At 42.1% G+C, this 72089-nt stretch overlaps 3 protein-coding genes and 1 pseudogene across 7 annotated transcripts; 3 read left to right on the forward strand and 1 right to left on the reverse strand.

Annotated features, from left to right (window-relative positions):
* Positions 1-659: 659 nt before the first annotated feature.
* On the forward strand, positions 660-11233 carry LOC147888922 (uncharacterized). 4 transcript variants are annotated; one of them, XM_087392936.1, is made up of 5 exons: positions 660-1831; positions 9415-9814; positions 9932-10041; positions 10152-10236; positions 11214-11233. In XM_087392936.1, exons 1-4 carry the CDS (start codon positions 1772-1774, stop codon positions 10188-10190), a joined length of 609 nt encoding a protein of 202 aa, XP_087249062.1. In that variant the 5' UTR covers positions 660-1771; the 3' UTR covers positions 10191-10236; positions 11214-11233. The 4 variants fall into 4 exon arrangements, with proteins under 4 accessions (XP_087249062.1, XP_087249060.1, XP_087249061.1 ...); XM_087392934.1 differs by lacking the exon at positions 11214-11233 and adding an exon at positions 10564-10990; XM_087392935.1 differs by lacking the exon at positions 11214-11233 and adding an exon at positions 10684-10990.
* LOC147888923 (uncharacterized) lies at positions 6345-7625 on the forward strand (annotated as a pseudogene).
* Positions 11234-26531: 15298 nt separating the features above from the next.
* Positions 26532-31354, reverse strand: LOC147888924 (uncharacterized). 2 transcript variants are annotated; one of them, XM_087392522.1, is made up of 3 exons: positions 30550-31354; positions 28904-29396; positions 26532-26970 (listed from the first exon to the last, which is right to left on the reverse strand). In XM_087392522.1, the coding sequence occupies exons 1-3, from the start codon at positions 31195-31197 to the stop codon at positions 26828-26830; spliced, it is 1284 nt and encodes a 427-aa protein (XP_087248648.1). In that variant the 5' UTR covers positions 31198-31354; the 3' UTR covers positions 26532-26827. The 2 variants fall into 2 exon arrangements, with proteins under 2 accessions (XP_087248648.1, XP_087248647.1); XM_087392521.1 differs by having other exon boundaries at positions 26532-26979.
* A 20247-nt stretch (positions 31355-51601) lies between these two features.
* Positions 51602-53799, forward strand: LOC147888925 (uncharacterized). Its single transcript, XM_087392805.1, has one exon. The coding sequence runs from the start codon at positions 52056-52058 to the stop codon at positions 53541-53543; it is 1488 nt and encodes a 495-aa protein (XP_087248931.1). The 5' UTR covers positions 51602-52055; the 3' UTR covers positions 53544-53799.
* The last annotated feature ends 18290 nt before the right edge of the window (positions 53800-72089 follow it).

Below are 72089 nucleotides of genomic sequence, written 5' to 3' on the forward strand. Positions count from 1 at the left end.
TAAATTTTAAGATTTTTAACATTTAGAAATCCTTTTGTAAGTATAATTTTATTAATTAAAAAAATTAAATGCTACAATAAAAAACCACATATGATGAAGGCCTTTGTGTCAAGAGAAGGCAAGCATACATGCCTTGAGAGCATGAGGGGGTCATCCACCTCCTCATCGCACATAACCCTAAAATATATGTGGACTTCTACTCAAACAACCGCTTAGATCGTTTAGCCTAAGGAATTGAGCTTTGATACATTATCCCTAAAATATATGTGGACTTCTACCAGAACCATCGTTAGACCATTAATCCCAAGGAATTAAGCTTCGATACATTATCAATTGCCCACACCACAGGAGGAGAGCCAAGCCGAGCTTCTCTGAGGATGGAGAGTATCCACTATTGTGCATGTCAATTCCAAGTCTCCACCACCACATGGTTAGCGGCAGTAAACCGCTAAGTTTGCTAGTACGGTGGGGTTGTGATGACCCAGGGGTGAAAGGGATAGATTGGTGGCAAGAAGAGTTTAGCCAATAGGGAAGGTGCCACGTGGAAACCATGAAGGTCGAATAGGGCAAAGGACACGTGTAAAAAGCAAAAGGGCCACGTGGCAAGCAGAAGCTGGATTAAGGAACGGGCACCAAGTTTAGAGATGTGATGGCGGAAGAAGAGCTTGAATCGATCATCTTGAAGGTTTTCGTCTTCGTCTTCATCTTCATCTTCATCTTGATCCGGCTATGGCTTCCGGCTTCATCAGAGCTTTCGATTGATCGGACCAGGGCTCCATACATGCTTTGGCCTTACCTTGCTCCTTCATCTTTGGTCTCGCTATGGCGACGAGCTTTCTGCTTGGAATTCAGCACCTGCTCACACTGCTCATCCTTATTTTGTTACCTGCTTGGATTAGCCCCCTTGCTTCTTGATAATTCGGCTATGGCTCCAAAGCTGAAGATAGAGCCTTGTCCCGCCTAGTTTTGAGCTCCCTCCGACAATGGCTATCCGTAAATTGTGACGCAGAGATCGATCGCCAGATCTTCCATGCAGTCGCCCACACAGATTAGTTGCTCATCCGACCGCATCTGCGCATAATTCAATCCGCTTCCGTGCAATTTTGTCTCATCTCCGCTCTGTCAGTCTTTGAATCAAGCAGATCTTGTCGTCTCGTAGCCCTTCCGCATCCTTTGCCCCCCAACAGTCTGCAGAAATTCCAAACTGTACTCAATCTTCCGACAAAGCCCCACTCCTTTGATGACTTCTTGAAAGTCGAGCTCCTTCCCGCCTGCCTGGTGCCAAGAAATCTGTGTATTGTTTGCTCATGAATTGTCCGACTTCAATCCATCTTTCCGAAACACCTGACTAAGCTTTCTACTGGTTATTTTAGTTCCACAAAGTTCTGGTTAGAAGGGCCAAACCTTGCTTTTTCTGGGACTGCAAATTGTGACTGTCCAGCAGCTATTCCAAAGCCTGTGAAAAAGTTGCATCATTCGTATCCATTCCAAGAAAGAGGGCAGTAATGGGTCTCGTTGGTACGCGTGGTAACTGTTTGCATTGCGAGAACCAATTCAAGCTCGGATTTCTGCCTCAAGTCGATGGACGAAGAATCGTAGTGATTTACGTCCGGGATGAGAGAGTTGAGAAATCATCCTTGTCTTGACAGGCTGAAAGACGTTGCTTACTTAACCTGATGAACGATCACCAACTTTGTTGCGACCAAACAGTTACTTATCATACACGAGTGCTTGAAGAATTGGCCCATTCTAACGAGTGATAAGTCAAAGCATGAAGATTCCCCGGCCGCGAAATGGAGGCAGCTGGGTAACTTGCTGGTGCTGCGGCTTGGTAGGTAACATCTTACTTTTTGGCTTAGTGCTTTTGTGTTTTACGCACAGATTTTCCGGAAATTGGCAATTTCGCTTTCCTGGAAGGTGTACAAATTATTGAGCAAAGTTTTTATCGTCTCATTGAGATCCATCTTTTTAAGGATATAGCGGTTCCTGCTCCTGTACTCCCCATCCTTGTTCGTGAAACGGTTTCATTTATGTGAACGAGGAGGGTCCACACGACGTGTCAACGCTCAGGGATTTGTGCTTTTGCACGACAAACTGGCTTCATAATGTGGTTCACAATCTAGCTCTCTACATGCCTATGCAAACGTGATGCTACTGACTTAAGGACCTTCAAGGCAGCATGAATCAGATGTCGATCATGATATTGGTTCATCAGCCTTTATTTGCGTTGCTCTCCTGTAATTATTTGTGTTTTTGACACACCTAGGTGTTTCCATTTCTATTGGTAGCGAGAGGCTGTGCTTTGTTCTATTTCAGAATGTGGTTTGACTGCAGCCTTTGCCTTGTTCCTTCTAGATGAAGCATGTGTATTTTGATGACTCTGTCGAAGGCTGCATACCATTTTAAATGAACAGACTAGATGCTCCCCTGACCTCCAAAACGAAGTGCCAATATAGTATCAGAATGCACCATGATCTATGAGAGTGTGGGACCCATGATAGTTGTCATGATCTCCATGTCGGGGAAATTATGGGAGGGCCTTTGGCAAGGCGGTCTTGCCATTGAAGCTTCCAAATATCGGGATTCATCTATGCTTGCAAAAGATTGAATTGCAGTGTTCACAATATAATCTACGTAAGGAGAACTCTGATTTAGCAGGGAAAGTAGCGTATCTTGACATACAAATCCGAGTGTTGATGAAAAAAGACACTTGGCCAAACTTGTGTCCATATATAGTTTGCACATAGATATTCAGCTGTCAAGGAAAGATAACATCCAGACCTCCAATGTATGAGAAGATGGAGGTAGCCATTCGAAGGGCCTAGAGAGAGGCACTTTGGATGGGACAGCTCTTGAGGTTTGGAGTCGCTCTCCGTGTGTGCTACCTATCCTTTGGCACAGAATTTTTCTTAACTGTGTGGTAGGTGGCGCATGATGGACTCTTCATTTGTCCCCCCTAGTTGGAGCAGATGTGGACAGATAGTTGTCATTGTTGCACGAAAAGAGCAGGAGGTGATCTCCCATTGCTTGTGGAGTCCCCTTCAGCACAGGCACGCACATGCGTGCGCGCACACACTTTTTTTTAGTGAAAATGCACACACGCACACGTGTGTGTGTGTGTAGAGAGAGAGAGTGTGTGTGTGATAGTGTGAGAGAGTGCGGACTCTACTGTTCAGCCTCGCCACGGATCCCGTGTAGCCTCCCTCCCTGTCCGTACATCTGTACGGTCGCCGTACGTTTTTCATACGACCGTATGGACAACTAGGTCTGCCTCGTCCCTGCATAGCTCTGAGCAGTCCCGTACCTATCTGCATCGCCATCGCTGTACTATTTTCTGAAGACCCTTCCGTACGTCCGTACAGCCCCATCGATTTCTGTGCAGTCTCTTCCGTATATCCGTACAGGAAGTTATCTCAAACTGCGGTAATAATTTTCTTTCCAGGAAGAATCCCAGCAGCCAGTGATGTTGCACAGTGGATTAAGTCCATCCTTGGAGGATGCTTTGTAGAGGGAGTATATTTTGCATCTAGAGGCTTTTATGAGGTGCACTTATCAGATGCTTTGTGCAAGCAGAGGCTGCTTGAGCTTTCTCCCCTCTTTTACGGGGAAGCAGATGGTACATGCTATGCCCTGGTCCCCAAACAAGGATTATCAAAGTCTTATACGACATCATTGCCCTGTATGGGTTGAGGTTGTTAATTTCCCGGACTATATGCATGAAGAATTGCCTAGCGTGGCTGCTTCTTTGGGACAGGTCATTTGTCCTCCACGCCCTATGGGAAACTGTAACAGGTTCTGCATTCTCTGGGACACTGATACACCTACCCCTCCTTCTATTGCAGTTGAAGTTGAGGGAGTGCAATTGGGAAAAAAATATTTTGAATTGAAATGGGGTGTATTTGCAGGAGCTTGTTTTGCCTGTCACAAGTTTGGGCATCTAGCCTCTGAATGCCCAATGGTTCTGCATCAGCCCCCTCCCAATGCTTTGCTGCCCTAGACACGGGAAAAGAATGACAATTTGCAAGCTAAGACAGCAAATAGAAATGGAGCAAAGAATGCCAAACCAATTAATAAGGTGTAATCACTTGCTGGAAAAGGAAAAAGAGAAGATGAAGGAATCTGTAGGAACTGATCGGGATGGCTTTCAACAGCCTAAGAAGGTGGTTGTATTGAAGCAACGCCCCTTTCAATCTCGTCAATGGGATGCTTCTTCTCCCTCACCAGAACAAGCTTCCACTTCAGCTCCTGTCCTTCAAAATTGGGTGGGAGTTTTGAAGAAGGGCATCCCCATATGTGATTCTGAAGAAGGGGAGAATGCTATTTCCTTCATGGATCATGAGGGAATGCAGCCCATGCAGGCAGAGGCTCTGCCTCTCTGATATCTTGTTCTATACTTAATACTTTCACAGATAAATGCATTAGATCTCCAGGGATATTTGCTTAAAGAATCCCATAAAGAAGCCCTCATGGCAGAGGTCTGGGAGGCATAGACTCATGCAAACTTAAGAATATCACCATTGACATTACATTGTATGACCATCCATCTACCACTGCTGTCATTGAAGGCTAACTGAGGCTCATGTCTGACCATTATGCATACACCTGAGTAGGTAGTGGCACCAGCATAGTATATGTCGTAACTGCCAAAAAAATCATGATGACCAAGCTTAGAGTGTTGATTATGCTCTTGCAAACAAACAATATCTGGCTGCATTTTATGTACATAATTCTATAAAAGCTTGAGGAATGAGGTCAAATGGGCAAAAAGGACAGCACAACAATTGACTGAATTCTCACATTTAAGGCCTCTTTCTGAATAAGAAAATGATTCCCTTTCACATGCTCGGATTAAATTGATTGCTAATGATAAGAGGAAATTGCACAAATGGTAGATTAGAGCAAGAATGAAGCCCCTCATGGATAAGGGCTGCTCATCAAAAGCCTTTTTCCAGGGCCTGCATGCTACTTGACAGAAAAATTCATGTCTCTGGGTAAGGAAGCTAGATGGCTCTTGGACGCACTCTTTCTCTGATCTCCAAGACGAATGCCAAAATTATTTTCAGAAATTGTTCTCTGCTTCTGGTTCCCAATCAAATCAAATGACAGATGCGAGGAGTGAATTTCTCCAATATGTTTCTGAAATAGTGGAAATGGATGATGCTCTCACCTTGGAGAGACCTTTTACTGATATAGAGCTTGATAATGCATTGCTCCACCTCAGCAAATACAAGTCCCCTAGTTGGGATGGCCTTACGGTGGAATTTTATATTTCTTTTTGGGATGATTTGAAAGATGTCCTCTTGCAAATGATCAATGTTGCCTGGCAAGAAAATCAGTTACCGCACTCTTGGAAGCATGGCATAGTTAAACTTGTACCCAAAAAACATCTGTGTGACCATATGTCAGATTGGAGGCCTATTACCTTGATGCCTGTAGTTTACAAACTCATTGCCAAAATGATTGTGTATAGGCTTCACGAGATACTGAATGCGGGCCTTCATCCTCATCAGTATGGGGTTGTGCCGCGCAGACAAATCCATGACAATATCTCCAATGCATTGACTGCAATTGAATATGCTAAGTACTCGCATCAAGATGTGCTCATATTGCAGGTAGATATTGCTAAGGCATTTGACACTGTTCAATGGGATTTTATCTCCCAAATCATGACAAAGTTGGGCTTTGGTCCAAAGATAGCAAATGCAGTTTACTGGCTTTATTCTGGCTCTACTTCTCAGTGCATTCTTGGAGGTCATCTATCTCAGTCATGGACATTGGGTAGATCAGTTAGACAAGGCTGCCCTCTTAGTGCTCTCTTTTATGCCATTGCGACCCATCCCCTCTTAATGTATCTTGATCATCTTACAAACACAGGACAGATGACTGGTCTAAAAATCCCTAGGGCTGCATCTTTCTTGGCACAAGCATATGCTGATGATTTCTTCTTTATGCCACAGAATTCTCCCCGGGAAGTTCACATGCTTATGACCACTCTATCATTGTATGGATTGGCAGCGGGATTGCATGTTAATTTTGACAAATCTAAATTGCTTCCACTGAAACAATGTGACTGGCATTCTATTCTCTGGCCAGGTCAGGTGGTGCATTCCAAAGATGTAGTCAGGCATTTGGGATATCCTATAGGATGGCATATCACCAGGAAGCAGCAATTAAAATGGATCTTCCAAAGACTTCAACATAAACTGGAATATTGGAAATTTTCTATTTGGCCTCTTCATGTCAGGCTCAGAATAGTACAGTCCATTGTAATGTCCTATGTCCAGTTCTTTTTGCCTTTGCTACATTGGTCCTCCAGAGATATTTTAGACTTTATGTCTCAAGCTATGCAGATATTATGGAGGACAAAAAATGTTGTGAAAGCATTCAGACTGATGAAGATGGAACTGGTATGCTCTCCTAGAATGCATGGTGGACTTAATATCCTCAATATAAGATATCATGTACTTGCAAGGAAGGCGACTACTTTTTTTCGCCAACAACAGCCATGGACTTGTTTGATAGCATCCATGTGTGTCAACATGAGGACTTCTGCTTATGGTCATTGGACTACTGATCATTGGGAGGTTGTCATTGGGAGATTTGTAGGGAAGATACATGGCTGTCCTTTCTCTACTGCTCTAATACTTGACTGGAAACAAGTACTTTCTAAGGTCAAATGGGCTCCTCGTAATTGCTCGGGGACAAACTCAATGAGGAAAGAAAGTATTCATTGGAGTGCCATCTTTGACATTCCACTCGCTTTACAGGAACCTGTTCCGGCATACAACCTCATGAAATTGGGCATTAGATACATACATGATGTGGTTGATAATCAGGGTTATGTCTTATTTTTTCCTCAGGCCACTGCCTCCTATGCATTGGGAATGCACCATAGGTCGATATGAAAGAAAATTGCTGATTTGTTACATCCTTTTCTACCTGTTCCCCCTGTGGCTGACACAGACAGGCCATTGGATTGGCAATTGCAACCATCTGCTACATGCTCTCATCCTGTTCCTCTACCTGCCTTGACCTCCATCAAAGCCTATAGGCTTCTTCTGCTCGCTCCATGGATTCCTCAATATGCTAATACTCTGTGGCATATCAGGAAGCCCCTCTCATGGTGGTGGAAGAATCTCCGGATATTATGGAAGTGTAAAATGCCTTTAAAACAAAGACTTTTTCTTTGGAGATGCATGACAGGCACATTGTCAGTGGGAGTCACACTTGCCAAACGTCGCATTGCACCATCCACATGTTTGAGATGTCACGTTCCTTCAGAGACCGTCCCCCATTTGCTTTGGCAATGCCCGTGTTCTAGGAGCCTCCTCGGGAGAATTTCAGATTATCTTCGGCTCGGTTTCCCGAGTCACAGATTTGGGAAACATTTTTGACTATTTGGCAGATTTATGAGGTCTTTGTCTCAATATTCACTATTTCTCTCTTGGGTGAGATATTGGGCCCTTTGGATAATCTGGAGTGAGCATAATTTGGCATACTTGGGTCGACAGATTCACAAGTCATATGAATCCTTCCGAGCCTCATTGCGGCAATCCTTATGTGATGCCTGCCATGAGGGTGATCTAGATGCTTCTTGCATAGAGCTTCTCTTTTTATGTTTCTGATCTTTGGGATACTCTCCATTTTGGAGAATTCCCATCTTGTAAATTTATGAGCATATAAATATAGCACTGGATATTACTTTAAAAAAAGTGTGTGTGTAGAGAGAGAGAGAGAGAGAGATTTACAAATTTGAATGTGTGTGTGTGTGTGTGTGTGTGTGTGTGTGAGAGAGAGAGAGAGAGAGGGTTTCCGTGGCGTAAGAAATCAAACAAAACAAATACAAAATGAAGGTGTTTAGAACATCAGAAATAATAAGGGAATGCATGCTGTAGCCTTAACTCAGCCGGAGCACACACAGGCCTGGAGAAATACACAGCCATGTAGACGGCCAAAAGGATGCTTCAAAATATGGACTGATTATAGTACAAAAATTACCCACTCGTACTCTTCATGGACAGCTTGAATGCTGCTCCAGCTAGAAGGGGCTGAACTGCTGCATACCCTGTAGAAGGTGGTTTAATAGTGTTTGGAAAAACTCTTCGGAAAATGGAAATGGGCCTCTATTTATAAGGAAGGGTTGAGTGCCAGAACCAGCAGACCTTCCTAGAAGAGGGTCAATTGGGGATCTTGGCTGGCCCAGCTCCTTAGGCCCATAGACCAACACTTGTAGGGCTGACCTTAGTCAGCCCCTTGCCAACTCCAAATGGCCACTGTATATTCTAATTAAGGCCCGACCAGTATATGCCCTTGCTTGCCCTATTGGGGCCTTCCAGCCTCCATGGCTGCGTATGCTGTGCTGCAGCCAGGTCTGATCTACATCTGCCGCTGATATGGTAGCCAATCATGCCACCTACATGGCAGCCAATGTGCTGCCCTTGTAGCAGCCAACAGTCCTCTAGATCTGCCCATGTGGCAGTCCCATTATGACCAATGATGGGTTGCCAAATGCTATCAGATATGCAGGTGTCATTCCCTGTTGTCCTTCACATATTGAGGTTCACATGTAGGGAATTGACTTTCATTCTCTGACACTGCCAAATGCTATCGGATATGCAGGTGTCATTCCCTGTTGTGCTTCTCATATTGAGGTTCACATGTAGGGAATTGACTTTCATTCTCTGACACCCTCTCTAATGAACCAATGTGGGCCTACACCCACTTGTCCAACGGGATGCTCCATCCACTACCTTGGGAGAGCTCTTAACATTCCTAACGATGCATTGATAGGACTACCTCTTTCATGCCCTTGCTTGATTTGCATGGGCCATCAATGAGGATAAGGAACGACGAACGAAAAACTGATGCATTCAGAGCAAAGACACAACTACAAGCATAGTGGAATCTACTCTCTTTCCAGGGAAGGACCGGTACCTTTGCTCCGACAGCCCTGCATGGCTTTGAGCTAAGCCTGGCTTGGTCAAGTGAGTTTTGATCCGTCGAGTCAGATCTGGTCACCAGGTCAGCTTTGACTTTTGGCCCTTAGTGGGGCCCGACAGTTGCCCTTAGGTGCGCATCAGATATTCTCCAGAGCAGGGCTAAGAAGATGGCAATACCGAGTCTATCTGATGGCTGCAACAAAACTACCCATGAAGGATTGGAGAGGAGAGGTGCAAGATTGGCAGTTAGAGAAAAGCGAGAAGAGAGAGGGAGAAGGCATATCGAAGACATGATCTGAAAAGGTTTGCACTTGTAGTTGTTTTTATTTGTGCTTCTGTTGATTTTGATTGCTAACCCAATGGAGAAAGTCATTTGCACTTGTATACGGGGAAAATCTCTCGAAGTGTCTGGATTTGATGGAGGGATTAGGAAAAAAGCGAGTGCATTAGTCTGATTGTCTAAGTGGTATCGCAGTGTGGAGCGTTTGTTCATCCGTTGGAAGATCCTGATGCACCGGCATCTTTGCAAGATGCATCACCTCCACAGTGTGCAGAACCTTTGGGTGATTCCAGTGTGGAAGCTTCTCTCCCGGTTGACTCGCATTCTCCTCCTGAAATAAGTAATGAATCAGAAGTTAGTCTTGAAGGATGTGAAAAAACTGGAACAAGTCAGCTGAATTCTGTGAGAATCCACGAAGCTAGTCAGCAGAATGCATTACGACAAGATATTCCCACTTATAGTCAAAAGACAACGCACGGAATGGAAGAGGCAACAAAGATCTCCCAAAAACTTAGTGAACCTGAAGACAATCTCAAAGATCTTTCACTCATAGCGGTCATGAATGAGGAGGACATTTGTCCTACTTGTCTTGATGGTAAATGATATTTCAATTCAAATGTAATTTCTGACCAGATCTTGATTTGTACATGGCAATGTGTTTGGTCACTTTGCTTGACTAATGAGAAATACTGCTTGGTTTTTTTTTTGGTAGGTTATGATTCTCAGAATCCAAAAATTAACACTGCTTGTGGGCATCATTTCCATCTTGGCTGCATCCTTGAGTGGGCAGAAAGGAGTCCTACATGTCCTATGTGTAATGAGGTAAGCTCTGGTAATGTTTAAGTTTTTTATAAATTTCTGTGTCCATGAGGATCGCACTTTGTCCTTCCATTCCAACATTATGTTATTCATTATGTTCATTGATGATGCAGGAAATGGTTTTCAATGAGAGCTTTCAGGAGGCTATTTAGGCAATTGCTGTCCTCCTCCGTGTCTATGTCAGTTATCAAAAAAGAGGTGAGAGGCACTTGAGCCCTGAAGGCTATGGGTCAATGACTCATGATGATAAATCAACTTGCGAACTTTTAAGTTCTCTGTGGCTTTACCTTGGCAAGCCTTTGTTGTGTTATCCTACAGGTTTCTCATTGGAGGGCACTTAGGAAACATTCCTAGAAAAGGAAATATGTCAAGTCATATTTATTGCTCTGGTGTCTGATGACTGCTATAATTTACCATTTAGGAAATATAGATTTATGGGCAAAACTTTTCCTTGACCTGATTTACATGCTTTTGAAAATGACATATTTCTGGTCTTCTAAAATGGTCGGAAGTTTTCTCTGACAGGTTCTGCTCCTTTGATTATCTGGACTTATTCTTGTGAAATTTTTTCTCAATCACATAGTCCCATGATGCAAAAGTGCTATTGTACTTCTATAGTGATCCGTATTCCATTTATTTAAGCAGGAGTGTGGATACCCTTACCAATTTTATGACACAGCTCTCAGGGAAGAGTGTATGGATATATTCTTACCAATACATGACGCTGAAGTCAGGAAGTGTTATACCCGATGTTCATTTCCACCACATTGCTCTTTGTGTTAGAAACTTAATTGTACTTTTGTATCAACAAATGTACAAATATACCTTTTATACTTGAAGCATGAGTGTATGGATATTCTTACCAATACATGCTGAAGCCGGGAATTGCTAGACCTGATGTTTATTTCAACCACAATGCTCTTCTCGTCTAAGAAACTCTACTATCGTGTCAAGAAATTTCTATCCCTGTTTGACAAACCTTTGACCTCCTTGACTATTGGGATTTCTTCCTTTAGTAGTTCAATCAAAATCGTAATTTGTAGAATTGAAACATTCTTTTGTTAGACCTCTTATATGTAATCTCAAAAGCTAGCCAGTGTTAAAAGCAGCAGTTTCACCATAGTGTTTGCTGACTGCATGGTCTGATTGACTTCATTTTGATCATTCTTATGCAGACTTAATTTGTAGCTTATATTCGAATTTTGAACGTAAGTCATGATTCAGACATGCAGTGGGTTATAATGTCAGTGCATAACCTGTGAATTGCGTCTATAGAGTATGTTATATTTCAAAGACGATTGGGTGAATTACATGCAAGAGTTGCAATGTCAACGAGGTGAGACACTTAAAACTCGATGACATCAGGCAATGTTCAACTTCCTGTGAGGTGGTTTAAAGACATTGGTGAGGGTGTTTAGAATAGTGCTACCTTAATTATTAACTTTTTGGAGAAAGATCCTAACTAAAAGCGGCAAACAATTCATCCCTTGGGTACACAACTCCATGGAGTAAAGTCTAAACTACTTGAGCTAAGAAAACCACATTGTTACACAATTTGAATGGATGAACTTGTCAAGAAACCAAGGAAATTCAAGCAGCATTCAAAGAAAAAAGAAATCTGGCCTCGTCATCTCAGGGCTCGTGTTGAGACACTCAGTAACTAACCATATATGGGGAGAGAGAGAGAGAGAGAGGTAGCTCGTGGAGGCTGGGGAAGCTACAGGACTATAGCAAGTATTCAGAACACTAAGGAAAAGAGTCATGTATCCGTAGAAAGTACATCACGGTGGAAACATATGGTTGTATAAATAAAATGGCTAAACTTTTTCAAGCTGATTAAGCTTTAAGATACAAGTGTCAAATAACTTATCAATTAGTTTCCATCAAACGTAGCAACCTAGCTCGTGTTTTTTTATTTTTTGATTTAGTTCTGTTGTGTGCTCCTGGTTGGCATTTTGCCCAATTTTGTTTTAAAGCTTAAAATATAATTTAAGACTCATTCGTTCGACTGGAGATGTAGATTAGGATGTGGATGCTTATGAGTTAATGTAGTACGATCAATGATCATATTAGCCATTAAAGGTAGTTTTTTATTAGCTTGTCTTTCCTCACACTCGTTCTTGTAAACCTCGTTTCGATAACAATCGAGTTGCAGCCCATGAGATCAATGTGTGTGTGTGGAACAATGGCAAAGCTCCATGCGTATTAATTTGAGTTTTGAGATAGAGGTATGCCAAAACACTCTCTAAAGGAGATCTAGACATACTTTAGACTATCCCCTCTTAATTTGTGAAGGAGACTAGCTGTCCTGTTTCTCTGCCCTATTCCCTTTTTGAAACTCTTGAATCCTGTATCTCATTCTCCCCTGCTTCCATCAACCTCCATGGACAACAATTCTTCTTCAGTTAAGCTAATTCAAGAACTGCTTTTCACACTGCTTACATCTATAACCTGAGGTCCTATGCTATAACTGTGATCATTTCTACAATGAACAAACAAACAAATTTGCAGGTGACTAAAAACTTGAAACTTAAAAATGGCAAATCGTGGTAATATTTCGGAACTGATGTCAGAGAGATTAGCACCTTCATCAAAAGTGGTGCATGCATGAGCATGTGCAAGGAATCAAGGAGTGCATGAATGCTTTCAATTATTGCCAAACTTTATGCTTGCAAGAATCCATGTACCATGATAATGTTGCCAAGACATGGATGCAGCATCAAAGAGCTATGAATTTTGAGCATTATTCATTTTTATTGCTCGACATTCAAACATTCCCATAAACAATTAGAGCCGATTAAAGATTTTGCATAGTTGAAATTCCTTATCATATGCTCACCATAGAGAGAGGAATTCGTTACCACATGTGTAACATAGAGAAAGAATTTTTACCACATGCTCAACATAGAGAGAAAACTTAATTACCACATGCTTAGTATAGAGAGAGAAAATTGATTCTCTTTTTACCACATGCTTAGTATGGATTCTACACACGTGTGTATGCTTCTACACACATGAAGAACTAAGGACACAAGGACAAAAGCATATAAGGGTGTGTGACATTGCCAAAGATTGCGCAAACAAAATTGCAATTTACATTGTGCATCTTCAACCGAATTACAACTCATGTACTCCACCCATGCTCCTAAAGACAAAGTTCAGATTAGATCAAAGCATGTAAGAACTTCACAATGGAATCCATGCGCTTACCCTAGTGTATATACCTCCAATGCCATAGTTGGCATCAATCCTAGAATTTCAAAACCGTACGTGAAGCTTCCACCTCATACTGCTTCTCTTAGGATCGAAGATCTTCATTGGCTTAACAAATGAAGGTTCGAAGAATTCAGTGTTTTCAATATGGCAGTGCTTGTGTAGAAGTTGAGGTTGTTGTACAAGAACACTTCTCTAAAAGTCTTTGTTTCTCCAAATGATTCTAGATGGATATATGAGGCAATCTCTATAACTCCCTAAGGATATGATCCTATTGAATTCATGCAAACGTTCTCAGGTAGGGGTTACTTGAAAGAGTTCATTTACTTGCTTGAGCAAAAATGGTTATCAGACAAATTAAAATTGTTGAAAGATTATGTGAATAGCACGGGAACCATTGGATTGTACCTCAACTAGATGTGGATATATTTAATTCATTGGCCCATGCTCTAAAAGTACTTTATGATAAAATTTACAGCATTGGGTATAACAATGTTGGATCTCAATCAAATTGTGTCATTGAAAAGCTTAGCTACTCATGAAAAGTCATACAAAGGTGTAAAGAAACTAATACTTTGACACTTTGCTACTCCCTCTGTTTTACTAGTCACTATGCTGGCACTTTGTTATTGGACAAGTTAGAAGGTGCCTAGAAGTTTGCTTAAAGAGGCAAGGTTTTTTTTGGAAAGTCCAAAGTGTTTTGATGCACACAGATCCCCTTGGGGGGCTGGTTTTTTTTGCAATCTTGGATATGTAAATGACTAATTTTTCAATCCAATGTTCCTATAATACAAATACTTAATTTCCTCAAAAAAAAGGAAAAAAATATTTACCAAACAAAAAGTTAACAAGCAAGAAAAAATAAGAAAAGAAACTGAGAAGATGAAAAAGATCTAATGAACGGATAGTCAGCTACGGACATCGAGCTGACCCTAAGAAAAGATGTATGGACAAATGAGAGTGCGATACATATGATTGCACCTACAGGTTCATACATAAGTCTCTCTAATAAGGCAGATTCAAATGAGTTATCTTTGCCATCCACACTCTTCGGCAACAATACAACTACATGAAATGATATAGAAAGTGCTACATCCCAAAATGGTGCAATGATTGTGGAGAAATCGCAAATACCATTTGGAATAGGCACATCTCTCCACAATGACACAACGCAAACTTTTGCTATTCCTCTTTTGCTAGAAGAAGTCCTAAGTAAGAGCTTCATTTCCATGCCAAAAGCCCCTTGAATGCCATCCCAATGGTTTGACTAGTCAAAAATTTTGTTCTATATCTATTTTAGCTACCTACACTAATAGATCTCTATTCACTCCACAAGTGTCATGGTACTTGTCAGTTATGGCGATGATGTTTACATTTTCTATGCTTGAGTGCCATTTGCAAAGGGATAGTCATCATTTTGAAGATAGGTGACTTGTGTTGAGAGATACTAGTTGTAAGAGTTTAGAAACTGTCACATATCAAGTGGTAAGACCTACTTAATATCATGTCTTCACAAGGAGAAGGAGTTGCCCAAAGGTACTTACTTGTTCATAATAACATATATAGAAGATCATCACTTTTCATTGGGTGCTCTGCCCTGACCTTGATGTCTAAAAAGATTGTAAGTGATGAGCTTGGATGTGATATGATAAAGATGATATGTTGTGGTACCAATATAAAGCTTGGACATTTCAAGAAGATTATGGAGAAGTTCACCATCATGAAAAAAGGGATATGGAATGTGGCAAATGGTAAAGAAAAGAAGCCAAGGGAAGTACAAGGGATAGTCCAACATGAAAAGGCTCTTGCTATCATAGTATTGGGACGTAGTGACTCATACATTCATCACATTGATGGGTGTGAGACTACACATGAAGTTTGGGTGCAACTTGCAAACGTATTTGGTGCACAAGTTTTACTCAAAAGTCTTCTAGATGAAGAGTATAGCAACACTTTTACATCCAACTTGGTGGATATTGAAGCTTCTCTTTTGGAAGAGGAGAGAAATGGTTCCTACTATAAGGAAAGTGAATAATATCTTGTGGAGAAGGGCTACATCAACAACAAGGCAAAAATAGTTGGAGAGAGAACTCCATCAGCAAATGAAGTCACAAACTTTGTGGTGGAAGAAAATAAAGATTTTATCTTTTGAGCTTTTTATCATCACTTGGTCATATAGTCAATTTTGAGGTTCTCTGCCTAGAGTAGTACTTCAAAAAAAATATGTGAATCCAAAGTGAACGAGGGTACTCTGTAGAAAGCTCCAATCCACTCTGTCATAAGCTTTCTCAAGTCCAGGAGTAGAATGGCAAGCCTATGGCCATCATGCATGGCCCAGTCAGAAGCCTCCCAAAATGAGAAGATGTTATCGAAGATGCTCCCGCCATGCACAAAGCTCATCTGTGTATCATGTATAAGATCTGGAAGAAAGGACTACAAACAAAGGCTAATTGCTTTTGCTAAAATTTTATACAATGTATCCAGCAAAGTGATCGATCTCCACTAAGACACTAAACTCCTGCAACTGCCTTTTGGGGTAAGATGAATGAGGCCCTCTGAGTCTAGCATCTCATCCGAGTCCCAAACGCCCTACAGGGCTGAGGTAATGTGGTCCCCAATCTAATCCCAAAATGAAATTAAAAAAGAAGGGGTAAGCCCCTCTAAGCTAGGGCACTTGCCCTTGTGAAGGGCAGATAGAGCAATCCTGAACTCTATGTTAGTGAAGGGTGCATCAAGTGAGACTATCATATCTCCAATCACCAACATAGGTAAGTGCTACCAAATAGCAACTCGAGCATCTTGGAAGATGGCATATGGATGTGTTTGTAAAACTCTATCTGAGTCAACAAGCTGTGAAACGCTCTCCTTACTATGTCTAGGGCCAAGAGTAGAGAAGAACTATTTGTTGACTCTACCTCCCGTCTGAGTCTAAAATGACTCTCTAACATGAAAGGCATACTCTGCTCTCTGATCTAATAGTGATTGCTGCTGTAACAAGGTGATCCTAAGCCCAAGCATTTGTAGGTCTCTTCTATTCTTCCCTCTGAAGAACAGCTATGGCGGATACCTCTCTCTCGCCTCAGGATCTCACTTCTCCTGATATGAACAACTGAATGATAAAAGTTGCTAATATCTGAGAGGGCTGCAGCTATATCTGACAGGGAAAGCTACCCATCGTGCATGTGAGATACCCAAGCCTGCAACACTGCGTTTGTGAGACCCTCCTCTGCGTAGAAGGCATCTGAAATCCTAATACTGGCATAGCGACTCCTCATGTGAGGATTTGAAACAAACAGAACAACTAGAAAATGATCTAAAGTGGACACCCCAAATGTAATGCATACTGTCCCACCTGTGTCCAGAGCCTAATCATCCACATAAAATCTATCAATCCATGCATGGATAGGCATCTGCAACCTCCTTTTCGACCAAGAAAATAGGACTGACTGTGGTTGGGTGTGGAAAGCATCATCATGCCAAGCATCTCTGCCATTGTACCGAGAAAGGAAGGCATCCCAAGCTACTCTCTCTAGGGCATGGATACCACCATCCCTACCTCCTCTTTTTTCTGTGGGCATTTCATTTCAACCATGTTGAAGTCACCCCCAATGATCCAAGACTCTACAATGCAAGACCAAGAAAGTAGCTCCTTCTAGAAAAGGACACGTTCCAATCTTGAATTGAGGGCATAGAGGTTTAAGAAATCAACCTTACCCCCACCAATCAAAGGAATGATCCACTGAGCTCTAGAGGGAACAATGATCCCATGTCCAATCACCAAGGGTAACATCGAAGAAGAAACAAAAATGCAAGTACCTCCCCTACTGCTACCCAAGGCGGGGGTGACCAAAAAGTATGGCCTGACAGAAGCTTACCTGACTTGGCACAATCCCTAACAACTGACAATCCTCATCAGAGAGAGGAAGAGGCGGGATGAAAAACCTTACCTGACCTAGTAGCGGAGATATCCCTCTCCTGAGAAAAATTCCTCCTATCAAGAGGAGGGAAGTCAACTGGGGAAAGCACTCCCACATCTCAAAAGGGGAACCTTACCTGACCTGGTAGCAGAGATATCCCTCTCCTGAGGAAAATTCCTCCTATCAAGAGGAGGGAAGTGAACTGGGGAAAGAACTCCCACATCTCAAAAGGGAAACCTTACCCGACCAGGTAGCGGAGATATCCCTCTCCTGAGAAAAATTCCTCCTATCAAGAGGAGGGAAGTCAACTGGGGAAAGCACTCCCACATCTCAAAGAAGTCCTAAATGATGCTTCTGGCACAAATGTGCGGAGGATCCCTATGAATAGTGGAGTAGAAGCGATAATCCCCTTGCATCTGTCAAGAAGTGAAGAAGTAAGAGCAAAAGAGAAAGGGGGCTGTTGATGGAGCTCGGCCATAAAAGTAGCATTAGCCTGGAGTAAGGCATAGGTTTCAGCAACAGTTTTCTCCATCGAAGAAAGCTCCTTCACATGAACATCTGAAGGGACGGGAGCAACCTCATCAGCACAAGGAACTAGGACAGGAATATCTCCTGCCTATAAGGGAGGGTCTGTGGTGCCATCAATAGCCTCCTAAGGTGGAGCTAGCTCAGCAACTCTGAATGGCACCCAATAGGGGACAACTGGAACAGTCCTGTAAATCCTACACTTATCCTATCTCCCAGTGATCTCAACTTTCTACCTGAAGAATGAGCCATCTGGACGCTGGAGCATGATGTGGTCATTCGTGATGTTAGAGTTTGAGAAAATGAGCCTAACACGTGGTATGCCATTTGACTTGACTGCCTCTGCTACCAAAGAACGCATCCCTAGAGAAGGGGGGGATCTCGATGACCATCCCGAAAGTGGCTCCAATGGAAGATATAAGAGTCAATGGTACTCTTGGGGGAGGTCAGGGAATCTGAGGAAGAGTGAAATCATCTAGCTATCCTCCTCCACAGGGTCAAAGCCCAACAAGAAGGGCATTAAGAAAATCCTCCTGGAGCTCAGTGTTAAGGGACTAGCTTGAAGCACTATAACTGCTGTATCCGGGTAGTCAAAAATAACCTGGGAGAAACCTCGACCAAGCAGACGAACATCTGAGGTGCCCTGCGAGGTCTCCAGGTAAAGCAGATAGCATCCAGTCCCTGGCCTATAACCTAGATGGGTGGGACCCATGGATGCCAGCAAAGAGTGATGTTGGACTCTCCTGCTCTGTATCTTTTCTGAGCTGTTGCAACTCGTCTTTTGAGAATGTAACGGTTTTCACGGCTAGTGGAAGCGGGTGAGGATTGGCTGAAGGCTGAGCCATCGCCAATCGAGATGGGAAGGCCAACTCGAACACAATGAGGCTCCGTCCACTATATATGCTACAAGGCAGAGGAGTAGAGAGGAAGGAGGAGGAGAAGAAGAGAAGAGAAAGAATGAGGAGGAAGGAGGGGCTGAGGGGAAGAGGAGGCAGGTTGGGGGGGGGGGGGGAGAAGAAGCGAAGGGAGGAGGAGATGAAGGGGAGGGGAAGGCGAAGAAACCGACTGAGGGGCAAGAAGCCAGTTGAGGGAGGGAGAGGTGTGGAGAGGCTGTTGGGGGAAGGAGAGGCAAAAGAGTAGGCAGGGGGGTGGAGTACGCTGGTGGGGGTGGCGGGAGTGCTGCCAACAGAGGCAAGGGAAGGGAGGGTAGATGCAGGTAGAGGAGGTGGGGAGGGTAGACAGGAAGGGAGGAAGGGCAGGGGGAAAATCGGGGGTAGGAGAGGGGGAGGAGAGGCTGCAAGGCGAGAGAAAAAAACACATTAACTCTAAAAATCATGAAAATCCCACACTTTGCACTCAATTCATACCCCAAAAAAAAGTTCTAACTTATTGGTTGCGATGCTTAAATCATTGAGTTATTGTTCTTAATTTATTTAACCTTTTAGGAGACCTACCATGGATACTTTAGAGTAGTTTAGACAAATAGCAACTAAAGGCAATATTGACTTTACTATAATATGAAACTCTTATTCATTGAAGTAGCTCCTTAATTATGATATCAAAATTGATCCTTGACAATGGCATACTTCTCGATCTTCCTGGATATAGTGTTCCCTATTTTCATTTCATAGTTCCTTTTGGTTGTCATATTGTCATCGTTTACCATAGGGGTTTCTTTACTCTTGTGGCATACATTATGATAAGAGGTTGGTACAAAATCTCTACCAAGTTAACCAACTCTTTGCAATGTGTACTTTAAATGATCATCAATCACTATGTTCATGGGAGATCTAGAGAAAAATATGGCTTCACAAACCCATATTGTGCATTCCATGGATCTTTTATTTCAAAGCATATTGACAATCGTTGGTCCCTTGAAGCATGTATTTGGGGTTTTTGATTATACATGTTTTAATTGAGTAGGAATGATTGAATCGTGAAGAACAGATTTTAGGGGGGTTTAAAGTTTGAATCCTAAGTCCTCCATTGGTGATCGTATCCTTAAAAGCCTAAGAGGATCATGATTATCATGTTTCCTACATGTTTATGCATTTGTCATTATTTTCTTATACTTCTTTTGCATTTTGATTTTTTAGGAAATGTCCTCTTATGCTAGGTGACCCCATTTGTCAAAAAAGGCGATCGATAGGGTTGCCCGATTTCTCCTTGGAAATATAGGGTAGAATCCCTTGTTTGCCTTATTCAAGGCTCCTTGAATGGGTTCTTTCCTTTCTAAGATGTCATGTCTACTATCTTTTTCCCTATTTATATGCCCCTTGGAAAGTATTGGGCCACCTCTTGTTCACTCTTTTATTGTCATTTGGGATATGGTTGTCCATCCTTTTGTCTTCCCCTTTTCCTCCCTTTTGTCTCGCCATTTTGGGGGGGAGTTTCTTGCCTTTCTTTTACCCATCCTTTGAACTTATGCACTTTGTGTCCAGAAAGGCATTTTTTGCTAGTAGGAAGGGATCAGAGTTTGGCAATTGCTGCTAATGGCACAAGATCAAAGCTTGGCCTTTGGGAATTCAATTCTATTTACTGTTTTTGATAATTTTCATCTTGGCACTATTGGGGGGGTGGGAGAGAGAGAGAGAGAGAGAGAGAGAGAAAGAGAGAGAGAGAGACCATTTACTTCTACATGGGACTATGAGACAAAGTACAAACACCAAAACGTGACCTACTACCTCTGGAAAACTAGAAAATCAAGGGAGGGCAAAAAAGCTCAGCTCCTTTTGAGTTATTATAAGGCATAAATACATTCTAAAATTATCGTAGAGTGGCCTTTATAATATCAATTCAAGACTGAGAGTCTTTGGTTTTCAATTTTGAAGTCCCTAATTAGAGCTTTGGCTTCTCAATAAGCTAGCCATCTTTCTACTTTGTTAGCTTCCTTTCCTTTGGTCAATTCACTATTTCTTTATTTGAGCTGGATTGACACAGATATCCAAATCTTTGAACCTTTGAGCTTATGTGTTTGTTTGAGAATCTTTGAAGTAGACCTATGCTTATGTGTCATTTCGATTGATATTGCATGTGTCCTTGTCATGCCATTCAACTTGTGGTAAGGCATGTGATTATGTCATGTATGTCTTTCTCCTCATCATCATGAACACAACCATCTTTCAACCTCCCAACATGTAAGATCATTCTATTGTTCACTCTAGATTCTTGCTCTTTTACTTCCATATATAAATATCAGCTTTATTTACTTTGTTACTAGCATCAGCAAGAACAATCATCTCAACAATCATCATTAGCTTTTTTTACTTTGTTACTAGCATCATCAATCATCACTGTTTTGAACAAACTTAGTTAGTGAGCATCTCTTTAACTATGGCAGTGTTGATGGAGATATGCTACAGTTGTGTATTAATTATGCCATGAATTCTTGTTTTCTCGTGTATCCATGTCTGGTATCTTCCTTCCCAGAGTTGCCATTGTTTTTATGCTCAAGTAATATATCTTCTCTTGCGGGGCTATAAATGATCCTCCATTGTTGATGCATCTTTGCATAGAGGGGGGTCGAGTATGAGACCTTGCTACTTGGAGTCAAGAAAAAGGTCTTCACGAGAGAGAGAGAGAGAGACAGAGATGATACATACTTAGAGAAAGATGGATATATCACTTCAATAGCCCTTTATATCTCTTCAATACAATTGGCTACTTTTAAAAACGAGAAAACCAAAATGAAATGAGGTAAATTATTGCTCTTTTCAATTATCTCTAAGGAACAAAGCTTGATAGTGTAAGTTTTACTTTTGAAATGTAGGAAAATTGAACAAAATAAATTCACATGATGTTTGAGCATATCAAAGGCATCATGGGCTCTTTTTAGAGAACAAGTGAGAAGAAAAATATCATTTGATCATCAAAATAAAGCAACCAAGCAAGGACACATACAAGAATCACTTAACAGTTCGGGAAAGGAAATTAAGGGGAGTTACATTGGCCTTTCTCTTCTTATTTCAATTCTAATTTTCTCTTATTATTTCAAGCAACAAAATGAAATTTTAATGATTAATCCTCTAACATTTGACTTATACGATGCTGAGGTTTGATGTGGGTTGGTAGTATGCCCATTTCTTGTTGTGGCACTAAGGTGGTGGTAGTAGTTCATCCTAGACTCTCATCTTCTTATTTTGAAGCTCCATATCCTGTGTTTCATTAATATACCCATGTCCTGTTGTGGCACTAAGGTGGTGGTAGTAGTTCATCCTAGAGTCTCATCTTATTTTAAGCTCCCTATGTTTCATTAACTCCGTTAAATCCTTATGTCTTGTAAGCTTTTAACATTTGAAGTGATTAAAATGCCCCTTCTATTGAATGCACATGCTATAGTTGAGCAAACCCTGCATCTCATGGGGGTGCTTTTCCTATGGAATGGGGCATTCAAAAGACTTCTACAAGACCGTGGTGCTAAGATCGATACTATGTAGCTTAGAATTGGTAAAAATGGTACCATAATGCTCTTTGTGCCCTTCTTGGATTTGTTGGAATGAATGACTTTAAGCCCTTCACAACAACCAAGAGGTTGCGTGATGCTTTGGAGAAGTTGCAGTTCAATGTGAAGGTCATATTAATTCGAAGGTGGTTGTGATATTCGCCTCATTGGGAAGGGCTCTCTCTTTGTACTTCGCGTTGCCTTCATGAATGAGGTATCATTTAGCATTTATTCAAACACCTATTCTTCCAACAAGGATTTGTTTGAGCATATGAGGTATGACCTATCATTCTCAATTGCCAACATGTTGACCTACAAGTACTCTTTCTTTATGGTGGCTTTGGGCTAAAGTAATGTTCAAGTAGTTTCTAAATTGGGGTTTCTTGCGGTTGAATCCATGGTCACTTCAAATTGAGCTTCTGGGATCTCTTGGTTTTCACCTTCCATTTCAAGAAATTATGTGACCTTTTCAATTGTCATTATAATGAACATTTTCATAATTAGTTTTGATGATAATTTGGGACTAGACTTTTGTGCATACAATCTTTATGAGTGCCTCATGCACATGTTCCTCTGTGTGCAGATGAAATGCTATATTTATGCAAGTGAACTATGGCTCTTTTCTCTCTCTGGTTGATCTTCTCAATTGTGCATTGGAACAATTATGTCTGATATATTTACAATTGTTGCAATATCCACAATTTCTTACATCTGGTTCTTCCCCATGTAGTTACCATTCATGGATAAAATGATGAGGTAACTTTTATATAGTACTTCACATGAGGAGGTTATATTATAATTATTCATACTTCATCTATCAACATAACTAACCTTCCTCATGCATTGCTAACAAAGTATATTCTTCCCTCATGAGTCATAAATAACCATTTCCTCTTCCAAGGCTTTTCAAACATAATCAAGCCCTTTGGGATTTTTTCATGAACCTTGCACACTCAATTGATTAGAATTGTAAACAAAACTATCTTCTCTTCTCTTTTTATTTTCTTTGCATGTCTCCTCTTTTCTTTTCTTTTCTTTTCTCTTAGCACATGAGTATTTACATTATTTACAAGAATTCCTCACTACAAATTTACCCACTCTAAAACATTGAAGGGCTTATCTCCAAGTATTTGCATTATTTACAAGAATTCCTCACTACAATTTTACCCAGTCTAAAACATTGCAGGGCTTATGTCCAAGTATTTGCATTATTTACAAGAATTCCTCACTACAATTTTACCCACTCTAAAACATTGAAGGGCTTATGTCCAATACTCTTTCCCAACATGAAAAACACACTATGGTGTCTTGTTATTGCATATTTTCCTACACTTTCTTCTACATATTGGCCATCCACAAAAGGGGGGCAAGGTGGTGGTTCCCTCCTCACCTCCTTAGTTGTTTCACTCTTCTCTTCTATTGGTATTTCAATCGTCAACTCATTCCATTTATGCAATCTATTTACAAGTATTCCTCACAATCTTTTTCCAGAGTTGCTCTTTTTGAACATGAAAAAGTTGACATTGTCCATCCACAATGTTAGCTTTTGATCATTTTTATAAATATTGAAAAATTCAAATCACTATGGGTAATGCTCACACTTGATTGTTTGTGTGTGTGTGTGGGGGAGAGAGAGAGAGAGAGAGAGAGGTGGCAAGTGGTGTAAATGCAAGACATGAACCTAGCATGTGTGCTAGTTCCCTTTTGCCCTCTTCACTCGTTTCACTCGCATGCAATGTAATGCAAGACATCAACTAGCATGTGTACTAGTTCCCTCTACCCCGTCACTTCTTGTTTCAGCTTCCCTCCCCCCCTTGTTTCACGTCCCTCCACTCCTTGTTTCACTCACATGTAATGTAATGCAAAACATGTGCTAGCATGTGTGCTAGTCTGCTCTTGGCTTCTATGGTTAGGTTAGTGCTGCATAGTTAGATTAGCATCATGTACTTATTGTTTTCCAATGTAAATTTTATTTGGAAGATGTAGATACATTGGCAATGATTGGGATGATTTAAGACGTGAAAATTTGTTAATGCAGTATTTGTTCAATCATTATGTATAACAAAGATTGTGTACCTTTAGAAATAAAGAAGAGATTGTATCCACAACTAATAAAGAATCTTGTTTGAGTCATAAAGAAGTTATGTCCAAAACAGGTGCATGGAAAACAAAAGTGGACAAAGTCTATCGTTGCACATGTCCCACTACCATGTCCCCATATAGTGTTGTGCTAGTGACAATCTTTTGCACCTTCAAAGAAGATTGTACTTATAAATTAACTTCCTTTATATGCTTAAAACAAATTCTTCCAACCTAAGACTTACTCACATGATTGAATGCGTGATTAAAAGTGTCCACTTCTAGAATCCAAAAGCAATCACCTAATCAAACCTTTTAACATGTGTTAACTGCTCAAACTAAGAAATGACAAGACTTGAGACACTTGAAAATTGAGTTTTCCTAATGGACAATTAATGAATTGCTTAACCACACTTTACATTTTTTCCAATGGCCTCTTTGTTGAAAGCTTACCCATTCTCTATGATGACTCAATGAATGCCAAATTGATTGTCTCAATTCTACACAAACCCCTTACATAGTGATATTTTGGTACCTAATGGTCCTCAAAGCCTCAAGACACAACCCCCTCCAAAATTTTATCTTCTACATATACCTTTATAGATATGAGATCTTGGTTGTTACACCTTTTGTTTCCTTGTAACCATGAGAAAAGAGGTAGAAAAAGGACACCTCTCAAACACATTACTTATTTGACTCATCCTAATCATTAGCAATGGATCTATACTTTCCAAACATCTAGTAAATAGATGATACTAACCTAATTGCTTATGCTAACCTCATGTCATGGTGTAACGAACGACTCAAAAGAGTCTCCGTCTTGGCTAACAAGGAGCTTCTTGTTTATCCCTTTGAAGCGCTTACAAATATTATGGTCCTATGGTGTGAAGGGTTATGCCCTATGTGGGATATATGCTTGCGAAATAACGCAGAGACTTTGGCTTAGCCTAAGGGACAACTTACACGAACCCAATCCGACCCCGAAGGATGCTGCACCTGTTCTAACATAACCATAGAAGCCAACCTTGCATACTAGCCTCAACACACAACCAACCACATCCAACTCAAATTTAAGCAACCTCATTATGAATCTAGCACATAAATTTAAGCAGAGAGGGGGAAGGGGCGTGTTGTGCTAGATTCATAATGAGGTTGCTTAAATTTGAGTTGGATGTATATATATACTAAATATGAAAGAACACATTAAACTACAACCATACTTACAAAACCAGCATCATAAAACTACACACTAACAGTAGCAATGGACAGCAACAGAAGCAAGGATAGTAATGATGCACCCAGGCACTAAGGAAGAAATGAAGGGGATTGCAAGGGGAAGAAAGAACAAATTGTGGTAGGGAAGCAAGGGCGAGGCACGAGGAGGATCATAACATTTTAAAAAGAACAACTGAATCAGATGAGGGAAAACACAAAGAGCAAGTTGACAGAGGGAGGAGCGTGGAGAGTAAGTGGTTGACCAGAAGTAGGGAGGGACGGGGACGGAGAAAATGTAAAGAGATGGAGGGCATATGTAAACTCACCCTTCATCATTCTTCATATATAAGACTCTTTTCACCTGTCCACCTCTCCCCCTTTTATACTGAGGCCAAGTAAGGCAACATCCCTTTCCTTTTGACATTGTCAAGCTGGCTTAGCTAATCCTTATGGAGTTTTGATTTCCTGGTTGGTGAGGAGCATTCCCAAACTAGCTCCTTTTTAATCCCCCAAATTAGTATTAGCACTGCTAAACAAAACAGGTATGCTTGGGTGCATGTGAACCTAGTTTTGTACCACGTTAGATTTTGTCCACCCTGTTTCATTTTCCATGCAATTTTGTGGGCATAATCTTCTTTATGTCCATTAGCACATAATGAAATAATTGTGGACAATCTCTCTCTCTCTCTCTCTCTCACACACACACACACACTCTGTACGTAATACCTAGTAAGTCATAGTAATTGATGGTACACATATTTCCCACATGTTGCATCTAAAGCAATAGCAATGGGTCTATGATTTCTAAACAAGTTTCAAATCTCAAGATAACAAACACATGATACTAATCTAACCACGCAACACTAACTTAACCACACAAGCCTTGTATACTATCCTCACACATAACCTAGGCCACTCCTAAGATAACTCGAAAAAACTAAGCACAGACAGCAACAGCACAACACAAATGGAACAAGATACTCATATTACTCAAGGGGAAAGCACATCCTGACTCACTTTCTTCCATGAGAAGTACATGCTATCTCAATCCCTGTGGAAAGCACAGAGGCCTGAAATCTGTTGGTAACCCTAGAGTTCAAAGCTAGACAAATAACAGCAGCCCAAATACCATTAAAAACTTATAGAAATGCACTAAATGAACAGTATCCATATGTTCTGAAGCAGCATACCGCTTCATAAAAACTGAAGTTCCTGGAAAAAGAGCCATTTAAAATGGCTGATGCCCAGTTAGCTTACTACACATGCTCGCATACAAGGGCATCCACTTAGCACACTAAGACTCCTAAGCTCTCTCAAAAATCATGTAGTCTCATCTTTGCAGCAAAAGATTGCCTAAAGCTCAGGCCACAGGTCCATCTTCAGTTCAATAGGGCAATCACTATGCCACCTGGCCTACACTTCCATTTGCAACCTCAATAGTAGCATTTACATCTGTCACACGTTCCCCTTTAGCTCCACCATCTTCCTTCGCCTGTCCAGATGACTTGACTTCGGCCCCTGCAGCTGGTTCTTTGCCTTCATCTACACCACCTTTTACAGTGGTATCATTTTTCGTCTTTTTAAGACAAGCAGCATGCTTTTTATGCTTCAAAATGAGTCTCTAGAATACCTTTACTAGTACACATAATATTACACAACATAATATTACACGACTCACAAACCTAGGCGGTACTAAACCTAAAAAATGTTTCCCACGTGAAGCATACATTGCATTTCTGCTTTGGTTTAACACCAAAAGAGGCCCCCCACCCTTCCCCCCCCCCCCCCCCCCCTCGTTTTTCAAAGCACTCTTTGGGCCGCCCATGCTCTAATACTACCCTCTCCCTTCTCTCCTCACTTTAACATATCCTTTCTTGTACTTTACAAAGCAGAGTCGCATCATTTGAATGAAGCATCACATCATTTCAATGAAGCAACTTACTTAAGTAGGTTGCATGACCAAAGGTATATTAAAACCTATAATGTTTCGACCATGTGAAGGGTACACTTTCAGCAAACGTAATGGGACTAGGGTACAATATCTAAAATAGATTTGTGATACCTTAAGGAAACAAGAATAGCCCCTCTCAAGCATCATGATTGCTTAAATCACTTCTATCCATGTGCAATTGGGCTTGCAGGAAAAAAAATCCATAAGTTTCATTATTGGAAAGGAGTCTAGATATTGTTCTAATTAGTAAACTCCAAGAGATGGCTTTCCTTAAGCTTAGCTTTCAATACTTTACCGTGTTAGTAGCTTAACAGCACTCCAGCTTTCAATACTATCCTGGTATTAGTAGCAGCTATAATAAGCCTTTTTTCCTTAGATGGCAAGAAAACATTGTACTCATTGACGTTACAACTCTTTACTTGGTTTCTTCTTGTGTGTTTTGTGAGGTTCATGGTCAGAGATCAAGCTAGAGTGCTGATACTACAGAAGGATTTTTACCTTACTCTACTCTTCCCTCTCCTTTGTTGAGATTTAACCATATGATGGGAAGATTCAATTCTTAGGCTCTTGTAGAGCGCGTCATAACAATTAGGGCACAATGAAGCTGGAGTGATGACATGACAGAAGGATTTGTTTCCTCTTATCTGTTGATTTTTCAAGCATATGATGGGAAGACGTTAATGCTTACTTCTAAAACGAATTGGAATGAGAATCCAAGAAAAGCTAGACAGCAGTCTGAGAGCAGAGAGCCAGTAAGGGTTGAGAATACGAACTCTTTCATGGAGGTTCTTTTCTCCATGGAAAAAAGTCAAGTTATGACTTGAATCATGTGGCCTTCCTTTTATTCTTGTGAGAACTGATCCATGAAGGGGAAGACAACAGAAGTGCAGCCTCTTCATTGAAGGCTAGGCTGGATTCTCCATGGTCAGCCTTTGAAATGGACCCAATGATTACCATTTGACTTGTCTCCAAATGAAGCTTTGTAATAGGTTAGGACGAAAGATGTATGCAGAAAGTTTTCACACCTGTACAGTGATCAAAGCACCTGCTATGACCCTACAATACGTCTAATCTCCCTCCACAAGCAGCCTTTAATAAAGATCCAATTATTACTGTTGAGTCGAATCTCCTAAATAAAGCCTATTGACGAGAGGATTATATAATTAACATTTTAACCAAAAGTTCAAATCACTGTTATGATGCTTCGAAGTCTTAGACTTCATAACCTCCACCTCATAAGCCATGCTATTGTGATTGGGCCATGTTTGGAAAATAATAGTCTGCCCTTGATTCCATTCTGGATCTATATAGCATGCACATGCACAAGGTAGAATCTAAATGGCATGCTTTGCCAAGGAAACCCATACTTCGAGAAGCTTGTTTAGGATGGGATAGCCTGAATAAGCTAATACAAGGCATATTGTTTTGAAGTATACAATTTTCTACCTTCAGTTATTAAAAAAAACTTTTAAAAATCAAGAGAATCACTTGCCTTCTTTGAGTTTTCATCATTAGCTTACTCACCTTCTTTTTCCTCTGCAACTGCGACTGTGGAATTTTGTGCATCACTCGATACAGTAGGCTTGCGGCGTTTTCTGGTAACACGGCGTTCAGTAATAGCTCGTTTTTTGCGAGCTACAGTTGTGGCACCTTTAGCTGTGTCAGCAGCTTCAACCTGTTCAGCGACTTCTCCTTCTTTGGCAGCTTCATTATCTTCTGTCTTCTTAGCTGCTTCATCAACATTGCCGGTGTTTTCTGCTTCCTTCATGACTTGATCCCCTCCATCCACTTCTGGCTCACCATTTAACTTCTCCAATTGTCTTTTGTGCCTTTTTCCACCAAGATGAATCTGCAGGTGGTCAGCTTTAAAGCAATTGATTTGACATACAGAACACCACCCAGGACCCCCTTCAGCTGATTTTTGCTTCCCTGGGGAAGATTTCTTGTCCACAGCAGCAGCTGATGTTGTAGGCTTCGGCTGGTGGACAGGCTTAGGTTGCTTTTTGACCCTGGGCCTCTGCATTACAAAACCAGCAAAGTGAGACAGCTCAGTGGCATGCCCCCTTCAGAGAGAGCTTCTACAAAGTTCTCCCTTTAGTCTGCTGGTAGTTAAGGGATGCAAGAAGCTTACAAGCAATCACTACGTGCCACTCAAGGGTTGCACAAATCAAGCCACAATCTAACCACATGCGGGATGCAGCCACACATGGATAGACTTGCCAGAATCAGCTGGATAATTTCAGACGATCGAGGGGGATGAAAAATCTTAAGGGGAAGATCCATCGGCATCAATTAACCGAGAACATGTGCATGCTGACTGTCGCTTTCAAGACATACACTCAAGAGAAGCAGGCCCAACTGATTAATAAAATCTTTGGCCCATGCTTATATCTTTTAGTCATTGGAAGGACATGCAGCCACTCCAGTTCTTGCCCTGTACTAAAAGCATTTGAGCAACTTGATCCAGGTGAAAAAATCTGGAGGGCTCCATATATATTTCCGTAACTGTTTGTTGTATGCTTACCAAATCATAGAACTGCCACTTATAAAAAGGTCTCAGACCAACAAAGCTTAAAAGCAATACCTTGACGCCTCCTACACTCCTTGGGCATGCCAAGAAACCTAAACTATAAAAAAACTCCTGAACATAGGAGGGTCTTCGAGGAAACACCAACATGACCACTACGATTCCCTTAGAAAAGGGTATGATGAATCTGATAACCGCATGGGCACTTCAACGATTTACCTTGCATAAACCCACTAACCTATGAAAGGCATCCAAAGAGGATATACCACAATGACTTACACAAGACGCAACAAAACATAAAGAAAATTTGGGAGAGAGAGCCATTACAGCAATATGCTCCAGCATTCAAAGGAAAAATGGTAAAATCACGTATGGCGAGCATGCCCTACTGTTGCGCCTACTCATTGAACTGGCATGCAGCCTGTCATCTATCTCTTTTAATGTTTAACTTCGTCCAGTCCAAAGGAACGGTGGAAGGGTGCGGCTAAAGTTTCTAGTGTATCTAACCTCAAAACGGCTCTATTTCCTAATACCTCACGTAGTTGAAAGCCGATTAAAAGTCCGAGAGTATAAAGGAAGGTCCAACCTAGTTCCACAGTTACGAGCGTTAAAACCCTAAACCCAAGTCAAGCAAGTCACTAACCTGCGTGGGTCGACCGCGATCACGAGCCAAGTCCATTCTCCTGTCAGCCCAACTCCGATCAACCTGTCGAGAAGGTGCCCACCCTGAAGGACCTCGCTCTCGCCCAACTAAAGGTTCTCTTCCAGGGTGAAACCTTTGCATACGAGGATCGGGTACGAAAGGAGGCGGATGAGGCCTCATCCTGGGGCCTCCTCGCACCAGGGGGACAAAGTCACGGGGAGTGGGCAACTCCGGAGGCGGCAGGAGCTCTCGGCCCATGATGCGAGGGTGCCCTCTTTCCAAAGGATGCTGTTGCGGGGGAGGGCCGAAGGCTCTGTCGTCTGCGAGGATCCGTCGAGGGCGGGAAGGGGGGGGGCGGTCGAAGCGCTCAAGGGCTCGTTCGGGGAGGGGGTAAGGGTCAGAGGGGAGGATACGAGGAGGGGGGGCGAGCTGGGCAGGGGGGACGACGGTGGCACCTTGGAGGGACTCAACGGTGTAGAAGCCTTGGCCGGAGGAGAGGCTAGGCATGGAGGAGGGGGGGATGGGGCGAGGGGCTGAGGGGCGGGAAGGGGCCAAAGAGCGAGGGGAGGCATCAGAGTTTCGACGGAGATAAGGGTCACGAGGAGGGTAGTCAAGGGAAGGGGGAGGAAAGCTTCGGCGAGGATCCATGGCTGCTGCTTCGTGCTGTGTGTGAGTGTGTGTGTGTGTGTATGAGCAAGGTTGGCTATGGCGTCACAAGCATGAACAGCTCACAAACAGAAGGTTTCTTGCCACCCTTAACAGAAAAAACAAAGCCCTTTCTCCCTTCGAGTTTCAACCTTCTCAGCTTCTTGAGTTCTCCTATTCCTATTTACACCACCCTAACCCCACTATTTTGCATCGTCACGGTCAAATTAGGTCCATCAACAAAGATTTGGTCTAGAGGGACTTTGGTATAATTGCTTCTCCCTCACATCTTCTTGTTTAGGTTTCTTACACTTGAGGCAAATCATAGTTTTTGGCCTGCCCTCTGGGGAGCCTTAGAGCAGCTCCCCGCGTCGCGCCAAAGGCTAGGGAGGTTGCTGAGACAGCAGGGGCTCTGCGATCAATTTTGCATCCCCATGTGTTTCAAAAGCCATTGATTTTAAATTGTCTGCATCCTCCACAGCCTGCACTGTCCCCGTGTCCACTAATGGGAGAGGATCATTCCTCCTAGCAGTCCAATGATGGGCTGGAACCTCAGATTTCAAGCTCTTTGGGCTGGCATTGGACTGCCAAGGAGCGCTCCATGGGGCTGCAAATAACACATGCCAGTAGGGCTCCCCTAGAGCCACTGGCTTGTGCGGGGAGGCCCTCTTAGCAATCGTTCTCATTTGTAAAGCAGAAATTCAAAATTTTCAGGATTAATTTGCTTCTAAAATAGGTGTGATGCTTTGATTGGCTGCCCTCAAGTGGGAGTTAAGTGCACTAATGGCTTTGAGACGAGTTTGGGAGTGAGCATTCAAGACTTAGGGCCCCTCGTTTTTATTGTCATTCCATCTCTCTCTACCTCCTTTGTTTTACATTTTGGGCAGGCCTTATGAATGGCAAAAGTCATTCATTTCTTTCACTTGTTACTAACTATAATTGTCGAATACTTTGCCTTGCCTTAACATTTTAGCCATTTCAATCTACAAAATCAAAAAAATTTAATGGATTTTGACCTAGAAAAATTAACATGTTAAGCGTTTCAATCTACAAAATTAATAAATTTAGATGGATTTTGACCTAGAAAAATTGATGCATCTAAAGAACTCCATACTAGCCTGGGAGACGAGCTCCTTTAGTGGGAAGCAATAAGTGCCAAAACTGTCACAATCTTGAACATGAAAGCATAGATGGAGGTTATATAATCAACTTAAAGGTTGCCATCAACTTTCATGTATAGAAATCCATAGGCTTGGAAAAGTGTGTTGGCAAAAAGTCTCCACGATCAAATGTTTTGAAAACTTGAGTTCGACCTCTATATAACGGCAATTATATGCTCTTGAAACCATGAGTTTAACCTTTGTATCATGGTGCCAGAGTTTTGTGTGAAGTTCCAAGGAGCTTATATGAGTGATGAATAGGATTTATCACATTAGTACTTCGATAAGCTATGTTTTACCTCATAGACTTTGTTGATTTGCATAAATTGGGCTGCACAATAGTCTCCTTTACAAAAATCTAAATGAACTTCCAATTGACAAAATAGTTATCAATATAAGGACTCTCTAAGCCACATTCATAGTGCTCTTAGCCTTTGGGCAACCTTCCTTAATTCTTGAAAGCAAACTTTCTATCAAATGGCCACGTTGCTCTATACGAGTAAAGGCTATTTGACAACTTCGGATGTATAAAAAAATTCTAGGATGGCTCAAGCCCTTGATAGGAAAGGTATCCATGTGTGTGATCTGGGACCAAGCAACCCAAAAGATGGAGGACACATAGCTAGCAGCAGAAGATTCAGACTCTCAATTCTTTTCAATTAGAAGACTTAAAGATAATTGGCCAACAACCTCTTTTCTCTAGGTGAGTGATGATCGAACCACATACGGTGTGTGTGTGTGTGTGTGTGTGTGTGTGTGTGTGTATACACACACCGTATGTGGTTCGATCATATGGTGTGTGTGTGTGCATGTGTGTATATATATACACGCACACACATGCACCATATGGGGTGTGTGTGTGTGCGTGTGTGTATATATATATATACGTACGTGCGTGCATGCGTGCGTGCGTACGTATGTACATGCATGCATGCATACATACATACACAGTTTTTTTTAAAAGTGAATACACACACGCGCGCGCGTGCACACACACACACACGCACACACACATATATATATATATAGAGAGAGAGAGAGAGAGAGAGATGGAATTCTATCATTTAAATAAGAGGGAAGAAGGAAGTGCATTCATCATCATATCATCATTGTTTGTTAAACTAAAGCTTCGAAGTATGTTGTGCATGTAGTGATTAAAATTCAAACTATTTTTTGGAATTCAAATCAATCAATCTAAGCCATTAGCTTTTAAAATCGTAAATAATTGGCTTCAATAATAATGTGGTCTTTTACATACTAATGTCTTTTACATCTCGCAGCAACATGCAATTTAAGTACTACTGAGGTGAAAAAACTAACACAGCCTCAAATGCCCTTACTTTTCAAATGAGTGCCCGCCTATCTATATAAGTGTGCCTTCCATTAGTGACACAAAGGGTATAGCTCTTACCTCTAATGATTATCGGCTAAAACGAATCCCATTGCTCTCACAAGAGATTTGGTGGTTCTGAATTGCCCACCTACCAGCCACTCAGATGCTCTTACTGATGCATGAGAAGAACCATTCGGCACCTATCAGCAGAAGGTTGTTTTGATAAAGAATTGTGAAAAGAAATTGTTTTAAATCGTGCATGTGTGTGTGTGCATGCATGCGCATGCACACACGTGCGTGCGCACACACACACACAGCAATTCAAAGGACCAAGCTTCTTTATTTAACTATTCATAATCTCATCAAAACTAGCACATTGCCAATCCTAGATGTAACACATGACCAGTACAATAGTCATCTACATCCAGCCACACAAACAGAGAGCAGAGTGAAAGATGGTTGCCATCAGTCACCTAGCTTGCTCCCTTGTACCATAGCTTCTTTCTCAGCTCACCCCCCCCTTTCCCCTCCCAACAACTTCCCTAGATCTTTGCCCCCTCACCTATCCAACTTCTGCAATGCCTCACCTCCCCACAGAGAGCAACTCATCATTGGGTTTGCATAGGTTGTGGAGTCCGTTTATGAGAAATTTCTCTCTACATCTACTGTTTGAAGACTACTCTATTACATGAGATGTTGAATGTCTCATTGGTATGAACCTACAATGGTAGAAAGGAACTATGCATTAACCATCCATGCATAGCTCAATCTAATGCATGCTGAGTAACCAAGTAGAAGTGGTAAAGACAATGAGCTTCTCGCAAGATTAATACACAAGAGAACGTACACGTTTGACCAAGTCTACCTATTGGATGCATGCCAAGCAAATTGCTAGTTATTTATACATCCTTTGTATACAAGCAAGGCCAACCACAATCGTAAGCTTAGAAACTAATCACTCACGTTGTGCTCCTCCAATTAATATTTTCTACAGCTTTAGAGTTTTTGTCTAATGCGATTTAAGTTGCTTTTGCTTGTCTGTGCTGCTTTATTATGGAGCCTTGCTTATGCTATTTGTGTGTTAGCATTGTTAGTAGCGATTAGCTTTTCCACGATCCTGCTACGAATGCAAAAGGACGAATCATGTGTGTAGTCATTCCTGCCCAATGATGTCAACATATATCTCGAGGTACTAACTAGTGTTGATTGCTACATGTGACCTTTAATATGGTTTCTGAAAGAAGAACCACAATCCGATCAAGAGCTAAGGTAGTTTGTGCAAGCAGACTCTTGATGAAGCTCTTTGCTACTTTGGGATTAAATGCAAGGGAATTTTGTGCCACTTGGTGAGATTAGCAGAGGGTGAGTACACATGGACATAATCATGCATCCATTTCTTGAGTTTCCCATAGGAATGTATGTCTCAAAGAGTAATGTGATATTTATATCAGGTCACTCAATTTGCATATGACAAGATGTTACTAGAAAGCCCATAATGCTCCCAAGGGAGGTAAATGCCAATAACTTGGGTTGTCAATCACCACATGAATTTGAAATTTATGGTTTCCATAGACCCCATCAAAAAACACCTAGACACACATGTTGCATGAAAATTTTGAAGAACCTTGACGCTAATTAGTGTTGTGATTTGAGGCAAATGTTGCAAGTTGTAATCCTCAATTTGGAAGAAGCTTTATAAAATCCCCTTTCAACAAGGTGTTATTCCACTAGTTTGAGGGCGATGAGATGTTGCATGCCACATACTTTGAGCCAAGAGGCCAACTCTCCTATCAAAATAAGTATATTGAAACAAAGGGATATAAGGTCGAGAAAGAGCATGGTAGACGATTGTGGTTCAACATGTTAGAGGGTGACTATGAAGCCGTATCAATGCACTTCCTTTTCAACCAAATAAGCGATAATCAACCCTTGCAAATTGTCCATCGTATTGCCGTAACTTTGCAATCTAGGAGAGATTTGTCAAATAAATTAATGACCTCTCCCTCTACCAATTCATCGATTTCAAAGTGTTTCTTGTTTTGTGAATTTTCAGTGTAATTAATCTTTTAAGAAATACAATTGCTTTATGTCTTTTGCTTCTAGAAACATCTTTTGCATTGTTATACAAGAGTGGAAAGCTTTACATTATGGGAAAGGCAAACACAGCTGGAAACACCTTTGCTTTTCAAAAGTATGTCCTCTCACTTGCTTGTATATAAGTGTGCCTTCCATTAGTGACAAACGTAGTGGAATCATGAATCAATGTTCCTACTTTCAACTTGCTTGTGAGCTATTGGTTCAAGTGCTACCTACAACTCATCTCAAGTCATCCGTGGAACTAAGGTTAGCACCTTTTTATCTTGATGGCAAGCTTATTATTGCTTTCGACGTGATTGCGAGCTATGGTTACCTGCTACCTACATCTCATCTCAAGTCGGCCATTGAATTGTGGTTAGGCAACAAGCCCAACAACGAGGTTCAAGATTGTGGTATAGATGAATATGAGATCAAAAAATTGCACAATAATTATCTTGAATGGGCTTATTAAACTATTGAAAATGTATTATGCTCGTGAAGCATGTATCTTGGACTCTATAGGATATTCAAATTACTTGAAAAACATCAAATACTTGTTCTACACAGATATGGAACCAATAATTCATTTTAAAGTGCACCACTTGAGCTTCCCATAAGCCAAAGGAGACAATCAATTGAGAAACTTTCGTATGGTTTAGGGGGTCTCCAATATTACGCTACAATTATGGACATGCATTTGAGGGCATGCTCTATTTCTTACTTGGCTAGAAAGGCAAACTTTTTGAAAAATGCACTCCACATTTATGGAGCTACTACATGGTGGATTTAAAACTTTGATCTTTGGTCACATTTGTAGCTTAGTTCACCCATAAATGGATGCACTAAACAAAACCCAATTCATACATGTACAATGCTCTTGGAATTAGTCCAACATTATTTATCATTTTGCATTGAATTTTTTTTTGGGGGGGGGGGAGAGAGAGAGAGAGAGAGAGAGAGAGAGAGAGAGAGAAGTAATATTCTTTTATAGGCTAGGTGGTTGAAATAACAACCATTGTGCTAGTTGTCTCTGCTACTAACTCATTAATCAAGCCTTGAGCACCTTTGTCATTTGTTCTTTTATTTTGTTGCCCTACTAAAATCTTCATATGAAGCAAGGCTCACCATTGGCATATTCTTTTATTATTTTTGCGTTGCTAAAGTGGCCACACAAAGCATGTTGCACGACAACTAGGATGGAATCCTCTAGTAGCAAGAGGAGCATATATGCATGAAGCATTGGGCCTTTGGACACATGTGCTCCACACGTGCAATGTAGTCTTCTATGCCTTATTGAAGATGAGTGTGTAAGGTCATCATGGTGTGCTACAAGTTGGTATTGAAAGGCAATGTCGAAACCTCTCCTATAATATAAGCAAAACATTGAATATGCGCGTGTGTGCTTGCTTGGAAAAGCATGTGAGGGCTAACTGATGTAGGATGTGTGTGTCTCTAGTTGGGAATCTATGTACCCTAACTAAAACAATCTAAACCTTGTAGGTGACCATGGGGCTTTCCAATGGAGTGATGATCATAGTGCTCCTCATTGGTGGCCTTGCGAACCTATGGCTTCTGTCCTCACCGCATGTCTTTCTGTGATTACGTGATTGCAATTCCTTGTGTACAAGCTACAACTGTGGAATATCTATTGTGATATGTCAACATATGAGACAATGGCAGCATCATTTGATAGTGTGTATATTGGTGCTCCATCAATCCATAGCAATCCATGATCATGTTGGCTACCCCTGTGCTGGACTTTAGTTATAAAAAAGAAAGTCAGTGATACGTCTAAGAAGTTGTTTGTTGTTTTTCAGCAAAGTTTTCAAGGCTTTGAACCTATGCACATAATATCGAGCTGTTGTGGCTCGGTTGCATCGAATGAGATTTCAAAGGTCGCTTTCATTGGTTTCGCTCATGCACATCAAGAATTCATGAGTTAATGTGCACAAACATTCTACTAAAGGCATCCATATTTTCTTTGCTACTACTGAGAATGGTACAAAGAGCATGCGAGGGCCCAGTTGTCTGAGCATGGCAAATAGATTTTTCTTTAGGCAATGCTTATAGTCTACAGATGTTCGTAGGCATGTGAAGTCACTACATCCAATTTTGGATTGCAACAATCTCTCGATGTTCATCTCTTCTATTGTGTGCTTAGCTTGTAAACATGAAGCTTACAATTGCCTTTCCATATATGCACCCATGTGGAGGACAGGACTTGTCATTCTATAACTTTTACTATCTTGAAGAAGAGGTTTTCTATGTTCAATACAAAGTGTTTGTCCTTATTTGTTAGCTCCCATTTGACCATTTGTTGGTAGCTCATTCTTGTGGGCACGTCGTATGTGTGTACATAGCCGTAGAAAATCTTGGAAAAGCAAGTTCCTCATAGTTTTTGTCTTTAAAGATACTAAGGGGCAAGAATCCTTCAAACGTGGTAGCAACTATAGGCTTATCTTCGAAGTCTGCTACTTGCTAACCAGTATATATGCCATGGACCAATTTGTCTATTACTATTTCTTCTTCTTGTGTTGCCTTTGCCATAGAAGATGGTTGCTCCATCTCATGCCCATTGCTTGATTGCAATGTGCATATGTGCTCCACCCACAAAGGATTTAACTGGACTTTATTCTCTTTATACAGATGCATAGCACACATTGTTAGCATTGGTCGTACTACACCGCTTGCATAATTGTGTGCGTATTGCAATTTCCTTTTAATTGCAACCATGATTGTTGCATTGTCGGTAAGAAAACGAGGTAGCACAACATGTGCTCTATCCACATCAGCAAAAACATTGACTATGCTTCTGTGCAAGCCATATTGCCCCTCATAAGCTAGTTCCCGTATTTGTGCAAAGGGGATTCTTATTGAGACTAGCCATTCTTCTACCTTATTGTTGCCATGTATGTTGTTGGTGTTTGCATGTGCATGTTCTTGGTGGAGAACGTTGGACTTGGAAGCTCTTAGTTGAATGTAGCAAAGGGTGCAAACGACACATTGCCTATGTGTATTGTTCCTACAATCCAATCCCTACTCCAACAAGAGCAGCCTCAGGTTTGTGTTCTTAGCTGCAAGTGGAAACATAGTGTGCCACAGCATATGCAAGGGAATCTTGGAGTGTCGGATACTACTCTACGGTAAAAGTATTGATTGTGCTTGTGCATGTCCTTTTCCTCTTCCGACCATGGTTTGGTTCTTCTTGAGTGCTCACAACTACATTTACAATTGCATCGACTGGTTGTATGTGCAACTTGATTTCCTTGAGATGAAGATGCTCTTCTTACCTTGTGTATCTTGTTGCAAATTTCTTGAATAGAATGCTTCCCATGCGAACAATGTTTGTTAAAATGCATTGCTATGGTCTTTGCGGTGGCTCCTTGCATGGTGGCCATAAGTTCATATAGTTTCTATTGCTCTTCCACACTCCATAGTATGTATGCGCGTGTTTGTTAGGCTGGATAAAGTGGCATGATTGTGTTCGGGATGGTATCTTGATCCACTAGGAGGACATGACATCAAGATGCTGAAGGATGGGAAATGTTAAAGAGTTGAAGAGCTTCCTTGTTTTGCTAAGCCAACATAATGAGTCGGCTATATGAAGATGTTCAAGGCAATCATGGATCAATGCTCGAGAGTTTGCTCAATTTAGTAAAAGATTGCCCTCTATTTTGGTTGGATTTCCATTGATGAAATTAGGAATGGCAATTACAATTGGTAGAACCTCCAATCATATTAATGCATGTGATATGCTCAAGCTAAAGAGAGGAATCGAATATTGATGGTTGCTCAAATCAAATGATCCATGACTAGATATAAGATAATGGAATTTAGATACATGAATTAATTTATATTAGATTGCAGTGTTCCAAATAGTGGTATTTATTTTGATATGGAGGGTGGTCTTTGAGGTTGTTGTATCGTTATTCTCCTGTTGTATGAAACCGTGATATGTATTTTTCTTCTAGTGTAATTGCCTTCTCTATATTACTTGATTCGGCCAATATATCTACAATAAGACTAAAATTTTCAATGTCGGATTTCATCTTACGTGGAGGGTATTTCTTGTAGATTTCAATACACCTTGTGAGATTGTTGGTATGCCTGATGTATTTGTTTCCATTTTTTATGCATGTTATGGAATAGATAAAATGATTGTCTTTCCTTTTTCTTGGCGCTTTGTTGGATGGCCCTCGGTGTCTTTGATTCTTAACAGATCTACTTTCTAGACTAACAATAATATAGTTAATATATCATTATGTTTACGCCTATGTAATTCAACTTTTAAACAATAAATTTGGATAATTATAAATCAGGTATAGAACGCATCGACATGGTATCTTGATTTTTACCTTCATTTGGTTTTGCAAACGGGTTAAAGCCTTGTCCATTTGGCTCAATTGCAACATCTGGAGCTAATTTTATTGTTACCTTTTCTATTGTTAGTGGAGTGTTTTGTCTGATGTGTTGATACCCGTAGTCATCCATAAATTTGTTCAATATAGTCGATCCCATCCTACGATCCAAACTTGTAAGCCAATCTAATGAGGTGTTGAAGCCATAATGTAGAAGCTCTTGATACAGTAGCAAGAAATTCCATTTGCTTTATTGTCTAGCAACTCTTGAGCTTCGGTTTGTATCATGAATTTGTGGTGATTACCGAATTCTATATCTAACTTCCTTACTATAGTTTTCATAAGTCTTGGATATCAATTTATTTGGAACTGATTAGGGGAAAATCGATATTACTATAGTCATTGATTTTTGTTTTGGGATAGTTTTATTACCATTTGCTAACTAGTTAGGCTTCTCCTTGTTCAAGAGTCATTGCTTGTAATCACTAATGAATTCATGCAGTATCGAGTATGTTGAAAACCCCAATATGTATGCGGTTGACTCTTCTCTGGCATTGTTAGCCATGTTCATTTGGGGAGTTGACAAGTAGACTGTTTTTGGTTGGTTTTTCGTTGCTGGCTTAAATACATTTCCAAGTTGACCATCCTCTGTCTTGATGATGCCTTTGATGTGACATTCATCAAAATATGATTGCACTGTGTTTTCCTTTGATATGAGTGAGGCCTCGATCCTGAAGGGCACCTGACGTAGGAGAATGTTGAAGAAGAAACCCTCCGTATGATGTATCATGTCCTGGATGGGGTATTCTGTGAAGCGGACCACATTAGTTGATTGGTGAATAAAATTATTCAAAGCATATGTGCCTATATGTCTGTCCATTTCCCTTTCGCGCTTCTCTATGATGTAATTTGTATGGTAGGCAAAAAATGTGATGGCTTCAAGCTCGGAGGCTGAGCACAATATAGATCTGTCAGATCCATCCCTGTGTACCCATATTGTATCATAATCTTTTGTCAGAGTGTGGGTGGCAAGGAGTCTGTGTAATTTTCTACCTCAATGCTTGATGATGGAGATCTACAAGCAATTTAGGGTTTCCTCTGTTAGTGATGTTGGCTTGGTCAAAAGAGAGGCAAAAATGATCTTTAGCTTAACTGGATCTAGGTTACTTAGGCCAAGTCTTTGGCATCATCAACACTGAGGTCCAACTACCCCATTGGTTCGGTTTTCATGGCATACTTCATAAGATAGTGTGAGATGCCGAAGTTTGTGATGTGTTGGATGTTCATGTGTGCACCCCGTAGTAGCAGCACCATTGAATGGTATTGGACAATGTTCCTGTGTTCATATCTGGGCCAATAGTAGAGCCACCATTGAGTATTTTTATCACTTGAGGCAAAAGGATTTGGTTGTGTGTCGAAGGGAAGCCCGTACTTGCATTTGACCTTGCTTGGTTGCCCTGTGCATGATTTTCTACATACGTGGATCTGTTTTGATTTGACCAAGTCATGGAAGCCGGATTGCAATAACTGATCTGTGCCATGTGCATTACAAAGCCATTTCTCAATATATGAGCCACTAACTCATTGGATATTCTATCGATGTCATCATTGTGAATTTAGAGCATGATGTGTGCATGTAAGGATCCACGGTTTTGGATTTCATATTGGATGAGATGATGTTCGACTCGACTGACTATACCTGATGGATTAAAGACAAAATGCCACAAGAACATCTATAAGCGACAGTAAAAGAGAACTGCAACTCAACTAGGCAATCCCTCCAAGTGAAGTTTGGGTTGATGGGGGAGATGATTTTCTCTATTTCATCAATTTTAGACCAGTGTGTTGATGTGACCTCATCGGCTGTTAGTGTCAACAACAAGTTTGGTAATCCCCACACGTCAACCATTGTAATCATGTCTTTCAAGTTGCGATGGTGCCATGATGGTGATCTTGGTAGGGTTGCGATGGTGCCATGATGGTGATCCTGGTAGGGTTGCGAGTAGCCTGTATTTGAGAATATTTCTGTAGACTTCTTGTTCTATTGCATTTTTGTTGGCCTTCTTGAAGTTATCTGAGATGCTCCAAACCTTGAAATCAAGATTGATTCTATAGAGAGAAGGAGAAAACTGAAATACAATAGGAGGAGACTTTCTGTTGAATCAAAATCGTTTACAATCAATTCTGAAGTCACAATACTCCATGTACGGGTCAAACCGCCCGACCACCCCCGAGCTATTCTCACTCTCACTCTCACTCACACCAAGGTGTTTCAATGAATCTCACTCTCACTCAAGATGATACAATCATAGACAAAAGAAGAATCTCACTCTCACTGGCACTCTCACTCTCAATCTCGGAGCTTCTGAAATATGCTACCTTGCTGCCTCTGCGTATTCTAAGTTTTCGACTTAATAGATCATGGAATTAGATATCAACCTCTTCTGTAAAGTTGTAGATCGCAATCTCAGCTTTCCAACAAAAAAAGAGCTCCTCAATCTGAGTTTGGAATCAAAAGTTATGGTCGAAATAGTGACTGCTATTTTTATCCAAGAAAGGTGCGACCTACTTTTCCCCACTTTTTAGCTAGCTTTTCCACTTTATCCTGCTTTTCTTGCCCTTCACAACCAATTTGCTCCATTCCTCGACCATTCTAGCAATAACTTTAGTTCTTTTTAAATCAATCACTCCTTTCCAAGGTCTCCTTTAGAATCCGCAAAGTTGGACCTTCCTTTAAACCTGCAAACTCCGGTCACAACTCCCATGCATATATATATTTTTTCTTGGATTTGTTAAATATCAAATCACTTATTAGTATTTTCAAAACACAAAATTGACATGAAAATAAATTTCACAAATAACTACTACTATTAAAACAAAAAAGAAATTTATACACAAATTATGGAGCGTCACACAAAAAGGTGGAGCGTCACAATCGCCCCCTCTCTGAAAAACTCTGTACTCAGAGTTTAAAAGAAGGAAACTCAGCAATAAGTGAATCTAAATCTACCCAAGTAGCATCCTCTATAGGATATACATCCCATTTTACCAAAACCTCTACTATTGTTCTATTTCTAAGTTGCTTGGTTTGTCTATCCAAAATAAGCTGGGGTTCAAAGCTAGGGTTCAACCTTCAACGTTCCATCTTCTTGAATTCTAGATGTGTCCTGCAAAACATGAGAAGGATTAGCAACATAACATTTCAGTAAGCTCACATGAAAAACAGGATGTACTTTGATATTCTGAGGCAATTCAAGTTGGTAAGCCAATGTTCCCACTCGCTTTAATATTTTGAAAGGTCTTGCGAAACGAGGTGAGAGCCTTTTATCTCTACCAAGAATTAAATTACTTTCTTAGGAATTGATTTTCAAAAATACCATGTCACCCAACTTGAATTCTCGAAAACTATGGTTCTTGTCCATAATAACGTTTTTGTCTATCTTGTGCTCTTTTAATACAATGTCGGATGCGTTTGACTTCCTCATCCATCCTCTCAAGCATTTGTTTTGAAATCTCAACTTTGTTCTCAGAATCAGAGAAATTAACTGGTGAATGACAATTTTGGCCATATATAGCTTCAAAGGGAGTCATTTGAATTGAGTTATGCCACGAACTATTATAAGCAAACTCAACCAAAGGTAAGAATTCAATCCAATTAGTTTGCTTCTCATTAACATACATTCTAAGAATGTCTTCCAGAAAACGATTTACTATTTCACTTTCCCCATCTGTTTGCGGATGAAATGCTGTGCTCATTTTAAGTTCAGTTCCAATGGCTTTAAATGTAGTGTGCCAAAAATTAGATGTGAACTTTGAATCCCTGTCAGAAACAATACTCTTAGGCATACCGCGCAAGTGAAAAATTTCTCTTACAAATAATTTTGCTACCTCAAGAGCACCATCAGTCTTTTTCATTGGAAAGAAATGGGCCATTTTGGTCAAACGATCAACAACAACAAGAATAGTATCATACCCCCCTCTAGTAGTAGGCAATTTAGTGATGAAGTCCATTGAAATAGATTCCCACTTTCGAAGAGGAATGTCTAGGGGTTCCATTAGACCTGGCATTCTATGTTGTTCAATTTTGACTCGTTGACAATGTAAACATTCCCTAACATAGTCAGCCGGCCTATGATGGCCTGCTCTCTACTTCACAAAAGTTATTGGGCTGCTCCCAGGTAACCCTCCCCCTCTCAGTTTAATGCCCCCTACTCTCTACTTCACAAAAGTTATTGGGCTGCTCCCAGGTAACCCTCCCCCTCTCAGTTTAATGCCCCCTATGTCCTCATATGGGGGCTCACAGGGAGTACACATAGAGAGTTGCATCTGCACCTTGTGTGATCGACATGATCGAGTCAGAGGAGCACTTCATCTTCATCTTCATCTTCAGATGCTCTGTATACTATGAGATCCAAGCCAAATATCACTCTCTCTTTAGAGATGTCTTCAAATCAAGACAAATGTGCAATGGTAAGTTTGTTTTGATATAAGTAAGCGTAGGAGGTTTAACCAGTGGATAGGTTATGTTTTGACACATTGACAACTTGCATCGTAATGAGAGAAGAAACATTCTGTCCCACCTGATTCAAGAGTTCATTGATGATGGTATCATGATGTACGTTGCAAAGATATATCATTTATGCATGCCCACCATTCGCTTGAAGGATTCGACTTCATAATCTTGGCTGCAATCTCCGATGGAAGCCTTCGTGGCACATTGCATAAAGCATTTTTGAGACAAGTATCAGACCTTGGCTACGGCCAAAAAGTGTGTGCGATTTAGCTTCTTCATCTAAATGTACCAACTAGTTGTTGCTTCTTCTTTTGGGACGTCCAGTCAGCGAAGTGTTGGAGTTCGTGAATCTCGATTCACTGCTTGTGGAGCAGTAGTGCTCAACTTGTGTGGGTTCTCGAGTCACTCGTGATCCTAGGAGACACATGCAACAACATCCAACAAATTGTGCCGATTTCATCTTTGAAGGGGCACGTTCTTCTGTGTGATGGCTCGTATGTTGATGTGCAAGTCATGGGTTCTCATCTAGATGACATGGTAGGCTTGCAATGCCCCTTCATAAACTACCATGTGCCTAATGCACAATCTTCTTATGCAGACCAAGCCATCTAGAGAGTTCAGCATAAGTAGTTTTGGCATTGTCATAGACTTTGATGAGAGTGGTTAGCCACACCACCTTTTCTTTTGTCGCTTACATGGCAATGTATGGTTGCACTGTCTTTTCTTCACTTGCCTATGAGGCAATGCATGGTTGTAAATCTTTGTTTGTTCGAAATGAAGATGGTTTCATGTGATGCTCCCTAAGCATTGAACCAAATTAAAGGATATTTGTTTCCGGTTCTTGCACTTGGTTGGATGCCTTCTAGTGCATTTCATATGACGCTCTCTAAGCATTGAACCAAATCAAAGGATATTTGTTTCCGATTCTTGCGCCTAGTTGGATGCCTTCTAGCGCATTAGCACGCTATGGAAAAATATAGATTCACGGTTTGAATGAAGTCAACCAAGTTGGCTTAGACTTATTGATTGTGGTTTCAAAAGGAAGAACAAAGAGAATTTGTTTAGATCAAATATATATAATATGGAATACACCAATGATCATTTAATCACTAGGTTTTTAAATTTATGAAACTTAAACATTGTACAAAATGATTGTCTATATTTGTAGTTGTCATTCTACATAGTAAACATTATATTCAATCTGTTAATACTCTATATAAACTTATCTAATGGACACCAATAAAAAGAAAAGAAAGAGCAAAATAGTGATGGATCGAAAACACAAGCAAAGAAGAAACCCGTTAAGAACCATCTGCAGCATCATGGATCAACATCAATTTCCTCCACAAGAAATGGAGAAAAACCTGTGAGGCTTTGCTGTAATATGGTAGAGTCAACTATCATACAAAATGCCATAACTTGCACAAAATGCCTGAGGAAAATATTCCTCCAATGTCATCCCTAGGAAATATTTTCTTATCCACATATGTGGAAAGAAATTGAGGAGACAAACACTAGTTCTATTGCAAAGCATGCCAAAACATTTCCCTTTAATTGAAACATGAATAGCATGCATGTGGAAAGCGCATCTTTTTAATTTGGTGATTTGCCATATATGCTTCATATGCATATTGTCAGCTGAAGCCACAACAGAGATCATCTCAAGGCACTCAACTTATAGCCCATTCGATCTTATGGCAACTCCTGAAACACTGAATTTCTACTCAAAGATCATATGGTAGCAGAGATCATCTCAAGGCACTCGACTGATAGCCCATTCGATCTTACGACAACTCCTGAAACACAGCATTCCTACTCAGTCTTAGAGAACATGGTCCCCGCAACTACACATACACAATATCAGAAAAGAGACACACACAAAATGGCTTCAATTTTCTTGAGAGATTTAGGTATGATTGAAAGGCCTTCAACATTTTTCACAGATGGACGACTAGATCCTTGTACATCATGCCCTGATATCATAATAGAGATCGCACTGTTTCCATTCATGTTCCCTTTCGAACATAGCACTTACGATGGGGATATCCATTTTACAGATTACCTAAAAATGAGGACTAGGATGCTCTTCTCATTGTACACTTTGTACTAGCCATATTTATTGCTCATGTATCAGCTGAAACAAACCGTCCAAATTGCAAACAGTACCCAGACAACTTGTTTGCAAAGAGAGATAGATAATGTGACGCTCCACATTTTTATGTGACGCTCCATATTTTGTGTATAAATTTCTTTTTTGTTTTAGTAGTAGTAGTTATTTGTGAAATTTATTTTCATGTCAATTTTGTGTTTTGAAAATACTAATAAGTGATTTGAGATTTAAAAAATCCAAGAATATATATATATATGCATGGGAGTTGTGACCGGAGTTTGCAGGTTTAAAAGAAGGTCTAGCTTTGCAGATTCTAAAGGAGAACTTGGAAAGGAGTGATTGATTTAAAAAGAACTAAAGTTATTGCTAAAATGGTCCAGGAATGGAGCAAATTGGTCGTGAAGGGCAAGAAAAGTAGGATAAAGTGGGAAAGCCAGCTAAAAAGTGGGGAAAAGCAGGTCGCACTTTTCTTAGATAAAAATAGCAGTCACTATTTCGACCATAACTTTTGATTTCGAACTTGGATTGAGGATCTCTTTTTTTTGTTGGAAAGATTGAGATTGCAATCTACAACTTTACAAAAGAGGTCGAGATCTAATTCCATGATCTATTAAGTCAAAAACTCTAAATATGCAGAGGTAACAAGGCAGCATCTTTAGAAGCTCCGAGATTGAGAGTGAGAGTGCGAGTGAGAGTGAGATTCTTCTTTCTTCTATGATTGTATATCATCTTGAGTGAGAGTGAGATTCATTAAAACACCTTGGTGTGAGTGAGAGTGAGAGTGACAGTGAGAATAACTTGGGGGTGGTCGAGCGGTTCGAGCTTCGTACATGGAGTATTGTGACTCCAGAATTGATTGTAAACGATTTTGATTCAACATAAAGTCTCCTTCTACTGTATTTCAATTTTCTTCTTCTCTCTATAGAATCAATTTTGATTTCAAGGTTTGGAGCGTCTCAAGTGGTATCGGAGCAGGTTGGATTTCTGATTGTGAGCGAGAGAGATGGCTGACCACGATGAGGTTCAACGGAGGATTTTTGAACAAGATCTTTTGATTCAGACACTTAGTGAAGAGCTAAAACAGATAAAAGGCAAGGCTGTGGCGGATACTTATGAAAGAAACGAGACAAATGGAGATCTCAACAATGGTATTTATGTAGAAATACATCGAGATGATAATGCTACAGGATCAAGACCACGGAAGAGGACATGAACGGAGGAAGATAATGTCGAGGATGATGTTGCAGATCCAAGACCTCGCAAGAGATCAAGAGTTGAAGAGGATGTTGCTGAATCAGCTCTTAGGCAAGTCTTCAAGAAGGCAAAACTTTTAGAATTTGATGGTGAAAAGAAGACTGGAGAAGATCTTAAAACTTGGCTTGAAGAGCTTGAAGATTTCTTCACCCTATGAGAATTTGATGAGGTTGGAAAGGCAAAGATTGCATCTCTTCAACTCCATGGAGTCGCAAAGTTATGGTGGAAGTCTCATCTACAGGTTGGAGAAAAACCAAGTGAACCTATCACTTGGGTAGAATTTCAAGCCGTAGCTGAAAAGAGGTATTGCTTCCCTCACTATTACATGGAGAAAAAAATGGAAATTTATAACTTTAAGCAGGTTCAAGAGGGAAAGCACGATCTTTTTGTAGATGAGTATAAGGAGAAGTTCCTCCGATTGCATAAATATGCACTTGAAGTGACAGGTGACTCTCTTACACATAAGTTTGTAGAAGGTCTTAAGGAGGATCTTTTATACATGATGAAAGGGATTGGATCCAAGGACTTCTTAGATGTTGGGGCCAAGGCAGAAAATTTTGAAAAATTAGAAGCATACAACGAACGGAAAGCGACAAAGACAAAGATGATTCCAACAAGTCATCCTTTTCCAAGAGTTCAGATTTCAAATATTTTCCAACAAAGATCAGAGTTTTCTAGTGCTAATAAATTGCAAGGATGGAGGGAACAACAGGATGGTAGAAATCTTAGAAATCAAAGAAGATTTGTTCCTTATAGTTAGGAGGGCATCCAAAGCAAAGATCAAGCTAATAAAATTGCTGGGAACTAGAAAGGTCGACAAGCATCTCCTTGGAAAAATGATCCTACTTTTATTGAACAAGCACGAAGGCTAGGATTGTGCCTTAGGTGTGGAGAATAAGGACATTGGACATTTGAATGTCTAAATAAAGCCAAATTCAATTTTGTCAAAGGATCCAGGATGGAGGCTAAGATGGGTGAGATGAATCCAACCATCGACGAAGCTGAGGAAGAAGGTAAGTCATCTGAACCTACAATGAAATGCATGGTTTCTTCGGCATCTCATGCACATGCCACTGTCATTAGAGTAAAAGGGTGGATTGGTGCTCACGACATAAATTTCCTAATTGATTTTGGTAGCACAAATTGTTTTCTCTCTTCTAAACTCATATGGACACAACACTTAGAAGTTGGGAATAAGATAAGAAAACCTGTCCAATTAGCTAATGGGAAAATGCACTATACCTAAGGTCTTATTGAAAATTTATAGTTTACCTTAGCACATAGAAAGTGTAAGGGAAATTTTTATGCCATAGACATGGGGAAGTGTGACGCCATAATTGGAATGGATTGGCTATCTGAAAACAAAGTCTTAATTGATTGTGGAAAGAGAACCATCAGCTTTTCTAGAGTAGATGGTAGAAATCAAGTTATTCAAGGAGAGGAAAGGGATAGTCAAGCTTTTCTTATTTCAACCATGAAATCGTTAAGAGGAATGGCCATTAGTGACAATTATTTAATCAGTTGTGGGTCCATCTAGGTCGACTTTGATGATCAGAAAAGTTGTTGTGTCCATCACACATGTGAAGTATCCACCACTAGGCTGTATCTTGCTTGTTACCTGTGGAGCATACGTGCTTATTGACGTATCATGATGGAAACATATTTGCCCATCAAAAGGTTCTACCTTGAGAACACTTGTTGTTGCATCAATGCGCAAAGAAACATTGGAAGTTCCACCCTTGCCCAAACTTTTATTCGCTGTTGTCGGACCCTCAATTCTGTAGAAGCCGTCAACTTGTATGATGTCTTTGAGTTGGACGACATACACATGGGGGCATGTACTGTCACTGTCTGACAATACTCCCTGTCAGTGAGATCCACTTGCATGTACACGGGCTAAGTGGGATTGCTGCCTTAAAAGTCCCATAGTTCGCTAAAGCCTTCCCTCGAACACGACCCGGTACATGGTGACCTCACAATGATCTCGGATTGGCAAGATCGGAAGGGAATTTGGTTGGAGTGGCTTGGCATTTAGGCTCTCAGAAACAACACCTTAGAACCACATGAAAACTTCCAACAAAATACAAGAGACTATAACAGAAATGACAGTTCTCTAAAGTAAACACAGTAAAAAGAATTGGATGTATGTACTCCTAAAGCAACGCTTAGTCGACAAAAAGCATAAACATAGAAAACGAACAGAGAAACCGAATTAAAGCTATCTACTGCGGTACGTGCAAAGAAACGTTGCACTGTAGCGAACTATTTTTCGAGATATTACCGAATTGCTATTCCTCTAGAATCGAATAGGCATAAAATCCAATATACATGTTGCGTTGCTACCTACCCCTAAAAGACCTTACTGATATCAACTTGTACTCGAAATTTCTAAACACTCCCAAATGTATGCATGGTAATCTTACCCTGTGTTTGTTGGTCTTCCAAAGTTTTGTGGACTACAAAAAACCGTCAACGTTTATATAAGCTATATGAATAACATATGGCTTCACCTACATGCACAAAAGAATTGTACTCAACTTCACCAAATGCTTGTTCAGCCATAGCTGAAACACCTTCTTCAGCGAACGTTTGGATGATTTCTTCATAATTTCACTCTTCACTGACGTTCCCATGCTTCCTGGTCCTTTCATCTGAGTCAGCATCAATGGAACGCTATGCACGAAGGAGGGAATAGACGTACGGATCGCGCAAGTAGCCGGAGCAACAACCACCTTTTTGTCCACTACAACACCTTTCATTTTACACTCATCCACTACAACGCCATCCTTATCGTCATGCTGCTTCCTATCATCCATGAACTTTGCACCACGTTGTTGCATGCATCCTCCCTCTCAGCTTCATGTTTCCCAAACTCTGAATAGAGCAAACACGTAACATTAGAATCAGTCGAAATATCAGTGAATACAACGAAAACAAAAAAGGACAGAATCGAGCACCTTTTGGCAAACTACTCCCAATCTCCAGCGATGCTGCCATGGTCACCTCTTTTAACCTATTTGTAGCCACCATGCACATCCTGATGTTCGTCTCTCCTTGCCTCCACACCAAGCGTTGAGGCACATAATTTAGCTCGTGGGCAAAACAACCCACAATCGACTCTTGGAATGTCTCCATACCCTTTCCTACCCAAAAACAACATTGCCATATGCTTCTCTGGCCAAATCAACTAATGATTGTCCACTTGTCGATCATCTCTCCATCTTGAGAGCCAAGTGGACATCAACACTATAGCTATTTAGCTTCTACGAACGTCTCCAATAAATAAAAGTTACATGAGTTTGGAGGAACTCTAAAGTCTTCTTGGCACATTTGCAAATGAAAAATATCCAGAATCAGATAAACCAGCAAAGCCCATTTGCGAGATTTTACTAACGGAATACTAACCCGTCAAGCAGCCTGTGTTAGAATCGGCGAAAAGGTCTCTTATGCGAGATCTTGAAGAGCGAGTCGGACTACCTAGCGAGAGCTATTCAACAGAACAAGGTGTCTCTAAGTGAGTAGAGTAGTCCTGTGTTGACAGAGAGTGAGTGTGTGTGTGTGTTTATACTCACAAAAAAAAAGAGTGTGTGTGTGTGAAGAGAGAGAGAGAGAGAGAGAGATTTGTGGCCGTTTGGGGCATGGCATTCCGAACACCTTAGCTGAGTGCAACAGCGGAAATTCTTCAAACAGCAGTGCAGAGAGAGAGAGAGAGAGAGAGAGAGAGAGATAGATAGATAGATAGAGAGAGAGAGCGAGCGAGCGAGCGGGAGAGTGAATTGGGGCGGGGGTTTTGGAATGGAAGCTGGCAAGACCAGAATGGGGATTTGCAAGCTGCGATTTTTGGAAGGCATCGGCACCCATCCCAGCCCCCACTACTCAGTCCTGTTTTGCGAAGGACCGTGCGACAGACTGGGAGGAAGAGAAGTTAGATCGCTTGCATCCACAGCGCGAGATCCAGTCCCCATTGCAAAATCGTCACTTTCCATCATCTTGGTCTAGATCTCTGTCACATATCGGTAGTTTCTTTCTTCTATCCTGTTTACAGCTACCAGACAAGATGACAGAGGCGCTCCTGACGAGCCTCTCCATAGAGAATCCATCTACTTTGTTGTCCATGGACTCTGGGATAGCCCACGATGACTCTGATTGCTCCAGACAAGCCGTGGTTTGCCGCCCTCCTGACATCAACCTGCCTCTTGCCGTTGATATCACTCCCGCATCTTGGTTCAGTGATGCTTCGGACATCTTGGATGTTGGCCTTGGGTCTCAGGCTCACGATTTGGAGAACCTAGCTGCTCAAAGAGTTGGCAAGCGATGCACTAGAAGAGGGGACACTATCTGGGGAGCTTGGTTCTTCTTCAATCATTATTTCAGACCCTCTCTCACGGACAAGTGCAAGGGAAAGCTCGGTCGAGAAGGGCCCAATACGGGTGTTTTGGACAAGTCCGACCTAAAGCTCGATCATTTTTTGGTACAGCATGATATGGAGAATATATATATGTGGGTTTTCAAGGAGAGACCCGAGAATGCGCTCGGCAAGATGCAGCTCCGAAGCTACATGAACGGGCACACTAAGTATGGAGAACCGCAATTCCCGTTCAGTGTTGATAAGGGCTTTGCCCGGTCTCACAAGATGCAGCGCAAGCAGTACAAAGGCTTGTCCAATCCACAATGTATCCATGGTATCGAAATAGTTCGATGTCCCAATTTGTCTAACATTAGCGACGAAGATAGGAACAGATGGGTGGAGCTAACTGGCCGAGATTTGAACTTTTCGATCTCCATGGACGCTGAAGCTTTCACGGTATGGCGGAGTCTTCCAAGCACCGATTTTGACTTCGAAAGATCTAGTTTCAAAGACTTTCAAGGCTGCACGAAAAAGCATTCATTCAAAAAATCACTTGGAAAGTTGAACGGGACACTACTGAATCTATCGAGCAAATTGCCTTCTTCCGATGGGACACACAGTCATACGGATAAGAAGAGGAGGAAGGAAATCTCCCCCGTGAGTAGTGATGAGTGCTGTGTTGGACTTGAAAGTTACTCTCACAGAACCTTCGATATGGAGAGCCCTTCGGTTGAACAACCGTGCTGGCTTTCAGATTTCACGGGAGTAATGACTGAAGCTTGTGGACCAGTTACAGCGGCAAAAAGCATTTACGAAGATGAGAAAGCATACTTGATAATGGTGAGCTTGCCTTTCACTGATATCCAACGAGTAAGAGTCTCTTGGCTCAACACAGCAACCCATGGTGTAGTAAAAATTCACTGCAACAGTACGGCCAGGACTCAATATATTAAAAGAGGAGATCGAACCTTTGAGCTTACTGATCCCTCGCCAGAGCATTGTCCCCCTGGAGAATTTATCAGAGAGATTGCCTTGGCAACACGCATTCCAGAGAATGCAGAGTTGAAGGCTTACTATGTTGAGGCAGGAGCTGGATTGGAAATAATGGTCCCGAAGCATTACGATTTTTCTGAGGAGAGGGAAGTGCGTGTTTTCTTACCTCCACAGTTGGGCCACAGTGACTCTTTGATTTCATAAATTATGGCGGTCATCTGTTTCAGTCTGCAATGAAAGCTTGTACCATATGGGATATGTAAGTCCAGTACATACTTGATCTGTTTTCTCAAACTTATTTTCTAGAGCCATCTTTTTGCAAAGGGAGAAGTTGGCTTCTTGTCTTTAAAAGGACAACATTGGGGCGAGCTTGCTGTATCGAACCTGCCACAATACTATTATGAACTCGTTTTTCTACTCTGTTTCTCCAGCATGTAGAGTTGCCATCATAAAATTTGAAAAGTAGGGATTAGTTCTATAAAATTTTAAAGTTTGCCGCATGCTGCTGTTTTTGGGCACTAATAATAAGTTAAGTGAATTGTGTACAATCTAACCCATGAAATAATCTATATGGATGACTTTTTGTTTAGCCTTCTCCTTTAGTGCTAGCCTTTGTCATGGCTGAGTCTGCCCTTCACCTCGGCAGTGTGGAGTATTGACAGAAACTCAGTACGAAGAACGGATGCTCTAGTGAGTGTGATTGTGTGGATATGTATGTGTCAGAGCATATGTTTGTACTATGGTCTACATCCACCCTGGTGGGGATGTCTTAGTAACTAGACCCTGCTATGCATAATAGAGTTTATTGTTTTCAACCTGTGTGTGACTGTCATAACATTTACACTGCACCATTCAGTTTTTGGACGATGAGTTTGGGCAGGTTCCTGTATTCATCTAGATACATTTATCCCACGAAGATCTGAATGCTACTTATCTTTATCATGCAAAGAGCTAAGCATGTACAGTCGCTACAAGTAACAAGTGCCTCTCTCAATTCAACTGTCTTATTAGTGTATGCAACAGTGTTTTCCCTTTTGTTTAATTGACGTATTTTAGTAAGCACTTGGCTTGCCCAAGAGTCCCCACGGGTCTTTAGAAACCCAGTATAGCTGCTTATGCTTGGGCACTGATGATGACATAAGTATTGCTTCTTCTCTTTCGTTTTTCTTTTATTTTCATTGCAGAATTTTGGACTCTAGAACAACAAAAATCTGAATTTGTACGATTGGATATATTCTAGTCTTACAAAGGTTGGATAAATTCTAGTCTTACATATATAGTGTTTTCTTTTGTATGTTTGTCCTGTAAGAGACTCCGCGGGTCTTTAGAAACCCAGTATTGCTGCTTATGCTTGGGCATTGATGACGACATAAGTGTTGCTTTACTTGCTAAGTATGTCTTCCTTTTGTTTTTCATAAAAGTTTTTGTTTACCTCTTTTTTCTTCTCTTTCATTTTCTCTTATATTTTCTGTGTAGATTTTCGGTCTTTAGAACAACAAAAAATCTAAATTTGTATGATTGGACTTATTCTAGTCTTACAAAGGTAGGTATATATATATATATATATATATATATATATATATAAAAGCTATGATTTTCATGTAAAAGAAGCAAGAAGTCTATTTGCAACTTTCAAATTTTAATGAGCTAAGTTGTGCATTAAGTATGGATTGTGATATTTGAAGTCATCCTTTTGTAACATTCAAACCTTAACAAGGTAAGTAATGCATCAAATCTGGATTGTGATATTGGATGCAATCAGGGTCTTTGTGACATGCAAATGCAATGATTTCATGGCAGTTCATGCTACTTATCGATGGGCTGCTATACAGGGAAACTTGAAAAGTCACACAGGCAGATGTCTGCATGCACCACAACTGCCCTAAGCTGCTGCTGTTACAAAGAACATTCATGTCCTTAAATGGCACCTTGAGGTGCTATAACGAGTAGGCCTGAAAAGCTGCTTCCTGGTATGGCTGACCTGCCAACTTACTGACTGTTGGCTGTCACCTGCCGGACATGCTGATGGTGTGATGTTGATATAATAGCAGCTAAGCTCACATGGCATTGCTCCTTAACAACCCCACTCAATGGTTAACCTCCTTGATGTGGTGTGGGGCAAAGCTTTTGATGGTCTTTGGCGCTGTAAAACCATATCCCATGCCATTTTTAGAGTACATACATAAGTTGTCATATACCACTGCTTTCATACGGAGTAAGTGCTACGTCCATAACAGGACTAATTAGGGCCTAGGCTTGACTAAACTGTCTTGAAGTCAAGGCCAGACTAACCTGGGATCTTGGATCAGATCTAGGGTTAGAGTGTTCTCCAACTCAGGGTTTGAGATAACCTAGGTTGAGACCATGTGGTAGTCCCCATAGATCGAGCTAGCCTACAAAGGCCTTGGCTAAAGAGAGCTAGCCTATGAATGGCATGGCTAATCTTGGCATTAGGTGAGCTAGATAAGGCAAAGCGTGGCCCCCTAAGTAAAGTAAAGCTACTAGTAGTGATGTCGATATAGTAGCAGCGAAGCTCACTGGGCATTGCTCTCAACAACCCCATTGGTCGTTGGTGATGTAAAACCTTCATGCCAATTTTAGTCAGTGGGGATGTCATAGTAGCTAGTCCCTACTATGCGTTTTGGAGTTAATGGTTTTCAATCTTATGAGTGACTATCGTGAGATTGAAACTGCACTATGTTGTGTTTTTAGAGGATGAGTTTGGGAATGTTCCTGGATTCATCTAGGTATATGCTTCCGTCGTATTAGTGGACATGCAAATTTCACCTTGTGAAGTTTTCGTCCAAGTTGCGGCCTGCTGGTATTGCGATAATTCTTTCTATCTTAAATGGTGTGTTGCCCTATCAGCTAGATTTAGATTTAGATGCTCGTTTGGGAGAGACTAAAATGAAATCGTTTAGACTTCACAAGCAGTTGTAGCTTGAATTAAGAGATTTGGACTACTTTTTGATTAGCCTTCTCCTTTAGTGCTAGCCTTCGTCATGGCTGAGTTTGCCCTTCACCTCCGGAGTGCCTACGAAAACTCAGTATGAAGACTTCGTATAAATGGATGCTCGTGTATGTGTGAGAGCATACTTTTATACTATGGTCTACACCCACTGTTGGGCGTTGATGACGTCAGTGGGGATGTCATAGTAGCTAGTCCTTGCTATGCGTGATGGAGTTTATGGTTTTCAATCTTATGAGTGACTATCGTGAGATTGAAACTGCACTATGTTGTCTTTTTAGAGGATGAATTTGGGAATGTTCCTGGATTCATCTAGGCATATACATACATAAGTTGCCATATATCACTGCCTTATTACGGAGTAAGTGTTGCATCCATAATAAGCCTGACTAACTAGGGCCTAGGATTGAAGTCAAGGCCAGACTAACTTGGGACCTTGGATTGGATCTAGGGTTAGAGTGTGGTCCAACCCGGGGTCTGAGATAACCTAGGGCTAGAGCCAGCATCGATGAGGTTTAGATTGCATCAATTGAGCTAGCCTGCGAAGGGTTTGGCTAAGTAGTGCTACCCGATGAATGGCATGGCTAATCTTGGCATAGATGTGCTAAATAGGCAAAGCATGGCCCCTAGTAAAGTAGGGCATGCATTGCTAGATAGCCAGTGCCTGGCCTACAGGCATGGGCCAAGGGCTCCGTATTAGGGGTCGTGAGGAGTGGACTCTACCTGGGACATAAACTTGCTGGTAAGGGAGCCGCAGCTAGAGGAGAGGGCATGTTGTGTGGGACACATGTTTCGGGCCTCACGGCTGGCTGCCTCTCGTGGTGGTCTATACCTTAGGCTCAGGGGTGACTCGACGTATTGAGCCTACAATTGGGAGGTGAGCTGCTAGCTCCAACCCTTATGGGTTGTTTGCGTGTGTGGCCTGTGGTACTTGTGGACTTGGGCTTGAAGTTGTACCCTTCTAAGGTCAGTTGGTTACAGAGCTGACTAGGGGGCGTTTCATTTGGTATCAGAGCCAGCTTCAAGCTGTTTGGAGCCCTGATGCATTGGGCGAAGTGTGGGCCTTAGACGTGTTTGTCCTGGTGAAGGATGCATATGTCCCTGGCAGAAGCAGCCAGAAGAGCAGAAAAGGGTTGGTACTTTACTAGAGCCAATGAAATTTAGGGTGAGAACTTCAGATGCTTGATATTTTGTAGTATCTTGCATTGCTTGTTGGCAAGATGTCTTGGAAAAGACATTGTATTTGCCCAAAGGATGTTGGGTAAGGGGACAGTTAGCTTACTAAATGATTTTTGGTAAGGGTGTCCTGATAAGAAAGTTATATGAGTGCTATAACTGGTTTCTTTATTTTCAAAGTGCACTAATTCTTCTCTTTTGTATGCACAGGTCTTCAGTTGGATTCTGAGGGTTGATGGTACAGATACTACTCTATAGATAACGACTGTCTAGATCTGAAAGAGGAGTATAATTCAGTATATTTGGCATGACATTGAAAGATTACGTTTGATTCTGGGGTGATTTAGAATCAGCACATTTAACTGGATGCTGGATGTAACCTATTCAAACCTCCGATGATGTAGAAAAGGGGTTGGGGCAGATTAGAGAAAGGGGCAAGAATGAGCGGAAGGGAGAGAGGAAGGGAGAGAAGGAAGGAGATGGGATAGGAGAGAGAGAGGAAGAGGTGGGGAAGAGAGAGAGAGAGTAGGCAAGTAGGAGGAAGGAGAGGAGATAGGATTAGATGTCACATCAAAAGGTCCCTACAAGAGTGGTGGATGTGGGCTTAGATAGTCCCTCCACATTTCGCCCTAACTCTGGCTAGAGTAACCCTAAATTAGTCCCTTGTCCCCCTTCATTACAGCCATCCCTTCCCATAGAATGCAGCCTCAAAATTACATTTTCAGGCTGTCACACAAGGTGATGAGACAGCAAGTGCTGCTGATTAGCCTGGTGAAAGATACGGGTACTTCTGCACAATGTTCTCTGGCTGTCACGATTGTTCATCCTTTGGTAGTCCTTCCATCTGATGAGATACTCAATGTATACCTTGTTGCAGAGTACTCATCTCTGAAACCCACAATGTGCTCGGGGACTGGAGGATATGACCCTCCTCATCCATAGGTGGCAGTTCTGGAAGTATGTGCACAGGCTGGCATACATGTTGCTTCAGCAAAGACATGTGAAACACATTGTGGATTTGGAGGTGCCTGGTAGCTCCAATTGATATGCTACTTCTCCAATCTTGCGGATGATCCTGTAAGGGCCATAATACCGATGAGCAAGTGTTGTGTTGGGACTCGGGAGCATAAAGAATTTGTCGAGACGTAAAAGCACATGATCTCCTTCCTTGAAAACCAAGTATCTCAGTTCATCCACATTTTTCTTTTGCTTGGCTTGGGCATCTTTGCATATTCTTTTTAGCCAGTTGTAGAAGAGCCTCCGTCCTCTCCAAGTGCTCTCGTCCTTGTTGGTTTTTCACAACCATGTCTGCAATTGAGGAACACGTTCCCACTTTGCGTACATACATTGCCTCAAAGGGGGTCATTCGAATAGAGAGATGCTTAGTGCTTTTTTGGCAAAATTGAGTAAGTGCTAGCCTCTCATCCCACAGCCTTGGGTCATGATAGAAATGCAAAAAAAAGCAAGTGCTAGCCTTTCATCCCACAGCCTTGGGTCATGATAGAAATGCCTCAGGTATTCCTTTACCCATTTTGATTGACCATCAGTCTCAGGTTGATATGCAGTGCTAGGGGTGAGTAAAGCACCCACTGCTGTAGATAGTTCTTGCCAAAAAGGACCTTTAAATTTTGCATCCCTATCACTGGCAATTTCCTGAGGGAATTCATGATGCTTAAGCACGTGATCAATGACCTGCCAAGCAACTTGTGATGCTGAATACCAGGTCTTAGTGGGTATGAAGTGGGCTTATTTTGTCAGCCTATCCACCCCTATATAGATGCTGTCTCATCCCCTATCTGTCGAAGGAAATCCCCTACTGAAATCCATTGCTTTGTGTGTCCATTTGCCCTCTAAAATGGGTGGTAATGGCTGCAAAAGACCAGCCGTAGTTTGCTGGCATGGCAAACATTAGCAACATGTTTGACTACATCTCTCCATAGCTTTCCTAGAAGAAACTTTACCTTACCCTCTCATACATCTTTGTGACACTCGCATGCCTTGCCATAGGGGAATAATGCATTTCCCTCAACACCAGCTGCCTATATTGTGAATCCGCAACAAGTAAATTTTGTCCCAGAACCACAACAACCCGTTAGGCAATAGGATGAGGGCTCCTGCAATTCTGAAAAGATGGCTGCTGCCTTTGAATTCTGTATGTACTCTTCTTTAATGCCATGTATCCAACCCTGATAGATGGTAGAACCTATAGACAATGTGCAAGCCCACATCCTAGACAAGGCATCAGCAACCGCATTTTCTTTCCCCTTCCTGTATTCAATTTCAAAATCATAGGATGCTGAAGCCAGCCGTCTCTTTTGCTTGGCTGACAAGTTTGGCTGCGTGAGGAAAAAACTGATTGTCCTATGATTAGTTTCGACCTTGATTTTACTCCAGGTAGTGATGCCACTTTTTGAACGCATGTAGGATGGCCAAGATTTCTTGATTATAAGCATAGTAGTTGAGATTGAGCTGTTTGGCACAAAATTTTCTGCTATCAAAGTCTGTTACAACATGCTCTCGCTGTAGAATAGCCTCCAAGCCTTTGCCACTAGCATCTGCCTCCATAATGAATGGCCTGAAAAGTCAGGGCATATCAACATAGGGGCATGAGTCAATACAAATTTCAGGTCCTCTAAACTGAGCTAGGCTTCTTTTGACCACAAAAAGGCAAGTTGTCCATAAGAGGAGCTGCCCTATTGGTGAATTTCTGAATAAATCGTTTGTAGATAGTAGCACGGCCCAAAAACCCTCTTAGTTGGGTGGGATTGAGTAGCTGTTCCCTCACGTATTTCACCTTTGTGGGGTCCACCCGAATCCCATCTTTGCTCACAATGTGCCCCAAGTATTCAACCTCTTTAGCCATAATTACTTGTTTGACATGTTCAATGTACTGAGTAGCTGTTCCCTCACGTATTTCACCTTTGTGGGGTCCACCCGAATCCCATCTTTGCTCACAATGTGCCCCAAGTATTCAACCTCTTTAGCCATAATTACTTGTTTGACATGTTCAATGTACTATTGTTTGCTCGTGTAAATGAGGATGTCGTCAAAGAAAATCAGCACGGATCGGAAGAAAAGTGGCTGCAATATTTTGCTCACGAGTGGTTGAAAGGTGGGATTTCATCGAGAATGGTAAGGCCAAAGGAGTGGGTCTGTGGAGAGGTCTGAGATGGTATGACAGGTTGCCAGTGCATTAGTCAACCCAAATGGCATGACCTTGAACTCATACAAACCCTGTTCTGTGAGGAAGGCCGTTTTGTGTTCATCACCGTCTTTCACTCTGATCTAACGATAGCCTGATCTCAGATCTTTTTTTGTGCTTGGCCCTTCATTAAAGCTCTAACCCTCCTGACCGAGGACAACGTTGGTTGTCCTTGGGCCCAACTTTTAGACCTCTGTCTAGTGCCTTTGCCTTACCCTTAGGACCTAGTGGTGCACCTAGACTTCGTGCCTAGGAACTTCTAGGAGGTTTGCACTTCCTCTCGCTCGTCCCTCATGGCCAAACTATTACTAGACACAGTTAACCACGGATTAAGCGTGGGTTGAGTTACAAAGATACTTTCCATCACTTTTCACATTCCCAAGTGTGCGTTGAGTTACAAAGATACTTTACATCACTTTTCACGTCCCCATGACAATCACAGGAGGCCTGATAGATGCAAAGGATTTCGGGTCTCTTCATGACAAACTTCACGATACTATGGGCAGTGGAGAAGATGGCACCAATCCCAGCTGTCTTTCCCAAGTCCTCTATTAAAAGATCAAGGCAATGTGAGGCACAGGGTGTCCATATAATCTTTGGTAACTCATAGCGGGGAACTCACCCATAGCCACACAATTGTTGCCATTATCTGTCACTACATGCACTGCATTCTCTTCACCTATCTCCAAGATGGCTGCACATATGTGGTTCCAAATGTACAATCCTGTAATCAATTAATCTGTGGGGGAATCATCTATGGCTCTCAAGAACATGGTAAAATGTAGTACACACTCATCTTGCATGGTACAGGGGCTAATAGCCAGGTGGGGGGGCTATACAACCAGTGAATCCCTCGCGGAGTGAATATGTAGGAAACTCTTGTAGGCCAAGCCTTGCAGAAACATGTGTCTCGCGACAGTCGCCCCAGAGCCTAGGGTCCCATGCTCCCAAGTGGAGCACAAGGTGTAGATGATATCTTGCCAGATGGTGACCAAGGTAGCTGAGGGTGGAAAAGGATGCTCACCCATCACCAGACTACAACGAGCAACCCAAATGTTCCACATTGTGATACTGGCTACTACCTCCCACACGCTATCCTCCCGAGGAGAATGAGGATCCGGGCTATCAAGAGGGACCGCCTCATGGAGCTCTATCCTCTAAATGCTCTGACCCTGTATTCCGTAAGTTGGAGAGACCTCACTCAATCTGGAACGCCTGACCTCCCTCAATCAACCAGGCCAACATCTCCCAGGTGTAGTCCCTGTGAAGGCTCAGCATGAAGGCTCAGCATGCGGTTCATAATCCTGAAGGCTCCCATCCAGATCCTCACTGTGCCACGATAGCTCCAGAGGTAGTGAGAGATCATCTCCAGAAATCCAGCAGAGCAGCAGTGAGAATGTCTCTCCACCCGCATTTGCTCCAACCCAAGTCATATGAACAAGCCTCCGTGGGCGGCTAGCTAAAAGAAGTAGGAGATTTTCCTCGGTTGCAAACTAGACCATAGATGCATCCAAAACATAGAACGGACCTATTGGGGCACCCTCTGGGCCATCCAATGCCTCTTCCTCGAAGGGGTTGAAGTTGAGGAGTCCATCTAAAGCCTCTAGCCAATCTGAGTGGTATAGGAAAAGGAGGGCACCTCGTCCACTTGCTCAGCGAGGCCGATCCTGGAAGAGCAAAACCACTCTCATGGATCCCATTGGATCGCCCTTAGGGGCCTACCTTCCCAAAGCCAAAGGCTCCATCTAGGGGCATCCTGCTTTGGGATGTTGGGAGGATCAATGTGCCACTCCTTCTCCAATCGGCCCACCACTTTGATCATCTGCCAATGAATCCCATCTAGACTGCCGTCCATCTCGAGGTCTCTCTCAGTGAGTGCCTGATGTAGGCCGCTAGGCCTTACACGGAAGAAACTTGGCTGTGTGCTGCCTTGTTGAATCATCATCCTCAAGGGGACCCCAGTCTGAGAAAACTGACCCAATCATCTACTGTCCATCCATACGCGGAGTCCCTCCCACCAAGACTCAGGGATGGCTAGGTCAATCTCCCTCATCTGCTACCCTACCCCTCGCATATGTGCTATGGCTCCAAGCCATGCCTCTGCCAATATGGGTAATCTGCTCCATTTGCCAAAGGAGCAAGCCGGGTCACTGTCTCACTTTGCCCATCCAATGTGAGTCCACTGCCCGAGCATCCTGATCCTTGATCTCCGGGTGCCAAATGAGAGGTTGACGCTTTAACTCCTCTCTGTAACGGGACTAGGCACGGATGAGGCCCCTACTAATCTTTGCCACAGACCCTATGGAGGCTCCTCATCATGGGGAAACCCTTCAGCATAAGTGGGGCTAATCTCTGCTAGACCCTATGGAGGCTCCTCATCTTGGGAAAACCCTTCCGCGTAAGGGGGGCCTTTGAAAAGATCCATATGTGTGAATGCTGCCACAGCCCCCCGGTGCGTGGGGTGTTCTTGAGAAGCCCTTGTTGTAAGAGGAGCTTCCAGGGCTTTGTGCCAAGGGTGAGGCCGCTCACAACCAACTTGCCCAAGAGGGCTCTACACTGCATCTCCGGATTAATGATACCCAAGCCTCCCAATGCCTGCGGCGGCATGATCACCGTCTGCCAAACCCGAGCACTGGTATTCCTCGTGCCGTTCGATCCTGTCCAAAAGAAATTCTGAACCAAATGTCGGAGCTGTCCAATGCACCTTCTGTGAAAACACTAGCAAGAGGCAATGTACCAAGCCATGGCAAGGACTTGGTTTGCCACTAAGGCACGACCCCGCTAGGAGAGTTTGGCCGAGCTCTAGTAGAGAAGCTTGTGCCGAACACTCTTGAGGACCGGGGCGATATGCTGCTTTGCTGTAATATCAATACCCACCTGGCATCCGAGGTATCTCCCTGTCTCGCACCACGGAATCAAAGGCACTCCCCCACTCTCGAATCTCCTATCTCTCCTCAGAGCCTGTGAATGTTTGCGGCGCTTTTGAGCCAATTTACTTCATTTCTTTTTCTTTTTTCCACCTGGGTCCACTGTCCTTCTGAAGATGTCACTCTGGGGGTCTAAGACTTCTGGTGCTCCTGTCTAGAGGGGTGTTGGGCTCTGGCCTGCTGACTCTGCTTGTCTTGGGGGGGTGGGCCGGGAGGAGTCCTTCCCTGACAATAAGGTTAGTTTCGGGCCAGATGGCCCATCTACCTGCAACGAAGACATTGTCCTGGTAAATCGGAGATCTCCACTCTCTGACGAAGTGTACCTCTTTCAAGGGTCTCGAGGAGGATCAACTATGGGAGGGACTCTCGGCTCTCAACCACCAATCTGATCCTGGGGACCCCGTCGTCTGCTAGGACTGAAGCTACCTAATCTGGTGGGGACTCCAACACCGTGCCAAACGCTCTACCAATGGAGGGAAGGATGGATTTGTATTCCTTTGGAAGCCCCCAGAAGCAAAGAGTCACTGGGAATCGGGGAACATGGTGTGTCATGACCATGTCCTCCACTGTGAAGCCATGGCACGAAGGGAAAAAAAGGTACACCAGATGCGGGCCAGCGAGGATGGGGCTCTGCTCCACAAGTGTCAAGGCGATAGTAGGAGAGCTCACCTGGATGAGGAAGATGCCTCGTTTGTTGATGGTGACCTCTTGAATGTGGTCTTCTTCTAGTGTCAAGCTCGCTTGGATCCACTCTCTCACCTATCTCCTTGTGCCACAACTGCCTTGTCCTGAAGTGACTAGACTGCATGCCTGCACCTGTTGCTTGTTGATTGGAGAGAGGATAACCTTGATGGCTCTGGGATTCGAAGGTGTTGCTATTTGAGCCCTTTTGGCCATACAAGTGTCACCACCAAGCTTATTTTCTCCAAGGCATAAGCCAATTAATTGGAAGAGGAGGGGTGGGAAAAGGGAAAAAGAAGAAAGCTTAAAGAAAGGCGGTCAAGAAAAAAGAGCGAAGGCTACCCAAGCCCATGCCAGTCTAAAAGAAAGGCCTTTGGTTGGCTGTGAGTCGAAGCCAGGACAAAAAGAGCTGCAATGGGCACTATAAACCAACTCCTCGTGGTCCACATTGGCTCTAAGAGACCACTAGATGTACCACAAGCCTCGAAGTGCTTCAACAACCTCGAACTGGGTGAGCAAAGCCTCAGCACTTGGGCTGAAACAACTTGACTGCAGTGGCTATCTACTAGCTCTTGGAGGGGGCAAGGAAACTGGTCAAAGGGGCTAAGTGCCCCCTAGGTACCCGAGCCCCACAAGGGGCTGTGCAGCACCACGAAAACACCACCCACATTGCTCGTGGGTGGTCTCCAGCAGCAAAACGACTAGCAGAGGCAGCTAAAAGGGAGGCGGGATAGGTAGGAAATGGCACAACAGGGAGGGGAGGAAGAAAACAAGGGGTGGGGGGAAGATAGGCTAGCGGGGGAGGAGAGGAAAGTGTGCGGGGGGGGAGGAGCAGAGGCAAAGGGGGAGAGGTGTGAGGAAGGGAGCAGTGTGGGGGGGAGCAGATGGAGAAGGAGGCTAAGGTATGGAGGGCAAAAAGACATGGGGGTGGAAGAGAAGGCGTAGGGGTGGAGGAGAAGAAGCGTGGGGGGTAGAAAGAGGTGTCGGGGGTGGAATGGTGCGACGGGAGAAGGCGCGGGGGGGGGGGGGGCAGATGGAGAGGACAGTGAAGGAAGGGGCACAGGAGGGGAGGTGGAGGAGCAGGAGTGGCAAGGGAGGCGGAGCGGGCTGGAAGGGAGGAAGCGGAGGCTATGGTGATGAGGAGCAGCTTCGGGAGTAGGGAGCACTCCTCCATGTGTTCGGCTGAGCCAGTTCCTCAATGGAGACTTAAAAGCCAGGGTAAGTTAAAATTTTATTTTTTAAATTGTTTCATTCTTAGGGTGGTAGTTTCGATCATAGTTGTTCTCAAGCATAATTGATCATACCATTGATCTTAGAATTAAGTTAAAATTTCATTTTAAAAATTGTTTCATTCTTAGGGTGGTAGTTTTGATCCAACCGGAGCAGCAGGTGATGCATAAGAGGAGGAGCTTGCAAGTGGGGATGTGGGGGGAGAGATGTCAAGGGATCAGGTGGGGGCGGGGAGCTTGGGCCAAGAAATTCAGGGCGAGGATGAGTCATGTGGTTCAGAGAATGTGGAGAGGCAGTAATAGTATTACTAGTTTACATTGTATTTAGCATACCTTCAGCTAATTTGCCATTTTGTATCTCATATTCAAATTTTCTACTACCCTCTTTGGAAGGGAAATTTTATAATCAGACATGACTTGAGAGTTTTAAGCAAATTTGCGCGTTTCTACCTCAAATGGCATGTAATACTTACCTTGTAATAAAACACACATAATAGCGGGGTAGAATGGGGCTAGGACAAGCCCTATTCTATCTCACAATTTTTTTTTTGGGTTCTGTTAAATGTCAGTATATACCGATAGTTTATCAATGTTAGTATATATCAACGGCTTTCCATGTTGGTATATACTGATGGTGACAATAAGTGATCTTTACCAACGGCAGTACTGAAGCTAAAATCGATGCTTTTCCCTTTGAAAAAAAATAATCATTAGGGGAGATTTGGGATCTCAAAAGGGTCTCCAATTAGTGTTCCCTGATTTCAAGGGATGAGAGAGGGATTAAGGTGTACCAATGAGAGTGCTTCTTTGTGTGGGGCAATGGTACATTGAGTTGTACAAAAGGACATGTTGAGCATTTATGGGTGGGGAGACTTGTCACCCATGGTTTAGGCTTGCGATCTTCACTCCCAGCCATTGATCTCATCTACAATCCAAGGGATACATTCAAATTTGTGGTAGAACCCTCCAAGCCATTGGATTAAGGTGTGAATCCGATGGATACCATCAAAGGATAGAGGGATCAAATCTAAACCCTTGAAAATGCAAGGATCTAATGGATGAAATCTAAAGACAAGGGGGCTCATTTTAAGCCATCCATCTATAAATAGATCCAAGGGTGGAGATGCAAGGAAAAGGTGCTAGAATTCGGGCCATTGATCTCAAGGAAATCCAAGGTTGGACATGCAAGAAAAAGGTGCTCAAATCCGCACCATCCATTATGCACTTAAATATCAGCCATTGATCTCAAGTGCCTCTATCTCCACCCTCCAAAATCCACCTAAATCTAGGCCCTTTATTTGATCCTTTGATCTCCACCATTAGATCTATCCAAGATCTATTGGTCCACAATAATGGCAACCTCTCTCTCTTTATCACACCTCTATTTTGTCAGCCTTTGCTAGTTTGGAGCCTACCAAAGGTGCCTCCGACAAATTTGTGCATCCTAGGCCTTTGATATATCATCCACCATCCACCTCCATCCAAAGGCCAAGGTTGATCAATTTTAATATAAAGGTACCCATGTCAGTCGAGTAAATGCTAGGGGACCCTTAGCCGATGGGTTACTCATTAGGGGAGAATTGGGGTCTCAAAAGGGCCTCATAAGGAATGGGTTAAGAAATGGATTAGGCCTAATGCAAGTCCTCTTGTGGGGTCCAAGGGAGTCCTAACCCACCCTACATAGGTGGGTTAAGCCCAGTTGATTGAGAGTGCTCTCAACAGAAGCAAGAACGGAAGAGGGAGAGAGAGAGACAGAGAGCCACACAAGTTTTGGTGGGTGTAGAACCACCCTAATCTTCTTTCTCATTCATTTATATATGTGTTTGAGTATTGTACATAATCGGGGTAAAGGCACAGTGACCTTTAACCCCCACAACCTCCCACAATGTGCCTTTAAGGGAGAACAACCAGTGAGCATACTATCCAATGCCCATCAATATACAACAATACTCAAACTGCTGACTAGGTAGACTCTTCGTCAGCATATCTGCAGGGTTATCATCTGTATGAACCTTGACAAGCTCTATGCGCTTGTCCTCAAGTACCTCCCTGATGAAATGGTACCTGACCTCAATGTGTTTGGTCTTTACATGAAAGACCAGATTCTGTGCTAGTTGAATTTGAATAGCACTCATGGAATCACTATGCAATGTCGGTACACCTGTATGAATCCCCAAATCTCCCACTAGCCGATCAAGCCATATAGCCTCCTTGCAACCCTCTGTGGCTACAACATACTCAGCCTCTCTGGTAGACAAAGCAATGCACTTCTGTGCACCAGACATCCACGACATTGCACCACTTGCAAAGGTGAATACATAACCAGAAGTGGATCTCCTACTATCCACATGCCCTGCATAGTCTGAATCTGTGTACCCAAGTACACGCATGTCTCCTCTACCAAAGCAGATGCACATCTCCTTGATACCCTTCATGTACCTCATGATGCACTTAATTGCCTCCCAATGCCTCTTTCCTAGATTAGCCATATACTGGCTAACAACTTCCACTGCAAATGACGTCTGGTCTAGTAGCTATCATAGCATACATAAGACTCCCAACTGCTGTTAGGAACCTTGGCCATCATGGCCCTTTCCTCATCTGATTTGGGACTATCTGTATGACTCAGTTTCACATATGGAGGCAATGGAGTACTCACTGCCTTCCCCCCTCCATATTGAAACGTTGCAATACTTTTGTAACATACTCCTTCTGTGAAAGCCAAAGGAGTTTCCTGCTCCGATCACGCGTGATGCGCATACCAAGAATATGACCTGTAAGTCCCAAATCCTTCATATCAAAGGCCTCATGCAACTTGGCCTTTAATGCATCTAGCTCATAAGTCTTCTTGCTAGCCAATAGCATATTATCCATATATAGTGTTAGGAGTATCAGGCTATTATCCTTAGCCCTTTTAGTGTAGAGGCAGTGATCAATTTCACTCCTTCTAAAACCCTGGGACCGAATGAAAGCATCAAACTTCTGATACCATTCTCTAGGCGCTTGCTTAAGACCATAGAGACTCTTCTTCAGCTTGCAAACTAAATGCTCTTTGCCCTTTTCTTCAAAGCCTTCTGGCTGCACCATGTAAATTTCCTCATGCAAATCCCCATGCAAGAAAGCTGTCTTGACATCCATCTGCATAAGCTCCATATCCTCTGATGCCACTAGTCCAAGCATGCATCTAAGTGTGGTCATCTTCACAACCGGAGAGAATATCTCATCAAAGTCCACACCCTTCTCTTGCTTGAACCCTTTAGCGGCCAGACGGGCCTTGTACCTAGGCACATCATCACCTGTGACCTTCATCTTGTAGACCCATTTACATGGCAATGCTTTCTTTCCATGTGGCAAAGAAACCAAGTCCCAAGTCTTATTCTTCATAAGTGAACTCATCTCTGATTGCATAGCATACTCCCACTTGCATTGATCCTCGCACATCATAGCCTCTCTGTAGTAAGAAGGCTCCCCGCAATCAGTAAGCATCACATAGTCTACCCCTGGAACAAACCTATCAAGCGGTCTAGACACTCTAGATGATTTTCTCAAGGGCATTTCAGCTTGCTGTCCCATTTTCATATCAGCCACATTTAGCTCATCATTTCCACCAATAGATGATGCATCATCTACCCTTGATTGTATACCTGTGGGAGTACTTGGTGGTACCATTTCTTGCACATTTGGTGCATGGACAGCTTGCTGTCTATCAACATATGCAGGTGGATTCACATCTTGGAAAGTGATTCTCCTCATTTCCACATCCCTCATGGGTGCCTTATGCATCTTCTTCTCATTGAAGACTACATCATGGCTGTGTATGATCTTCTTTGCTTCTGGATCCTAGAGACGATAGCCCATCTCTCCACTTTCACCATAACCCAGAAAGATGCATTTCCTAGACTTAGGATCTAGCTTCTTTTGAAGCTCTTTTGGCACATGTGCATATGCCTCACACCCAAATATACGCAAATGAGAGTAAGAGGGCTTCTTGCCACTCCATGTCTCTTCAGGAATACCACCATCCAAACTCTTACTAGGTGATCTATTGATCACATGCACTGCAGTCTTCATTGCCTCAGCCCAAAAACCACCAGAAAGACTTGCATTGGAAAGCATGCATTGCAACCTTTCTTGAATGGTACGGTTCATCTTTTCTTCTGCAACTGGATTTTGCTCTGGAGTACAAGGGGATGTGAGGTCCCTCTTAATCCCACATGTATCACAGAAATGTTGAAAGTCATGAGAGAGATACTCTCCACCATTGTCAGTCCGTAGGCATTTAAGCGTTCTACCTAACTGATTCTCAACCAAGGCCAGCCATTTCTGAAATACCTGGAACACATCACTCTTCCGAGCTATAGCATAAGCCCACACTTTCCTAGTTGCATCATCAATGAATGTCACATAATATTCAGCCCCGCCTAATGACCGTGTAGGCATGGGACCACATACGTCTAAATGCACCAAATCAAGCTTTTCAAACTCTTTCTTTCCCCTTCTTTTATGGGCTGATTTAGCCTGCTTCCCATAGAGATAGTGCTCACAAAATTCAAAATCAGATAAACTCAAATGCGGTACATAACCCAAACGGCATAAGAGTTTCATTCCATTTTGGCTCATGTGCCCCAATCTGCAATGCCACAAAGAAGTGCTTGGCTGCTCGGTTATTGCAACAACATGATTAAATACCCCTGATACATGTAAGGGATACAAAGTCCCACACTTGGCACCCCTAGCCAAAAGCATAGAGCCCTTCTGAATTTTCCAACTCTGAAAGCCAAAAGTGGTGTGAAAACCAGCATCATCTAGCTGACCCACTGAAATAAGACTCTTGGTCAATTTAGGCACATGTCTCACATGTTTGAAAATAAATGCACACCCATTTGCAAAAGAAAACTTTATGTCACCTACTCCCACTATGTCACATGCATAGTCATTTCCAAGATGCACACAACTTGTCTTTCCACTGTCATAAGTGGAGAACCATTCCCTATGGGGAGTGACATGGAATGAAGCACCAGAATCCAAAATCCAATCCTGGGAATATGCATCATCTGAAGTGGTAAGCAACTCTGCAGATAAACTAGACATGAAGAGAACGTCATTGTCACTATCATGTGTGACTGCATTGATCTCCTCGATCTTCACTTTTCCTTTGTCCTCCCTTGGACTCTCTTCCTTTTGATTTGCACCCCAATTTGCATTCTTTTTCTTATCCTTTTGCTTTCTTTTCAGCTTGTAGTAATCCTTTTTCATATGGCCCTTCTTGCCATAGTGCTAACACTTAATGTTCCGTGCCCTGGATTTGCATTAGGGAAAAAGGGAACTCATTTTGGGGCCTTGTAAGAAATTCACTATTTTTTGATTTATTTCTCTCCTAAAAGACCTCAAAAATAGTAAAATACGGAAACGTGGCTCAGAACTGTCAGTAAGGACTACAGAACTATCAATTCAAAAAGGAATAAGATAATCTTTTGTCTGACTAACACGATTTTGCATTTAAAATCTCCTTAGATTTTTTTTTGTTTACTTAAGATTCCGCATCTCTTTGGCCGACGTGTGCAGGCCTTTCATAAAGAGTCCATCACTGAACTTGGTGATTGCAAGTTTTCAAAATATTCACATGGGTACCGCCACACTTCCACGATTCATGTTACAAAATGACTATGAGATTGAAAAACAAACTTCGCAACCTCAGAAGCACAAAAAATGGCCGATACTAGTGAGTCACTATCTCAGAAGAAGCGATTACACCATCTTCACATCGACTTAGAAGAACAATATGCTCCAGCACAAAAAAGACGAAAGGATACGGTGTTGAATGCTCAACAGCGGGAAAATATGAGAAGAGAAGGGCTTCAACATATTGACTTATGGTGCGATGGAAGCATATATCCAAAATGTCAAGTAAAAAACTCTACACCTCCATTTGTCAATCCCACCACATTACTGAGGTTTGCCGGCGATGGACAAAATGGACTTCTTGGTTATATTGCAGCGCAGTCTGCATTTGCGGAAACATATAAAATGATGTACCTACAAGAAAAGGGGGCCAAGATGCAAGAGATAGCCATTCGTGCAAAATTGGAGCAGCAGTTGCAGAATGAAATTGAGGAGCATTCAAAGAGTAAAAAAGAGTCGACAAGAGCAAGAAAGAAGAGAACCATGCTTGGAGATAGACTACGTAGCAGGAAGATTAAAAACATTGCAAATTTGAAGGCTGGGACTGGTGGATGCAAGCGATGAATTCAGGAAGCAAGGTTAGATTGAAATTTATCATTTTGTATACTCAAAAAGGATCTCTTCCAGACTATATCTATTTCGTCGATTGTCGCAAAATAAGAATAGAGGTGCTGAATGATATAGTCATATTGTGTTGTTACTACAGGAAATTATTGGAGCCTGCAAAAGAAAATATGGACCTGAACCTTCTTCCTGTTAAACAAATGAAAGGATTGCTTTCTTGCGGTGTAGCAAAAGGTTTGATTGAGGAAAAAAAATACAAAACAGTCAAACGCAATGTTGTAGAGGACTTTGTATCCAATAATCAAGTTGATGGCACTATAA

Source organism: Dipteris shenzhenensis, chromosome 21, assembly GCF_047967505.1.
Source record: "Dipteris shenzhenensis isolate YYH24624 ecotype China chromosome 21, Dip_SZ_1.0, whole genome shotgun sequence".
NCBI classification, from domain to species: Eukaryota; Viridiplantae; Streptophyta; class Polypodiopsida; order Gleicheniales; family Dipteridaceae; genus Dipteris; species Dipteris shenzhenensis.

What these genes read in the sequence shown, in the direction of transcription:
- LOC147888922 (XM_087392936.1), top strand. Translation starts at nt 1,772, where the DNA reads ATGAAGATTCCCCGGCCGCGAAATGGAGGCAGCTGGGTAACTTGCTGG. An exon ending in TTGTCCTACTTGTCTTGATG is followed by an intron (nt 9,815 to 9,931) that starts GTAAATGATATT and finishes TTTTTTTGGTAG; the next exon opens with GTTATGATTCTCAGAATCCA. An exon ending in CATGTCCTATGTGTAATGAG is followed by an intron (nt 10,042 to 10,151) that starts GTAAGCTCTGGT and finishes TTGATGATGCAG; the next exon opens with GAAATGGTTTTCAATGAGAG.
- LOC147888925 (XM_087392805.1), top strand. Translation starts at nt 52,056, where the DNA reads ATGACAGAGGCGCTCCTGACGAGCCTCTCCATAGAGAATCCATCTACT.
- LOC147888924 (XM_087392521.1), bottom strand. Translation starts at nt 31,197, where the DNA reads ATGGATCCTCGCCGAAGCTTTCCTCCCCCTTCCCTTGACTACCCTCCT. An exon ending in ATCGCGGTCGACCCACGCAG is followed by an intron (nt 29,397 to 30,549) that starts GTTAGTGACTTG and finishes TTTGTAATGCAG; the next exon opens with AGGCCCAGGGTCAAAAAGCA. An exon ending in AGTTGCAGAGGAAAAAGAAG is followed by an intron (nt 26,980 to 28,903) that starts GTGAGTAAGCTA and finishes CCACTGTAAAAG; the next exon opens with GTGGTGTAGATGAAGGCAAA.